Source organism: Suricata suricatta, chromosome 9, assembly GCF_006229205.1.
Source record: "Suricata suricatta isolate VVHF042 chromosome 9, meerkat_22Aug2017_6uvM2_HiC, whole genome shotgun sequence".
Classification (NCBI taxonomy): domain Eukaryota; kingdom Metazoa; phylum Chordata; class Mammalia; order Carnivora; family Herpestidae; genus Suricata; species Suricata suricatta.
The window spans coordinates 67,610,175-67,679,029 of NC_043708.1; the positions used below are offsets into that span (position 1 = coordinate 67,610,175).

At 37.2% G+C, this 68,855-nt stretch overlaps 1 non-coding gene across 1 annotated transcript; it reads left to right on the forward strand.

Moving 5' to 3' along the window:
• Positions 1-18,637: 18,637 nt before the first annotated feature.
• Positions 18,638-18,741, forward strand: LOC115303121. The gene has a single exon (XR_003913835.1). It is a non-coding gene; the product is annotated as a U6 spliceosomal RNA (small nuclear RNA).
• The last annotated feature ends 50,114 nt before the right edge of the window (positions 18,742-68,855 follow it).

The window sequence follows — 68,855 nt, forward strand, 5'->3', positions numbered from 1 at the left end:
AGATACATAATTTTATAGTACCTTTTAAAAAAGACTTTTTCAAACAAAAACAGGAAGAAATGAAATAATAGTGTTGGAAAGAATGTGACTCTTGGAAATAAAAAGCACGGTATTTGAAACTTTAAAAATCAATACAAAGGATAAATTCTAAATACAGTTGAAGACTAACTGATCGTTTCAGCTTATTTAAGCACAGACTAAACAAGAGGGGGGAAAAAGCCACCAAACAAGACGTGTAGATTGAGAAGCTCACTCCGCTGTACACGCACTACAATAGACTGTTTCAAAAGAGAATGGAGAAATGTTTTTTATATGCATTATGGAAAAAACTTTTAGAATTTTTAAAATTTAAAGATCCTCAAAAAGTTTTTATGATAACCCAGGATAAATAAAAATAAATCCATACCAGACACGTTATAGTGAAATTAAAGAGTATCAGAAGTAAAGGGGAAATTTTGAATTGTGTGGAGAGTGGCACTAATAGAACTTTCTGCCATGATAGAAATATTAGATCTTTCCTATCTAGTATGACAGCCAGTAGCACATGTGGTTTTTAAGTATTTAACATGTGACTAGTCTAACTACTGAGGAACTAAGTTTTTATTTAAAAGAGTGTTAATTATAATTTAACTGGCCACATATGACCAGTGATTACCGTGTTGGGCTACACAGTTCTACAGAGAAAAAATAGAGAAGTCAATTAGGCCAATAACAGACTTCTTATTAACTTCAACAGACGAAAGAAGGCAATAAAAACCAGTCTTTAATGTGCTGGGAGGAAATTACTTTCAACATATTTTTTATACCCAGTTAAACAATGATTCTCTTTGGAAGTGAAACAAGAAACTTACCTTTTGGTAATGAAGTCAATGAAGAAAACATATTGTATTCAGATTCGTATATATACCCTTTAGATTTCTTTAAAGTGCCCAGGGAATCCTCTTGTGGTGAGTGGATACCAAAAAAACTGCTACAGGTATGCATTTTAATGACATTTGGCAAGCCAGAGTTCAGGTCAGAAGAGTCATGAGTCAGAAGTAGGACATCCTTAGGTAAAAAAAATTTCTATGGCCATTTCCAGATTTCCATGCCATATACTATACTTTTGACATTTAAGCAGAGTCAGACTACCTTTTAGCACAATTTAGATCATTCCCAGTCAATTCAACTTTGAAAATGTGCACATTTTATTCCAGGACTTGGGCATATGTAAATATAATATAAAGTGGTTGGAAAAAGATCCATAACCTATATAAAGCAGATTTTATCAACTGTGGGCAATAAAATAGCTATTAAATGCAAGAATTTATAAGGAAAATAGAAAACCAAGATATCTGATAAAAAACAGTAAAGTTAATTAACCATATTTTATAAAATAAGAATGCTAATCAAAACATTCCTCAGATTTGTAAATAGAATTCTAATATCTAGAAACAAGAAGAAGAAGAGGAATGAGTTTGTTCAGTGAATGGTTAGACTGCTGGGATTTCTTACTGCATTCAGAAGGAAGATAGATACATGCTAGATTAATTTATGGTTTTAAATGCATGTGCTTTTTTTTTTTAAATCACGTAAAAGAATATAATTAGATTATATAATTTCCAAAACAGGAAGAAAATAGTTTACTAAAAATTCATATACTCAAAGGATCAAGAGTTTAAAGCAAATGAAATGGAAAACAAATTATTAAAAAAGGCTAAAATAAAATAGGAAAGGAATTATCATTCATATGTAAACGAAAAAGGTACAGCAATATTTTTATTTTAATAACATAGAGTTTAAATGAAAACCAGCATAAGAATGAAGTGGTATTGCATGTAATAGTTAAAGGAACAACCTGACAAAATACAGCTACCATTGACTTGTATTTACCTATCAACATAATATCAAAATATGTAGGGGCACCTGGGTGGCTCAGTCAGTTAAGCATTCGACTTTGGCTCAGGTCATGATCTCATGGTTGATGGGTTCGAGCCCTGGGTCAGGCTCTGTGCTGACATTGCTGAGTCCAGAGCCTGCTTTGGATTCTGTCTCCCCCTTTCTCTCTGCCTCTCCCCTGCTCACGCTCTATTTCTCTCTCTCTCCCTCAAAAATAAACATTAAAAAAATAAAAAATCATAATATGTAATAAAACATGGACATAACTGGAGACTGACTTCCAGGATCATGGTATGACGTACCTAGGTAAAGCTCTCTCCAGGCAAGTATTCTTTCAGCTGGTCAAAATCAGGAACAGCAATCATTTGAAGTCTCTTGGAGGTTGGTTAAAGGGCTCACAGCAAATTTGGAAGCATTTATTCAACAAAATGTACAGAAACTCAATAAGAACAATGAGGAGCCATGGCATTCAAGGTACACTTGCACCCCTCTCCATCAGCTCTGCCTTTCCTGAACGCTTCGGCTGGCTCAGTGGTTAAGTAGAAGCTCCCATCTCGGATAGTCTCTTGGGTGCACGAGCTATTCTGAGTGGTTTGGGCAGCTAGTGACCTTTGGCAGATCACATTTTCCATGCCTATGTCCTGTGATAGGCCTACACTGAGAGATTAAAGGCAGCCCGGCCATGCCTGATCCTCTTCCAGCAGAAATCTAGTCAGGATCATATGGGGGGAAGAGAAGTTGATGGAAAAAGCACACCACTCTCCCGTTGCTCTATGTCAATAGAAGCTGTTCTGGTATGCTCAGCAGGTTGGTGGTAGCTCCCATTTTGTCCAGCTTTGTAGGGCAAAAGACCTATTCTGGGTAATTTTGGCAACTGTGAACACCAGCCAACCCTATACTGGCCTTGTGCTGCAGAAGATCCATGTTTCATGGTAGCATCAGCCAGTGGTGACAGCAGGTTCCCCTAGCGACACATGCACATAGCTCTTATTCCTTAGGGAGAATCTAGGTGGGACAGCCAATGAGGAGAGAGTTTCTCATCTAACACAGCCTCTATTTCTTAGCTCAGGGGTTCTTTCCAGGGAATAGTCAAAGTAAGACTGGCAATACTATGTTCTTTCAAAGTGGCCAAAATTCACCTAGAGCACACTGTGGAATGATTTATGCCCCGGCACTTTGTCAAAAACAAGCAGTCAGCTAGCAATAGTGGAGGCTAATAGTTGTATGTAATATCAATAAAGGCAGACCATTCGGGGTCTTAATAAAGAGATCATGGGGAAAGACAGTGAAAGAAAGCCTGGCTAAAGCCATCAACATCTGTGGTGTTGAGGAGAACTGTGTGCTGAAGTCTGTGTCCTGTGAGGAGTGATTTTGTGGGGAAATAGACTTCACTGATGTAGTCTAGGCATGGCGCTATAAAACAAACCAGCAGACCAGCAAACAACAAAAAAACCTCAGAAGAAGGGCATTCATAAGTGCTATAATATAATATCTGAAATGTCCAATTTTAGAAAAATAAAAAGTTAAATAGAAATGTGTGACCTATATAGAGGAAAAAAAGGCAGACAACAGAACAATAAAAAGTACCTCAGAGGCCAAGATGTTGGGTTTGGTCGACAAATACATTAAATAAACATGATCACAGATCTAAAGGAAACCATGTTTCAGAAAATTAGAGGAAGTATAATGACAACATCTCATCAAATAAGGTATAAAAATAACCAAGTAGAATTTAGGAAACAAAAGAGATGAACATAGGGGAAGGGAAGAAAAATAAGATAAAATAAATATGATAAAATAAGATAAAAATAGAGAGGGAGGCAAACCATAAGACACTCTTAAATACAGAGAACAAACTGAGGGTTGCTGGTGGATGGAGAGGTGGGTAAAGTGGGTGATGGGCATGAAGGAGGGCACTTGAGATGGGCACTGGATGTTATATGTAGGTGATATATATATATACACACACATATATATAGTTACACTGTATGTTAACTAAGTTGAATTTAAATGAAAAAAAGATGCTTTCTTCACAAAAAAACTAAATGAAAATTCAAAAATTGAAAAATACAATAATAAAAATTAAAAATTCACTGAAGAGACTTGAGAGTAGATTTGAGTTGACAAAAAAAAACAATCAGCAAACTTGAAGACAGATGAATAGATATAATGCAATCTGGAGAACAGAGAAAAAAGAATGCGGAAAAGTGAACAGAGCATAGAAAACTGGGGCATACTATTAAGTATACCAACATATCATAATGGGAGCAGCAGAAGGAAAACTAGGGAGAGAGGGGCAGAAAAAATATTTTAAAAATAATGGCTGCAAACAAGCAGAATTAGTGACCCAGGACTCCCATTACATTTATGTTAGTTAGCCAGTTGGTGTCCCACATTTCTCTGAGGCTCTGTTCAATACTTTCCTACATTGTGGGAAGTTTTAAAATCCTTATGTTGAGGGCACCTGGGTGGCTCATTCACTTAAGCTTCTGACTCTTGATTTCGTCTCTGGTCATGATCTGGTGGCCTATGAATTTGAGCCCTGAGTCCGGCTCTGATAACACAGAGATTGCTTGGGATCGATCGATCTCTCTCTCTCTCTCTCTCTCTCTCTCTCTCTCTCTCTCTCTCTCTCTCTCTCTCTCTCTCTCTCTCTTTCTCTCCCCCCTCCTTCTGCCTCTCTCAAAAATAAATATATAAATGTTTAAAAAATTTCTACGTTATATGTTCTAATCTCCTAAGTTAAAATGTCATTTGCCTTAACTAAGAAGATAGAGATCAGTTTTCTGCCATTGAAAACAGTTTATTTTATCCAGACAGTTTGCTATTTTGTAGTTGTTTACTTTTATGTTTGAAACGAACTCATATATTAAGATTCCACATCATTCATCATACACTACTAGTTTTATTGTTTTTGCTAGTCTAATTTCATTCTAACTTTGGTATTTTCAACTCTACGATTTTTAAGTATATGACCATAATTTTGTATCCATATTTAGTTATATCCTAGTAAATGGAATTTTGGCACACTAAAAAAATAAAATCCTACGAGACTCTTCTGTTTTTGTCATAGTTTCTTTAGCTGTTATGACTTTTTTTTTTTTAACAACTTGGGAATGGTTTTATCTTTTTTATGCTTTAAATTTTATTCCTTTAGTCATGATCATGGGACCATATCTACTTTTGCTCCAAGTACTTTTTGAAATGTGTTTCTAATCTCTAGGGCACATTTATGACTATACTTGGTATTGTCTTTCTTGAGTATAATTCTATTATACTATCCTTTATTGAACATCTACTAAGTGCTAGACACTTTATAAGAACTTATATTTACTGTATTGATTATCTCATTTAATCTGGGTATAAAAACACAAGATGTAATTATCTTTCACATCTTCCTGGTGAGAAAATAGGTTTCACTAATATTTCAAGGCCGCATATCTGGAGATGAAATTGAGATTTAAAACTCAAACTGTATGAATCTAAAGTTGTGCTCTTTTTACTTTATTGTCTCTTAGATGCAAACTCTAAGATATGTTAATGCTTTTCCCCAAAGTTAAGAGTTTCTAGTTTTTATTGTCTTTTATATTGTTGGAAATTTCACAGTGGCTTCCTGTGTTTCCAGCAGCATGTGTTAGAGGAAGAGAAAGCCTCTGTCAGAGCTGCCTTATAAACTCAAGAGCTTATTAATATGAGGATTGTCAAAAGTATCTGTCCTAGGGTATATTAGAAGTTTTCTGTTTTTATTATAAATATATATGTTATTAGTAAGCTAAACAAACAGGAGAGGAAAGGAGCAAATAAATAATAAGATTATATAATATTTATGAGCTCTCACCATATAGAAAATATTCAGCTGAGGAGATTACAGAAATAATCTAACCTAACATTTACAAAATTAAGTAATGCTATATCGTATAATTATTATCAGTATACATCTAAACAGAAAGGGCCTGGAGAATTCAAGAAATTATTGAACACACTTAATGGTGAGTAACTAGTAGTAGGGCTGTTTTCACACCAGGCTATGTCTGACCTTATTTGTATTCTTAATCACTGTGCAACTCTAGAAAGAACCCATTATAAAAATTGACAAGCCATAATTGTGACCAAGATATTAAATTAGTTCTTGTATATTTTATAGTTATTTGTATCAATTATTAAATATGTGCATTTAAAAAATTCTTCTAATCTTGTTTTTGGAAGTGAGCACAATATCATACAGTAATAAGTGGCATTTATTGAAAATTTATTGCATTCCCGGTAAGGCACAGTGTAGGTGAATAGTAGCAACCCAGGATTATTCTCCCTCTGCTGTCACATTCAGTATACACATGCTGTTTGTAGAATTACCAGTCAATCTGGGAATGCTTGAAATTATGTATTTTCAGTTAAAAAAATTTAACTTTTCAGCATTTTAAGATTAGATATTTATGAGTACCCTGAACATTTAACAATTAGATCATCTGAGGATATCTTGAAATGAACAAGATTAGAGTTATCTTTTTTATCTCTAGAAGAATTTGACTATGGTAGATGTGTTATACTATTCCTAAATTACATCTTAATTTCTCCAACAAGTTATTTTCTTTCTCAGATTTGCCTTAATTCTACAAATAGTATACTAAATATGACTGCAGGAAAAGTAGAGACCTCCCAAGAAATTTTATAGCTTGCTATGTGTGTAACATTGTTGCCATCATCATCTTTGCCACAAGTATTTTTGCCACAAACATTTTTTCACGGTGAGAAATTGGTCATAAGGCAATTTTGCCACCAAACACACACACACACACACACACACACACACACACACACACACACACTGCTTGACAGTGGTTTCATCAACTGGTTCACAGTTTTGTTTTGTCAATTGACTGACAATTTGGTTTTATTTCTCCATGACACAGTACTTCCATTTTCGATAAATCTTAGCCCTAATTATGGTCCTCATAGTGGCAGAGAGCTTTGAACCCACATATCCCATGGAACTTTGAATTGTCTCTCATTGACATGGGACAGCATGCCAAGAACAGCATAGAAAGTCTTCTCAGTGCAACACAAAACTCAGTTAAAATATACATCCTAAGAGGGTTGAGTCCTTGAAGTTTGGCGTACGTGGATCTACTCACATGTGAGTTTTTTTTATTAATACAATATAGTATTGTAAGTGTATTTTGTCTCCCTTAGGATTTTCTTAAAATCACTTTATTTTCTTCCAAGGATATAGATAATACATACCAACCTACAAAATACATGTTAATTTTCAACCTAGCTTCTGGTCAACAATGGCTATTAGCAATTAAGTTTTAGGAGAGTCAAAAGTTATATGCAGATTTTTGACTATGGAGAGGGAGGTCAGCACCCCATCTTGCATTGTTCAAAATAAAACCAGTTACTTGCTCAGCATTGCCATAAATCTATATACATTTTAAATTTATTCAAGTATTTTATATTTCACCATAAAGTCATTTTAAGTTTAGTTTTCATGTTTTATCTTACCACTTTTTATTTTATGGAAAAATTGCTTTAGAGCTGATTGACTGTACATGCAGTAAAATGCTTATGGCAATGATGTCTATGGTAAAGATGCTTATGATGAAAGTACCTAGTACCAAAATTCTAAAGAAGTCCTACATAGTAACTTTTTAGCTTTGATGACCTTTTTATGTGATTGAAGCTGTTGGTTTCATGGACCAGAAAGCATCAGTGTGAAATTTAATATAAAGACCATGTCAAGTGAAGGGAGAAAAGGAGAGAATGCACTATAAAGGCTAACAAGAAGGACGATTTGGAGCTACTAATTAAGATTGCTTGTTTCCTGTTCAAACGTGTCTTTTTCTTGTGTAGATTTCCATATCTGTTGTGAGAAAGTGGAGAGGAAAAGAAAAAAACAAAAACAAATATCCCAGCTGACCCTGTTGGCCTCTTGTAAGTGGTTACCTTCCAGCTGACTAATGTGATGGCATGATTGTTAGGGAGTGGAACAGTGAGCAAAGACAGCCTCGTTTAGAGAAGTGGAAAGCAGCTGGTGAGCCACTGTAGGAAAACAATGATCATCTGACACCACAAGCTCTACAATTGTGAGACCAGGAAGCCTCAGGTATTCCTTCTGAGGTAGTAACAAAAGCTTAGCAACAAACCTAGGACTGGGAATAGTCCAGGTTGAAGGGTGAGGGTAATGAGAGAAGTAATGAGCGAGACAGAAAATGACGGAGAGACAAATAGACATAGGCCAGCAACTCAAGTAAGGAATTCCTATCGCCCCCCATGCAGTATTAAGGCTGTACTTCTACTTAGAGGCATGAAAGCACCAAGTGTCAGAGAGTAGAAACTTGGGAGAGGATAGTTACCATCGGTACTTTTATTGCAGAGCTATAGTAAGAAGTGGAATAGAGTAGGGAAAACTCACAATAAACAGGACTAATGTTTGCAGTGACATTTAGAGAGTAAAGGGGAATATTCATCTACTCTCTGACAGGTGCTTATATGCAGTAATGACATTTTTTTCCCATCCAAATGCTACTTAGATTGGTAGTTTTTTTTTAATATACAAGGTAATTTGGGACCAAAAGCTTAAGATGGGTGCCTACACTTTTATACAATGCTAGTTACTTTTGAGGCATGTAATATCTCCTATGGAACCTTTTTTCTTGTTTTTGTGTATGTGTACACCTATCTTTGAACCTCTGCCTCAGTAGAGACCCTGTGATGATGTCATAGGAGTGTGACCTATTTCAGTTGGTCTTTTTTTTCTCTTTTACTCCTTTTAATGTCAGCCAGAGAAGTGCAGGAGGTGACAGGGGAAATATATACCTTTTTTCTCTTGCTTCTCTGATACTCATAATGATTCTAGATGAAATTTAGAAACAAGAGACTAGCCTGCCTCTTCTTCCTTCTGGGTCCTATATTCTGGCTTCCATATCTAATGCCTTTTCTCCTCTTGTGACTTCAAGGGCAGGAGAATGTATCAACATCCTACATGCCACTCATAGAGGAGATGAGTCTGGATGAAGAGAGGGCTCCTTTTGCATCGGAGCCCTGGGTATCAATAGCACGACACAGCAAAGTGGCAGGAGAATGCCCTTCCCGAGACCTCTGTCTTCTCCTTAGCAAGCTGTCGTCCTTTGTGTTCATGTGTGTTCATGGACTTTTACCAAATGAAATAACCAAGGTACCCACAAGTCCACAAGTGCAGAAGGGATACCTTCCCCCTCAGTTAAGGAAGTTGACATTGATTGAATTTAGGGCAAATACCTTTTCCAAGTTGTAGAGACCCCCCTCTTATCTTCTTCCACCAAGCATATTCACAGCATTACAATAAGTTTGTGAAAGTTTGGGCCTTTGAACCTTAGAGGTCAGCTTGTTTGGCTCCTTTCCACACATTTCATATGAGGAAATTAAAGCACAAAAATGTTGATGGATGTTGCCAAAATGACAGCGAGTTTCATAAGGACAGAATCTGAACTCAAGTCCAGGTCTTCCACTTTGTAGCCTACCTCTTAATCCAGTGTGCCACCATTTCACTTCCTATGCTGAAAACAGGAGAGGGTTTTTTTGTTTTTTTGTGTGTTTTTCTAAACCATTTTTTCTCCAGCTTTTAGGTCATTTCAGGCTCTTAACTATTTTTAAAGATTTTTAAAATGAAAGTTGTAGTTCTAAAAAACTTAGAAGTCCACATATTTCTTTTAGTGTGGTGAGTTCTCTTTTTGTTCTTGTTTGTTTCTGATCCCTGTTTTCCCTCATAATGAAGGTGTGTTGTTTTTTTTTAAAATAAAATAAGCACTTGATAGATTCAGATAAAGGAAAGTGCTCTATAATATAAAACAATGATTCAGGGCCTGGTGTTGGAATCTTTTAGCTCTGGTTTGATTTGAGTTTTACCTATTTGCTAATCATGTGACCTTGGGCACAGTCCTTAATCTCTTAAGACCTCAGTTTCCTCATCCTCAAAATCCTGGGAATAAAAATGCTTTATCATAAGACTGCTGTGATGATGACTAATTGAAGTAAGGTATATGTAACGCATTATTTGCATAGTGTTAGGCTCATAGTAAGTACTCAATTAAATGTGGCTGTGTGTGTGTGCGTGCGTGCGCACTCTTTTATGTGTGTTTACACTCATGTGTTTATGATCCAGGAACAACCTTTTGTTCTACTTCTGTGATGCTGGATTAGTCCTGATCATGACAGATAGCAGTTGGTTCTCAAGGCATAGTTATCAATATGTGTAAAAAAAATGAGACACTTTGTAAGCAAACATAATAGCTTAACATATCAGATTGATGATGGTATTTCAGCATTTTGAAAAAAATATTATAGAAAAAATAGGCATTTTGGAGAGTAATAGGTATTACATGAAAAAAAACCCTCATTAGCTAAATGATTAAGAAAGGCTGGTTTACACAAATTAAAAGGTTTTTTTTCTTTCTCTACAAGATTTCTCGGACTTTTTAACTGCTAAAGGACATTGTGATTTCCAAAAATGGGATATTTGGCCAGGAAGCACTTTTTTCTTCAGACATCTAATGGACCTAGACAGTCATTTTAGGTAAAGCTGTTCTATTCTTATTCCAATTATGTGGACACAGTTCCAAACTCTTTTGGAAGGCTCTTGAGGGAATCACCTTGCTGTTCTGTGCAACCTCGAGGCCTAGTTTTTGTAATATTTTTCTTTCTTTCTTTTCTTATTAAAAAAACATATTTTCCACCCTTAAACTTTGTTTCCTTCTTTAGTTTTTATTTTTAATTATGATAAAATATACATAACATAAAATTCACCATCTTAACCATTTTTTTAAGTGTTTCTTTATTTTTGACAGTGAGAGAGAGAGACAGACAGAGTGTGAGCAGGGGAGAGACAGAGAGAGAGGGAGACACAGAATCTGAAGCAGGCTCCAGGCTCTGAGCTGTCAGCACAGAGCCCTATATGGGGCTTGAACTCACGAGCCATGAGATCCTGACCTGAGCCACCCAAACGCCCCACTCTCTTAACCGTTGTTAAGTGCACAGCCCAGTAGTAGTAGTAGTAGCAGCAGCAGGAGGAGGAGGAGGAGGAGGAGGAGGAGGAGGAGGAACATTTACAGTGCTGTGCTACCAATCTCTAGAACTCTTTTTATCTTGCAAACATGAAACTCTCTACCCATTAAACAATTCTTCCCCATTTCCTCCTGCCTCTAGCACCAACCAATCACCATTTCCCTTTCTGTCTCTATAAATTTGGTCACTCAAGCTACCTCACATAAGTGGAGTAATATGATATTTTTACTTTTGTGACTGGCTTATTTCAGTGAGGATTAGTCAGCCTCATTAATACTAGCTCTTATAGCAGACCAACCTGAAACCTTCCCTTCCTGACATAAGACTCATATAGAGACTAGGATGGGTCAGGTGATCCTCCTACATCTTTTGGCCATGTCCTTTAGAGGATATGGACTCTACAATGATTGTGGGAAGAGAAATGAGGAATGGGGCAGGCCAGCATGCTTTGGCTGGCTCTGAAGTGACCTCTGTCACGCCTTCTTATAGTCCATTGGCTTGATTTAGTTCCATATCCATCTGGAGTGGAGGCTGGGGAACATAAGGGGACCCATGGAATTTCCGAGGCACTGACTTTGTGAGACATGCTTAATGAACTTGTGTTTCATTAAACACACTAGTAACTCTTAGGACTTGGTTAAATTAACGTTTACTAAGTGGAGCCCAGAATGCTGGCCAGTAAGCTATAGTTCAGTAACAGACAAGAGAAATTGAAGTAAAAATGTTTATTACTTGCAGGTCCTGGAGGAAGGACAACTCAAGGGACTACATGGGGACATCAAGGCAGAATGCAGAGAAAAGTCAGGTCCTAGAGTCTATGCCTTTATTAGTGTGAGTGGGTAGAGTACGTTGGGGTTTCCCAGCAGTGCTAACCAAAGAATTGTGTTTTGGTAAGATCCCAGGGGGCATTTTCTGAGGGGTGCATAAGGCATAGGGGCACTGGGAAGTAGGAGAGACAGTTCCAGTCATGTTAGGAGCTTACATTTACTTGTGACTCTAAAGCTGCCATCCAGAGCATGAGCTAGCAGGAGAGGCTGTCAGTTTAAAGTCCCTGTAGACTTTTTGGCCAAACAAAATGAATGTCAAGGCAGCAATACCATGGATTAGTATAGCTCAACTCTCAACACTAACTGTATTTGAAAAAAATAATAATAGATATATGTATGTGATTTATGTATCCCACAGAACCGGTGGACACAGGAATTCAGAAACCTTTTGCAATAACTCTGTGGTGTGCCACAGGAGTTTGTGGACAAGATGGGTTTCTAGGGCCCATCATTAATCAAAAGAGCACTGTACTTTCAACTAGCAGAGAATTAGAAGCATGGAATTTAGGACAATTTAATTTCCAGATAAGACCAGCACAAAATTCAATGGATAAGTCTGTTTGTTGTTTTTAAAAGTTCTCCAGGAGGACATTACTAGAGACATTTTCTCCCATAGCCACTCCTGTGATGAACTTAATTTCAGTTATTTTGATGTGGGATTTTGGAATTATTCCTTACTGTGCATTCTTCTGTGCCTCTGTTGTGCAATAAATTAAGCTTGCCACTTTGATTTGAAACTTCTGTGTTGATATAGTTGTTTTGACTAATTGATCATGCCTTAAAGTTATTCTTAATTAAAGGGATATTCATTAATTCTTATATATAAAACTGACTTAAATTCAGTGGAAAAGCCCATGGCATATTAATTATATAATAATATAGGCTTTATACCTTATGTTTGACTGTCCATAATAATTATATGAACACTATACCTGTTCTATACCAAAACACTCCATTAGAAAATGCTAAGATTGGGACTCCTGGGTGGCTCAGTTGGGTAGTGCCAGACTTCAGCTCAGGTCATGATCTCGCAGTTCATGGGTTCGAGTCCCACATTGGGGTCTAAATTGACAACTCAGAGCCTAGAGCTGGCACAGATTCTGTGTCTCCTCTCTCTGCCCTTACCCTATTTGTGCTGTCTCTGTCTCTCTCTCTCAAAAATGAATAAATGTTAAAAAATGTTTTTTGAATGCTAAAGCTACGAAACTGGTTGTTCAGCATTACATATATGGACAAAGAAAAAAAGAAGTTGAGTGACTCCAACTTACAAAACTACTGAGTTCCCTCAAAACATAGTATATATTGAAACACAGTGACAGTGCATAACAGTATTGCTTTATGCTTTATTACAATGGCAAATTTTAGCCCCTAACAGTTTCTGGTGGCTTTGTCTAACACATTTGAGAAAAATAGATATTACTTTCCACCTTGCTGTGAACTCATCTGGGAGGCCTCAACTTCTTTCTCAAAAATAGAGCCAATATCCACTTATTTCAAAAATATATTTTTGGCAATGACCGGAATTTATTTGAAGTTATATTTCTACAATAAGCATGAGGATCATCTTGCATTATCAGGTGTTCTTATGCATCTTGAATATACTTAAGATGATATATAATCTTTAATTAACACTAGATCAGGTCTTTATAACGTTATAATCCAGAGTTATGATTTACAAATTACTTGATTTTTTTGAATTAAATTTGGAGAATGAATATCCATAATGGATGAGGTGTCTGTAGGGCTAGTCACAGAAGATTTGCAGAGAGGTAACGATGTCTAGAAGATTCTCCAACATAAAGAGATATGGGGAATCCAGATTTCCTAGGAGAAATGGGAATAATAAAATAATAAAATCAGAGTTTTGACCAAATATATACGGATGAGTGAAAGATCTGGGTTCTACTGCATAATCTTTGGGGGTTCTAATTACAATATGGAAGCTCTGTAGCTCTCATAGGTTATTTTCAGAGTGCATTTCTCAGCTAAAATGAAGCATTTTATTTCTGGTAGATTCGTTTTTGTCATTCTTTGAGCTAGGCTCGCTCATGTTCATCTATTCAGCTTTATCATTAAAAAAAAAAAAAAAAGCAAAATGACATCTCCCAGTTCATACAAGAGTCAGTGGTAGAAAAAACTATTAAGGTTCTTAGTCCACTGGCTGTCACTCTGGGTCATAGCCTGCAGAAACACCCTGTGATGTAAAGGATATCAAGTTATTTAAAAGTCTTCCTTGGTGTTGCTCCTTTGGAATATGTTGTTTCCCATTGCACTTTTTTTTTTTTTGGCTAGAGAGAAATGTGAATTAATTTCTTGCCAGTTCTGTGCATGATTCCACTCTCATTTATATTAAAAGCATTCTACAAATCCTACAGGTTTGTGTTGGATTGTTTATAGAAATATACTGGGAAGGAAAGGAATGATTGCTAAGCTGGATTTCAGTAATGGCATAATCAGAGACTTTCATAGAGTTCATTTTATTCTTTATGATTTATAGTTGTTTTTTTAACTTCTTGCAAGGTACACGAAGAAGCATAAGCCAGAAAACTATGAACACATACATAAATATTTATTCAAATGTGTTATTTTTTGCCTGATAACAATGGGTTTTTTTTTTCTTAAGTTTGCTCTATTGGAGCATATTTGTCAGAGCAGCTTGCTCAAGTTTCTTTTCTGTTTTGCTTTGCTTTTATTTGTTTTTGCACATTACTAGGGAAGAGGCAAAAGTTTTATTCTCCCAGAAGAAATTGCACTCACTGCAACTTTATCACACCCTAAGTTGAAAAGCGTGGGGATGTGATAATGATGCTGTTACTATTGCTTCCCAAGGAGCACAGGTGAGAGGCAAAGCAAGCAAACCGACAGGTCACACTCCCAGTCTCACCTTCTACATAATCTGATGCATGAAAAGAGCTTTGCACAGATCTAGAATTTCTAATACCATTCTCAAAAGTTTGCGTGTGTAGGGATGTGTTTGTGTACATGCGTGCCCACCTTTTATTCCTTAACAACGTCTCTAGGGATATTAACATTATGCCTAAACAATGGATTGAAAAGTAAAAAAAATTCTAATAGCTGCAAGCACTAAAGAACTGTTTTGACTCCAGTGCACCAATTTTACCAGATTAATCATTGTTTTAATGTTGCCAGTATGAGCCAGAATAAGGAAATCTGTGGGCCTAATGATAAGCCCAAACATAGTGCAGACACTATGCAAGGTATATTAATAACACTTAGCCCAGATATCAGCTGGGTGTTTGTGTGAACAATAGGGGTAAAGTGCTAGGTTCTAGAACCAGAACGCTCTGCTTCACTTATAGCTCTGCCCCTCTCTGGCTGTGAGCCTACACAAGTTACCTAACCTTTCTGGGACTCAATTTCCTCCTCTGTAAAATGTGAGTATCCTACCCTAGTTTGGCTATTGGGATTGTATGTATTAAATGATTCAACTATAAAATGTGTTAAAGAGCTTAGTACAACGTCAGACGCTTAGTACTCAGTAAAATTAGCTAACACCAGTATGCAAAGTCTCACTGAAGATTTTACAATCGACTGACATCTCATCAGAGAATATTAGTTAGGTATCCAATAATTGTGTCTAGAACAGTGAGTCCATTCACATGGAATGTGTTTTAAACAGGATGGAGTACAAAACAACCGCCTTAGTGACTGAAGAAAAGAACTCTATTGGCTCATTAAAACAAAGTAACACAGCATATGACTTAGTGAAGGAAATAAAATTGGTAGATGTTAGAAATGTTTAGCAATCTCTGATTTTTAGTGAAAGGAAAATGTTACCTTATGTAAGAAAGAAGGATAATTTGGCTCAGGCCAGACTCATTGCACGGTACAAGTGGCTTATGAAATCTTTGTGACAGGAATCCCAAATTCTACATCAATCCCTTTAATAGCCAGAATTTTGGGGAATGGAATTTTGTTTCTGTTTTTAAAAATGTTAAATGAGTATCCGTTGCTTAATACTTGCTCTTTGGCTTTAAATGACCTATTTAATGTATGCCGTTTTCATGTAGGCATGATATAAGAGGAGATATTTCAAAACCAAAAGCAGCAGAAACAACAACAGTTCCACAGTTTGTATTCCCAAACATGTGAATATCAGTAGTTAGCTTGCTTTCTTTCTTCCTTTCTTCCTTCCTTCCTTCCTTCCTTCCTTCCTTCCTTCCTTCCTTCCTTCCTTTTCTTTCTTTCTTTCTTTCTTTCTTTCTTTCTTCTTTCTTTCTTTCTTTCTTTCTTTCTTTCTTTCTTTCTTTCTTTCTTTCTTTCCCTTCCTTCACTTATTCGTTCATGAATTTATTCATTTGTTTATTTATAGAATCAAGCAAATAATCCGGTTTAAATCATTCTATATTTTATGATGGTTGAGATTATAATAGGACCTTTCCATGGCCATAGTCAACACCAGAAATGAGCAGAGCAATGTCTATTTTCTAGAATAAAGGCAATAAACATGTTTGAACATGCATGAGCTCAGACCATATAATTACCATGAGGCCTTCTTGAAGATACTATTGAGTGTAGGACTGAGATGCTAGAACTGTGAAGCTCTGATAGCAGGGTTTGCCATTGGAAGACTCAGTATACAGATTTCAGGACAAATATGCAAACCATTGTGTAAATTATGTTTATAGAACATAACACAACTTTCATAAATCTTGACAACGAATAAATTATGTAACTAAAAAATGTTGGGAAGAAAAGGGGAGTGTGTATTAGAAATAAAGAATAAGTTTGGCTGTTTCTTTGTCTTTTATAACAGTAGATCAAAATATACACTTAGAACTGATAAATCTAGTAACAGGAGTATAAAGTCATTTAATAATTAAAAGCTTAATGCTAAGAAAGATTTTTTTAATTTGCTAAAATTGATGGTTAAGGAGAGAGCAATGGGATAGCAGAAAATCATTCTATATACTAAGTCACTATTCATACAGTATTTTGAAAGGAGCTCTATAGGTAAACAATTAAGTGTATAATTGTAATAAACCACTGCATTGATAACTATGTTGGGAAACTATAAATTATGATTTATATAAAGGGCAATTTAGTATAGCAAAGATTTAAAAATACACATATTCTTTGACTTAAAAATCCCATTCAAAAATTTATCCTATAGGGTGCTTCATGGTTTAGTTGGTTAAGCGTTCAACTCTTGCTCTCCCCTTAGGTCTTGATCTCAGGGTTGTGAGTTCAAGCCCCATATTGGGCTTTATACTGGGCATAGCACCTACTTAAAAATAATTATCTTGTAAACTCCAACATGGGTGAGATGAGATATGTACAGTTATTTATTGTAACATCATTTGTAAGTGAAAGATTAATAAAACCAAAATGTTCATCAGTAAGGGAAAAATTAAATCATGTAAAAGCACACAATGAGAGGGAAAAGATAGGAATTTTTATGTGCCAATATGGGATAATATCCAAGATATAGTAAGTCAAAAAAGAAATGAGCAGAAGAGTACATGCTACCATTTGAAAAAAAATGTAAACAGAAATGCTTAAATGTGTATTAAAGATCTCTAGATGCAAACCTAAAAACTAGCAACTTACTTTAGGGGGAGAACTGGGTGCTAGTGTTGGAGGGAGGGAAGTTCAGTTTAGATCCCTTGCTCATTTTTAAATGTTATAGCAGTAGTATTTATTACATTTGATACAAATTAAGTATAAGTTAAGGAAAACCAAGGAGCATTCATCTGTGTCATTTGCAACCTCAGTGAAAATGGCTCATCAGAATGGTTTGAATGGAGTAGGTTGAGGGGAAAGTGTGGGTTAAGAAATAGGAGAAAGGACAATAGACACATGGACATACTTTTAATAAGTTTACTGGTGTTTGAATTTATAGATCAGGGCAATAGAGTTAGGAGATTTTTTAAAAATAGGTAATAAAGATAGACTCTAACAGAACTATAGATAATGGGAAAGACTGGTAGTGCTCCGATACATTTTCATGTTAGTGGGGGATGATCCAGTATCTAGGATACAAATTTCACCCAAAATAATGACTTTGGTTTTAAAACATTAGTTTTGTATTTTTTTTTTCTTTTTGATCGGAATTATACATAAGGACTTGCTCTCTATTAAGGCCACTCCTCCTTGGTGGCAATAAGAACATTTTATCTCTATCTATTTCTGTAATGAAAGGGTGCAAGAATGATCATTGAATAGATGGAACAAAGCCATATGATCATGGGAAAAGGCAATCTTGATGGGGCCAGAAGGCATGTGGTGTATTATCTCCACCCTGTTGGTCCTGCTTCTTTGAGACGCCACCAATATCCATAGTATGTGCTGCTCAGGTGAGATGAAGGGAGGAGCAAGTGACAGGGCATTCTTCAGGTCTAGCCCTAAGAACAAATGGAATATGGTTATTGTATGCAAAAGAGAGGTAGAGAAAAGTTATTAAATGTTTCTATTTCAACATCTACAACTAAGTTGAGATTTATTTTTTTCCATTCCAACATATATTCTACTTTTGTAGTTTATCTGAAACTTTTGAGAAAATTTATTTTGTTTATTGCACCTGCCTGTTACCTCCACCCCGCCCCGCCCCCCATACTGTGGTTCACATGCAACCCAAGCCATGGCCACCTACACTCAAATGTCGTCTCTCTTCCTATCCCTTTTTATTGTATTATCCTATGGCTTTCTGTCTCCATCCTCTGAAAATTATTCCACTTTCTCACTGATGGGCTCTTTGCCTTCTTCTGCTTCAACTTCATTTTTTGGATGTCTCAATGGACAATATAGACAAGTAGGTGGAGTTATTGTATATTGTTTTGGTAGATGAATGAATAGAAGAAATTCTAGCACCTACAATAGAGTCTGTGAATTGAACACAGAGTCAGGAAATATTATTTAAGGTAATGAAGAGAGCTCCCTTTGGCAGCACATGTACTAAATTGGAGCAATACAGAGAAGATGAGCATGGTTCTTGTGCAAGGAAGACACATAAAATAATGAATAATGGTTTAATTCAAGGCAGCTCTATCAACATCGCTGTCTAACACAGAACAGAACCAGGCTTTTCTTTTATAATATGCAAGGTTTTCATGCTGGTCACCTAACGCCCAGTTTGTTATAGTGGGATTTCTTAATTAGATAGGTAGTTTGTCTAAAGAGATCTAAAATTCTTTCCAAATCTTAATAGGTTGTGATATTGGGTTCATTATCTACTTCTCATTGAAGTTCATACTTAAATCTGCATTGCTTGTGAAGAAGTCGACTTGCTTATAGAAAAGCGATCCACTTTTTAGTAAGATATGAGTTCTAAATCAAAATTATTTTATCCTTAAAAAAGTCAGTCTGCCTAGGTATTCAACCAGCTTTTGCTATTGAGGGGGTTTATTGAAATGAGCCGTGGCAGACTGTACAGCCTCCGAACATAACAAAGGCAATCAAGAATAGAGACAGCTTGCTCAGCTGTTCAAAAGAAGGGAGAGATACTGGTTCCAGACCTGCTCCAGAGAGAAGCTCAAAGGTACTGAGCACTGGCAGAACAAAGAACCCCAGGAAGGAGGCTTTGCTCCAAAAGAGAGTTTTTTCCTTCAGGAGAAGACTGTTCCAGGAAAAGAAGACTGGTTGTTTCAAACTAAAAAAAAAAAAAAAAAAAAAAAAGGCCGATCTCATAGCTCTTAGCAAAATAGTGAGTAGAAAAGAAATATTAGCTTGAATCCAGCTGAGAGAAGTGGATCAAAGTAAACGTATTGCACATCTAGGAAAAGAACTGACTGTTTCTTATACTTAGCTTTGGCCTGCTTTTCCTTTGTTTTATATTTTGTATTTTTCTATTATTTATGGTTGATAAATGTGCTTTGAAACTATAAACCTTTTGCGTTTGTTTTCTCTGTATCATTCATATTTAATTCTAGGAACACTTATGGAATGTTTCTTATAGAGCAGACACTATGTAAGTGCTGCAGTTGAAAACTAAGTAGGACATGGCCTCTTTCCGTTCAGGAGCCTCAGGAGATAGCCACACAGCTCGTGGTAGTTAGAGGAGTGGTTAAAAAGTAGAGGTTTTGGAATAAGATGGATTGAAACTTAAATTCTGATTCTATTATTTCTTATGTATAAGGACAAAGAAAAATAAAGTAAATTCTAATCTTCCGTAAAATGTAGATATGTCTCATGGATTATGAAAATTAAATGAGATTGTGTATGTTATTGACTGAATTGGACACCTCCCTCCAAATTTATATGTGGAAGCTCTAATTCACAATGTGACTGCATTTGAAGGTAAGGTCTTTAAGGATTAATCCATTTATTTGCGGGGAGAAAGGTAGAGGTATTTCTAAAATATACATGAGGAAACATATTTGGGTGATTTCATTCAATGAACTGAATATTAGAAGACATGGCTGGAAGGATCCAGGTCTCAGTTGTAAATGTGAGGCTGCACGGATATCTCATTTTCCTCTAGCTCCATTTTTGACTTTTTTCTGTCTCGCTCACTGCTCATGAGTTGACCTATAAGGCTTATGCCTTAGGAGCCTTAGGAGGTTCTTATGCCTTCTGGCTTCTCTAGGCAATGGAGAACCTAAGAAAATACCAGAAAGAGGTAGAGAAAAAGATGAGGATATTTATTCCTCTGGCTCCTTCTCTGGGAGTTAGTCTCCGACTGGCTGTGTCCATTGACTGGACTTCTACACTACATATATCACTACTATGTATAGGTTGACCTGTTCCGTCTCTAAGTCTCTTTCTTTGCAGGTTCTGTAACCTCTTGGTTACTTTGTTGTTTTGAGCCTAACTGTGGCAACAAATCTTCCCTTGAGACTCTCAGGTTCTTACATTGTCCCTTTGTAATTTTCCATGTCCTGTCTATAATATTGTGATTTTTTTTTTTTGTAAAAACAGATGAAAGTTGTCTTAGAGTTGTCCTGATGAGTGTAATCTTTTTCCTGTTAGAACTTTACTGATGAGAGGCCGCCAGGAAGCTGAACGCGCAGTGACGCGCCGGCCTCCGACCGCGGTCTCCAAATAAACCTTTTCCAAGCCTGCGTGGGGCTGCATTGTTTTGTTGGTTTCGTTTTGTTGTTCTAAAGCCTGAGTTGTGATTTTTAAACAATAAAGTGTGCTCCGAAAAAAAAAAAAAGACCTTTACTGATGAGTATTGATTTCTATACTAAGACTTTACTCATTCATTCATTCATTCATTCATTTATTCTGCCATAAACATCTGTTGAGTGCTTATTAGGGTGCTGCTAAATGCTTTGTCTGGTCTAATGGAGTTTAAAATCTGGCAATATATGCAAATAGCAATAACAACATAGCATAATAGCTGTTAAAATGCAGAAAGTATAAAGTACTCAGGACTACATAGCAATGAAGCCTAATCTCAATACAATTTAAATAATAGTATGCAATGTGAGATGGCAGAGTGGAAGGTAAGAATGCAGAAATTTAGTATGTAACAAGATGGCACTATACTCCAGGAAAGACAGTAGATGACAGGGAGTGAAACATGGTAGGTTTAGCTGTATACATTTTGTCTATGGAAGTAGTCACAGAAGCACTAAGGTGAGAGTTATGCATAGCCTTGGCTTAGACTGATCTGGATGTGGCTCTGTTTTAAGTAGATTTAGGAATAATCTACCTCATTAGATGAATCAATTTTGGTACTTTAAAAAAAAATTGAGGTAAGGGGCACTTGCATGGCTCAGTTGGTTAAGTGTCTGACTTCAGCTCAAGTCATGATCTCATGGTTCGTAAGTTTGAGCCCTGTGTTGGGCTCTGCACTGACAGCTCAGAGCCTGGATCCTGCTTCGGATTCTGTGTCTCCCTCTTCCCTCTTCCTCTGCCCCTCCCCCACTTGTGTTTTCTCTCTCTCTCTCTCTCTCTCTCTCTCTCTCAAAAAGAAATACATAAACATTAAAAAAATTGAAGTAAAATTGACATACAACATTGTTTTAGCTTCAGGTTTACAACAGAAGGATTTGAAATTTGTATATATTGTGAAATGGTCACAATAACTCTAGTTAACTTCCATGACCATACACAGTAAAGAATTTTTTTCTTACTAACTTTTAAGATTTATTCTCTTAGCAACTTTCAAATATGCAATACAGTGTTATTAACTACAGTTGCCATGCTGCACATTACATCCCCATGACTTATTTATTTTATAAGGGGAAGTTTTTACCTTTTGACTTCCTTTACCCATTTTGCCCACCCCTCACCACTCCCCTCTGGCAATTTTTAATCCTATGAGCTTTTTTTTTTTTTTAGGTTGCACCTATAAGTGAAATCAAATATTATTTTTTTTTGTCTGACTGTTTTCACTTAGCACAATGCCCTAAGGTCCAACTATGTTGTTGCAAGTGACAAGGGTTTGTTCTTTTTTTATGGCTGAATAATATTTCTGTGTGTGTGAGGGTGGGTAGGTGTGTGTGACCTCTTCTTTATCCATTCATTCACAGATAGGCACTTAGGATGTTCCAGTGTTTGGCTATTGTAAATAATGAAGCAGTGAACATGGAGATGCCTGTATCTTTCCAAGTTAGAGTTTCCATTTTCTCCAGATAACTCAAATGTAGAATCGCTGGATCATATGAGAATTTTATTTTTTATTTTTAGTTTTAGTTTTTGAGGAGCCTCCACACTGTTTTCTATCCTGGCTGTATCAATATACATTTCTACCAAGAGTGCACAAGGATTTTTTTCCCACATCTTTGCCAACAATTATTTCTTAGCTTTTCAATAATAGCCGTTCTAACAGGTATGATGTGATAATTCGTTGTGGTTTTGATTTGCATTTACCTGATGATCAGTGATGTTGAATGTCTTCTCAGGTACCTATTGGCTGTGTGTATGTCTTCTTTGAAAAAATGTCTGTTGAGGTCCTCTGACCATTTTTTAATCGGGTGGTTTTATATTATTGAGTTGTGTGAGTTCTTTATATATTTTGGATATTTACTCCTTATCATATACATGATTTGCAAATATTTTTTCCCATTGATCAGGTTGCCCTTTCATTTTGCTGATAGTTTCCTTTGCTGTGCAGAAACTTTTTAGTTTGATGTTATTTTTGCTTTTGATGCCTTTGCCTTTTCCTGTGTGTTTTAAAATTTCAAAAATGATCACTGGAACCAATGTCAAGGAGCTTACTGCCTATGTTTTCTTTCAAGAGTTTTATAGTTTCAGGTCTTATATTCAAGTCTTTAATCTATTTAGAGTAAATTTTGAGTGAATTTTTATATATTTAGTGTAAGATAGTAGTCGTTTTATTTTTTGCACGTGGCTATCCAGTTTGCCCAAAACCATTATTAAAAAGACTGTCTTTTTCCCATTGTATATTTTTGTCTCCTTTGTTGTAGATTAATTGACCATATAAGTGTGGGGTTATTTCTGGGCTCTCTATTCTGTTCTATTGATCTATGTGTCTGTTTTTGTGCCAGTAGCATGCTGCTTTGATTGCTATAGATTCGTAGTTCATCTTGAAAGCTTGGATCGTGATACCTATAGTTTTGGTCTTTCTCAAGATTGCTTTGATTATTTAGGAGATTTTTTGGTTCCATATAAATTTTAAGGTTGTTTTATTTCTGTAACAAATGGCATTGGATTTTTGATAGAGATTACATAGAATCTGCTGATAGCTTTGGGCGGTACGGGCATTTTAACTATGACTTCTTCTAATATATGAGCACAGAATATCATCCCATTTTTTGGTGTCATCTTCAAAGTCTTTCATTGTTTTATAGTTTTAAGTATACAGACCTTTCACCTCTTTGGTTAAATTTATTTCTAGGTATTTTTTATTTTTTGATGCAACTGTAAATGGGATTGTTTTCTTAATTTCCCCTTCTGATAGTTCATTACTAGTGTATAGATATGCAACAGGTTTCTATGTATTGATTTTGTATCCTAAAACTTTACCGAATTCACTTATTAGATTTAACAGTCTTGGTGGCGTCTTTAGAGTTTTCTACATATAACATCTTGTTACGTGCAAATAGTTAAAATTTTACTTCTTCCTTCTTTTTTTCTTCCTTCTGATTTGAGTGCTTTTTATTTCTTTTTCTTACCTAATTGTTCTGGGCTTGGGCTTCCGATACCACATTGAATATAAGGGGCAAGAGTGGGCATTTTTGCCTTGTTCCTGATCTTAGAATTATGATGGATGACAGAGAATGAAAGAGTGAAACATGACACTAGGTGTACACGTTTTGTTTAAAGAATTAGTCACAAAAGCCCTGTGGTGAGAGCGGTCCACAACCTTGGCCTGATCTGGATATGGTCCTTGTCTTGGATGGATTTGTGAACAATCTCGTCTTATTGGATAAAGCCATTTTTGGTTCTTAATTGTTGAAGGGGCATAGGCAACAATGTATAGTTGCAATGTGCAATTGGAAGTCATCTTGCTTTCAAATTTGTTTTCTATACAATATTTTGATTTCCTACTTGTTTTTCTCTTTCCTCTTTTTCATTTAAAAATATCTCAAATGGTTAATGCCTATAATGTTTCAGTCTAGAGTCTAAAGGCAGGCCAGAGATGGAATTCTTCTTCCTTACAGGAGTTCTGTCTTGTCTTTTAGGGCTTTTGATTGATTAGATGAGGCTCTTTTACATTAAAGAAGATAATCTGTTTTATTCAAAGTCTACTGATTTAAACATTCATAACATCGAAAACATCCACAGTAGCAGGTAGACAAGTGTCTGACCAAACAACTGGGTACTATAGCCAAGTTGACACATAAACTTAATCATCATAATAAATGTACATGACCTCCATATCTTTTCCCCCTGCTCCTTCACTCAGCCTTTAGCAACCCACATTCGAATCCGTTGCTAATCTGAGACACAGTTTTCTTAAAGGGCATATACAATGTCTTTATTAGTAAGTCCACTGGCTTTTGGCCTACCTTCGATCTTTTGGTAATACTTGGTGTGCACGGTCACCTCTGGCCTCAAGAAACCAGTCATGTCATTTTTGTTTCTACACAGGTCAGATCTTTCTTCCTGCCTGTTTGACCACCTGTGTGCATTCCCCAAGGCTTAGTTCTTAGTTTTGGGTTTTCCTCTTCTAATTCTCATCCTTGGAGAGCACATTTATTCTGCTGATTTCAATGCACAGGTTTGTGTCTATGACTTCTGAATTTCCTTATGTTGTGATTGCTCAGCTAGGATGTGTCTTTGCTTTATTACACTTCTTCATCCAATTAGTAATGAAATTATCTCAGTTTTCTCCTATTGCTTCTGGCTGTCTCCTCTATCTCATAACATGCTATTAGACTATTCTATATTTAAAAATTTGATTATATAGCTCTTCTGATCCAAAATCACAATCACTATTGCTTTGAATATAAGCTACTCTACCTAGTTCCCAAGGCCTTTCATAATTTTGTTGCCTGTCCGATCTTTTATCCTTTAGTTTCCAACATGTTCTGATTAGGCAGATCTATTCACAGTCATCAAATTCATTTTATCCCCTCCCAATTAGCCAATCATTTTGTGCTAGATGCTTGGAATACAAAAATAAAAAATACAAACCTGTCCCTGCCCTTCATGTTTGGACAGTAGCAGATCAGTACAAGACATACAGAAGGTAGGTTGAGCACTTACCTGCAAAAAACTCATGTTAATGCACTTCAGCCTATGGCTAAATATTTTAGTAGTTGCAATAGCCAGTTTTAGTGGACAAGTGACGTATTATTTGATGAGGATATATTATGAAAGTCAATAGAGGCCAAGGATCAATGTGTGGCCATAAAAAATAAACATTGGCTTCTCTCTTTCTCACACAAAGTCTCAGTTTTCACTAGCCCAATGTTGTTTTAATAGGCTAAAGAGAGACAGCTTTGCAGTATCACTAAAGAGATTAAGCTGAACTTCAGAGTTGACAGTTTATGGATGGCAATTCAAAATTACGTAGCTCCATATATGCAATGATACCCAAGTCCGAGAAAGCTCTGCTCCTTCTCATCTGTTTTCAGGAAGGCTCCTCTCATTTAGAATCCTTTGCTTCTGCCAAGCATGTAAATGTAACCTATCCTTTAAAGTTCAGCTCAAGAATGATTTCTTTAGTGAAGCCTTTTCATTTGTTATTTATTTCTGGATTAGTCTAGCTGTCATTGATCTTCTCCCATAACCATACATTGAATAAGTTATTCAATAACTTTGTTACTATTTGCAACTGTTTTATGTGTGTTAGTCTTATTTGTTCTAACTAGGTGGTAAGTAGTCTTTAGGGCAGGGACCATGTCTGGTATTTATTTTTATCCTCCGACATTGCTAGCCTAATGGTGAGAGGGTAGTAGATGTTCAGGAAATAGTTAGCCAACTAATTTTTCTTCTGTTTGGAAGAAGTGGGGAGAAGCATAGAGCAAACACTATGTATCTAATGTTGGACTCACAGTGCATATACAGACATACATATACACACATACACACACATACACACGTAACTTTTATATATTATATGTAAAATTTAATTGTCGTGAAAGCAGAGTAAGGAAGATATTCTTATTTTCCAGTTTTCACTTAAGAAGCAGAAACTTCTAGAGGTTAAATAATTTGGCCAAGATTATAATAATTCGTCCCCATCTAATACAGCCTTTGAATTTAGACCTGTCTGAATTTGAAGCCCATGTGATCCCCAATCCACTATCCTACCTTCTGATCCTATACACAGTTCCTGTAGTGCATGCTGTGAAACACTGTCCAGATTCCTCTTCCAGAGCGAAGGCACTCATTCTCCCAGGAGCCGGGAGTGTTGATGGTTGGAGCATTAGCTGTGTTCTTCTGCAGGACTTGTCCCCAGCTGAAGACAGCAGGCTAACCTAAAAAGATGCCTTCTTCCCAGGAGCAGTCCACATCCATTGACTGGTCCCTGTTGGGACTACGATGAGTGGCATTCCAACTCAGGAGCCCTCAACAGGAACAGCTGAGGAAGGACTATATTACAGTTCAGCTTTTTCTTCTACCTTATCCTACTTTCTTTATTATGCCATCCCCCATGTTTATCTCAGGAGCTCTCCTCAGTAAACTTCATCCATGCAGCTCTTTGCTCCCCAGATAAGTGACCTGGCAATCTGTGTCGTATCATAAGCTAGATGGCTATCAGAAGTATGTGACATGTTCTTGTCTGTTACTCATAAAGCAAACTAGAAATTCTTTCAGCAAGACTTCCAATATATACTATAAGCGATAGTTCGCTGTGAGGTGTTATTACTACTGTATTTTCCTCCTTCCTTGCTTCTAATTCTGAGCAAAGAAGTTTTCACCATGAACAGGGCAGCATAGATTTTGTTGTCCTCCTGTAAAGGAATTCTCTTAAACTCATGCAAATTGTACAACTATTATGGTTGACAATAATATCTGTGAGTAATCATTTTCTCCAGAAAAGGGAAGTATGATTCTAGTTCAAACCATGTGAAACTTCCCAGGACACCTGAGAGGAATTATTTTGACTCATTGCAGTTATAAAGTGTACTTACACAGGTCCTAAATGTACCTTTCACATGGCAACTTGTAAAGCAAACTCTAAGTCATTGCTTGTGAGTCTAACAACGATTTGATTTCAGCTCTTTCAGGCTTTTTGTTAAATCGGAGTAATAAAATACTCTCATTGTACCTGAATACTGCCGTGCGTATGTGGCCACTGTTTGTGGACTATGACTGGAATATTACTAAAAGCAAAAAAATCATTTTTGGGTTTTAGTCACTATATAGAGCACAGCTTGTGAAGAGAAGTTAGCTGATGACTGTTAAGGCACCAAAATTTAAACACAAGGGAAAAGCAGAAATGTTACTGAGATATCCCTTTCTGAATCCTTAGGGAGCAATGTACTCTGCCCAGCACAGCCTCTGTCTTGGAAAAATGTGAAACAAGAAAAAAGGCTAGTGTAATTGGGGAATAAAAAACACTCTTCCACCTGTAGGAACTCAACTCCTGGACAAATGACTAGAATACAGTGAACATGGATAGAGAAGAAGGCCAGAGAGTTAATATAAGTATATGTGTTTCTATAGTGACTGATTCTGTTTACTGTATTCTCCATGTAGTTAAATGGAGCTGAAGAAGCCAATGAAATGTTTACCTCCCATTGCCCATTTCTGTTTAATCTGGGAGCTTCTGATTTTCTTGGCTGGTAACTTGATGATCCCAGGACTTTAGATTTCATTTTGCTGAATTGGGGTCTATGGCTTTTGCCTTTTCCTCTCATTATTTCCCTTCTTCCAGCCAGCCTATAGGAGCTCACAGCTATGCTGTATCCCTTGACACTGTATCACCAGCCATCACAGTCAAACTGTAATATGTAGCAATCCCTTCCCATGTAGCATAATTGGTAATCAGATTCAGTATCAGTGAGGGGAACCTAAGAGAGGGGCTCAATGTGCCTGATTATATGCCAGACCACACAGAACAAAGAATACCTATCTGTGTTGGTTATGTAGAGCTCATAGCTCTAAAACTTTCGGCACCTTGTTCAGACTCAAGAAAAGAGTCAATAGAAACCCTGGGAAGCAGACCGGGGTGACAAGCATAAATAGTGCCATTATCTCAAGATAATGCTAAGCTGATAAAATATTTGGCCATGGCCTAGGCTTTTATTTCCCATGGAAATATGGGTTCCGAATACCACAATCTATCACAGAAGCTCAAGGGGACTGCGCATTTTGTAATGTATTAAATTCATGTAAACTGCCACTATGTAGACAGGAAATCTAATTTAGAGGAAAATATTCCAGCATAATAAGGAGGCTAAACCGAGGTGGGCACATTAGGGACACACTGGCTTTCTGGCTGACTATTTTCTTAATCAAAGAACATGTCAGTGGGAAGGCCACCAAAAATGATATGAGATTCAGAGCTGTCAGTTATTAGATGCATACAACAGGTAAATTCATATTTGGTGATAGGCTTCTGGTGCTTGGGGTTTGACAGCTTATGCAGTGCCACTTCGGTACTACAGATAAGGGGAGGTCAGATTCTTTGTCATAGTCAACCAAATATCACTATTTTTGGGCTGTCACTAGGCTTTTAAAAATTTACATTAACTCTTTGAGGCCACCAACAGCCTCTTTAGACACTTATCTTTGGAGAAATGTATCATTTACTCTAATAATTAGTTGAAATAGCTTCTAGTCTGTAGTCTCTGTATTATATAATCAGGGCTCTGAGCTGGAAAAAAACCACATGGACTGTTTTGTCTGACTCTCCCCGTCCTCTCTACCTGCCTGGGGAGGTAAGAAATTGCCTGTGATCAGACTTCTCGCCAGTGGCAGAGTAGGAAGTTGAATTCATTTCTATTCCATCAAATGTGGTTTACTAAAAAAAAAAATAACGATTTGTAAAACACTTTGCTATACACACTCTCTACTTTGGGCATAATCAAACTATGAGAAAAAGAAAGGTGTGTATCGTTAAGTGAGGAAACGAAGACCTAGCAGCAAAGTGACTGGCTCGCCTGACACCAGGACAAGTTGGAACTGTGGTCTCGTTCCAGTGACACCAGGCTGCATGCTCTCTCAGCATATCGTACCCTGCTTGTATGAAAACTAAGATGGGGGCACCTGGGTGGCTCAGTCAGGTAAGCGACCGACTTCAGCTCAGGTCATGGTCTCATGGTTCATGAGTTCAAGCCCCACCTCGGGCTCTGTGCTGACAGCTCAGAGCCTGGAGCCTGCTTCAGATTCTGTGTCTCCCTCTCTCTCTGTCCCTTCCCTGCTCGTGCTTTATCTGTCTCTCACAAAAATAAATAAAAGATTAAAAAAATTTAAACCAAGATGGCTTGCTAATAAAAGTTGCCTTCAGATTAATACAGTTCCCTTATTCATCTCTTTTTTCCAAATTTAAAAATATTAAAATGTCTACATTTTTTCCCATGAAAATCTCAGTGTGATGTGACTCAAGCTTAAACACAAGCTTAATCAAGGGCTTCTCCTCCTCCTCTCTCCACTCCTCCACTTCCTCATCCTTCTCTTTATACAAGGGAAACAACACTTCCAAAAGATTAACATGTCCGTTTTGTGCTTGCTTCCTGCATTACTCCTTCTGAAATGTATCTATAGTCTTCATTCTTTGTTTGCACATCATTTAATGTCTATTAACTTTTAAAGGTTATTGAGTCTTACAAACTGTTCTTTATATAATCATCGTTCAGGTCAAATGCAAATGTGGTGGTTAGTTTTGCAGCCATCCAGAAAAAGTAAAAATGAAAAATTACCATTTTTATTTTTTAATATAAATGAGTGACATCGCTTACCATAACTGTCAGCAGCGCCGTAGTACATACGCACTATCAGATTATACCACAAAGAGGCCAGCACACTCATATTAAGCTCTAGTTCACTGAATTCTATCAGTCATCAGTTATGAAGGGACAATTTCCCCACAAGGGCCTGTTTAGAAAATGAACCCTTTCCTATTTACAAGCTCTAGCTTAGACTACATTACCATCAAGGCCACTAATGATAAGATTTAATGGACACTTAAAAAATTTGCTTAGATAAAAGCTCCTGTAATTGTTTTTAGACAATTCAAGTGGATTCAAGCCTGGCGGCATCTTTTTTTAAAGAGAGAACCTCTGAAACAGTGAGAAAGTGTTTTAGGAACATAGCCCTATGTCAGATCTTATTTTGAATAGGATTGGGCATGTTTAAAAGAGAGTGGCAAGCCAGGAGCTTTACTGGTAAGACTGAGAAAGAGTGTTCTGATCTCTTCCAAATTAAACTTCCAGGTGTGTTACCACCCACTTCCTGTACCTCAGCTCCAAGTTCTAGAAGATTAACCAAAGCTCAGGCAGGTAGCTATAACATTGATGGAGTTTCCTAGGTTGTTGCTATTCCTAGGGTCCCTGAGGAAACATCTAACCGCAGTAGCGACAAAAAAATTCCCAAGACACACTGGTGTTTGTTTGAGTCTCAGCAGGTGGAACAGTGGGGGCTACCCTAAGAAGAAGTTTAAAGAATATTCTTAGGCTTGATAACATTAGGCAATGTCTGTGTGGTTCAGAAACAAATACTCAATTGAAGAACAGTCTATACAAAAGTCTGACCATCTATGTGACCAAACCAAATCCACTTTGGCGAGGTTGCGTTCACACAGCCTACTTACTCTATGGGCTCAATTAAAGGCAATGGACACATGTGTGAGTATGCATATGCACACAATAATCAATTTCATACTTGATGTGGAAATGCCCCCACGGGAGTGTGTCAGGAGAACATAGTCCCCTTAGCCCTTTCCTGACGCCAGCATCTCATGTTATGCGTATGCTTCTCTCTTGTGATTAAAAAGCACACTCCTATCTGATGGGGCCCCTAAAAGTGAATGTAATTATTTCATCTGATGCCCAGACAAGGAAATAGTGGTTTACTATTCTAGTGGAAGAAAATTCGTTGTGCTGGACTTACTGAGAGAAAGGGTATACTAGGTGAGCGAAGAGATTCTCAAAGGTAAATTTCACTTTGGAATCCAAATTCCATCTAAGTAACTACCCTGATGATGCTCCACTCCATCTTCTTAACTATGAGTCCTAGAAGGACTTGTGAAAGCAAATATAAGAATGCTATTGAAGAATACTTAATCCAGAGGTCACATTAGATATAGTCCCTCTTTCTCTTACCTACTACCAAGGCAAAATAGTAAAAAAAAAAAAAAAAAAAAAAGTCCAAATCCAAAATGCAAGTACTGTTTACTTACTTGAGCTTCTCCTGGAATGATATCTACAGAGCTCCTTTGCCTGATATTAACTGTATATTTCTGTCTCTCAAATCCATATACAATGACACATATAAACATATCCACCATATCTTCACTAAATAGTTCCATCTCAAATGTTAAAAATAAGTAATTCCAAAGGCAAGCACATGGTCCAAAGAATTACTGCTGAAATTCTTTTCTATAGAATTACTCTGTAAGGAGAGAGTTATCAACTAAATCTCAACCACATATGGGAGACATGAGTATCCCTGGCTGGTATCATGAAATAAGTACAAACATGTAATACAGGACCCTCTGGAAGGCGAACTTTCCTTGTTTGCATCACTGCGACACCAGAACCTTCACTGCAATCATCCTGCCAATCCAGATAGCAGTAGGATTTCATGCAAACAGAGAAAGATCCATTGGCAGGTCTTAATTCACACCGTAGAATAAATACTATAACTGTTTCATTGTTAACTCAAACATAGTCATATGCAGCAGATTAGAAAATATTTTATATATACATACATACATACATATACATATATATATATATATATATATATATATCTCATTACTCATTAAAGAATTTGGAGATACCATTAGGCAGTTCTGTTCAAGTGAGTGAGCTCCGTGTGACTTCAGTCCGATGTCGCCTGTTGTTGCAATGTCTAAGTTCTGTTCCTTTTCCTTTGTCCATCTCCATACTGTGTCTTGCATCAAACAAGTCTGCGCTCAGGCACTTTTGTCTCCTAGGACCATGATCACTATTTTTAAACATCCATTTGCAGTCACTGAAAGTTTCACTTTATATATCAAGTATTTATTGATTATTTTGCGAAAAGCAAGTTTTATTTCTCCTAAGTTTTAAAATCTAGTCAATCCCTCCTATCCCAGGAATGATGTGCCTACTTGCTTTGCCCTGTGCCATTCTCTATTCCTGGTTTATATGCTTTCATTTTCCAGCACTATGTTTTTGGCCCCACAGCAGTATTGGGATGAGATTATGCTTCCAGAAGAGAGACTTCTGTATAACCACATAAATATCCTCCTGTCTTCAGCAGCTTGAGAGAATATAGCTTACTCATCTCATAGTCAGTGTTGTGTGAGTTGTTATATTTACAGCGGAGGAATGCACTAAAGGGAGCCAGAAAAGAAAACCATTATAAAAGTTAGGAATATTTATAAGGAGAAGTTGACTGTATTTTTGCCCAAGCCAAATTATCTTTGGCTTTTTTGCTTCTAATAAGAAGGCTGAAATTTTGACCCCAGAATCACTATTAAAGAAAATAATCATTAAGGAGCTCATAAAATGGAGTAAAAAACCTTTCCATTGTCATTTGCTGCTACCAAGAAATCTTTGGCATTCCAGAATCTTTATTAAGAATCTTAAATCGCTATAGAATAGGCTCGTAATGTTACAATTTTCTGTAGCACTTAGGTTTTAGAAATATTTCCCTGGGGGTTAGTTCTGCCTACCCATTTTTATCTTCTATTTCAAGGGAAAGTGACATTAAAGATGGAAAAAAAGGGGGGTTTCTAACTGGGCTTCCAGTTGGTTTTTGACATTGAATGGGCAGCAATGCCATGAAAATGAAACTCCTCTCCTTTATCTCAATTTCCTTTAGGCCCTGTGGCAGCGACTGAAGACAGATTCTTCTATAATAAAGGGAAGGGGTGCTCAGACACAGGATGGGATGCGATCTTGCCCAGATGCTGCATCTAGTCCGAAATCATTCACAGAATCCCTTGAGACTAAAACATAGAAAATCCAAACCTTATCCAAAAGCAACCTCCCATCATCCCACCAGGAATTTGTTTTGTGGTCTGTGAGATCCTTTTTCTTCACCTTGTGAGTGAGATGGACCAGTAGGCAGTTTTCACTCCTGCAGAACTGGCATGAGATAGCAAAGCTACCATTAGTCTGGGGGATTGAATTGGGACAGTTCGGGGGATCGTGTTGTTTGCATGTTATAGAGCTAATATTCTTCCAAGGTCTAGTCTTTGGGTCAGGTACTCTTTTTCTCCACAGCTTTGAGTTAATGTTCCCAGAAAAAATCTCACACCTGTAATGAAATATACACATTTACATTCCTCCAGCGCCTTCAACATCTCCATGAAGCAAGATTCCTAAAACATGATGTGCAGTACAAATCATTGTTAAGTTCGGATTATGAAAGCTTTCCAAGCATGTGGTGCTAAACAGCAAATATTCACTTTCAAAGTCATGTGAGGAGCAAAATTATTCCACGCAGAAATTCTGAATATTTTTACCATATTGAGAACAATCTTCTCAGAATACCATTCACCCTGACTTCAGTATTAATTGTCAGCAATTTCACTTGCTATTCTAAGAGCTAAAATCCAACGTCAATTAAGAAACCAGAACCTGTGGAGATGAGCGAGTTGGGTGATACATGTTTCTTCATTTCTAGCCACTATTGGATTTGCTGTTTCACTCAAAGACTGAGGAAGTAGGTAGATCTCCCAGTCTGAGCTTTTTGGGGTGAGATTTTTCTCACACCTCTACACCTAATTATCTGTGAGCCCATCAGCAGAGAATCTGAAGGTACTGCTATTGAAACTGACCTGGTATGCATCCCGGGTCTTAAGGATGAACGAATAAATAACTTTGTTGAGTGCTGCTGAATATGTGATAATGTAATTAGTATTCCTGCCAACAGAATTGAAAATGAGAAGTCGCATCTCTAGGGACTTTTGTACTTCTCTGTAAATAGTTTCTCTTAAAATGCACAAGATACATATGAGCTAAGCAAAAAGGTTCACTCTAAATTAAAATGCTATTATGCTACAGATGATGTGGATGAAGGGCTTACTGAATTGTCACTCTCAGATTGACAGGGAAAAGCCATCATTTACATATTTTCTAAGCACATTGAGCCCCAAAGGCATTTGGTGTCTTCAAATGATGAAAAACGCCCTTTGGGTTAGAAATAATCCACTAGAGGAACACAGTGATGACCCATTGCTAGTATCTCTGTGACTATAAAAATAAGCCTGAACATTTATTTGACACTAAGGAGAAGGAATACACACTGTTTGTAATTGGTTACTTTCTTCTAGATTTCAAAATGGGGACCTTAAAAATGTAACATTTCAAAATCATCACAGATTGGTGCCTCCATTTGTTTAAAACATTAAGGCATTTACCATATTGGCACCAAATCAAGTTAATCTAATCAATTTTTCCCTGGATACTTCAGTAACTTAGCATTTAAATGTTAATCAGTTCCATTCGAATTATTTACATACAGGTGCATAGGAAATAATCCAATGGATTGTAGCCCAATATTTGCTAGCTAAAACTGCAAAGAAGAGAATTATTTTTTCTTCCTTCCAGAGCATTTGCAAAGGATGAGTGAACTTCCTTCAGACTCAGCAGGACTTCCTCAGTCTGGCTGTGTTTCAACTCAAAATGATTTCCTCCTCAGAAACAAGCACAGGAATGCCAGTTCAATCTCTCGCTAGAAACAAGAATAGAGATGTATGTCTTGTGGCTAAAGACTCAAATCAGAAAATATCTAGAGAGCAGCTGCTAGTAGGTACAGTCCCTTTAATGGAATCACTATAAACTAAAATAAACAGAGGAAAGTAGATCAAATACTGGGCCAAGAATCCAAAGAGTTGGCCTAACGTTGCCTCAAATAGACTCTGTGACTCTGAGCAAGTCATGTGAGTTCTCTGGGCTTCCGTTTCTGCCTGTGTAAAGGAAAACAATTTGAACTGGTTGCTCTACTTATTCAAATACTGAGTTCTTGCGATTTCCCAGTTCCCACTGGCGCGCTGCTCACAGAATCTACATCCCGGAACACTGAAGTAGGTTTCCTGGGTCTTCTTTGTTTAAAATGACGCCATCTTGGTTTGTTATCTTCAAACCTGACTGTGAGGAAAAGATTACCACAAGTCGGCATGAACTACTCTTACTAACGCTACAAAGCTGGGGTCATTCTTGCTTAATTAGGACCTAGAGGCACTTGTGAATATTTAAGAAATTCATAAGGATTGGCCTATTTTCAGTATCTGTGGCTTTTATTAATGGAGGATTTTCTATCATCTTAAAAGTGTCATTTTATAAAAACTTTTGGTATTGGAGATGGCTGATCAGTGATCCTTTTATAGGTATTAACAAAACTTACCCACAAAGAGTACTATGCATTTTTGACCTCTTGATTCCCCAGATAATGTGATTTTTCTCTACTTGGATTGCTTTCCCTTGCTAATCTTTATATATCCTAAACCAACCTTCTTTTGTTAAACCAGAAAGTTTGCTACATCCTAACAAATATTTAGTAACATTAGCTTCCACTTATTGAGCCATCATATGTGACACTTACCCAGACTCTTTATGTGCATACATTCTCTTTCTCTTTACATTTCTGTAGCCCTCATGTCATTTCAAATCTCTATTTCCTCCCTTCCTTCCTCCCATGCATATTTTTTGGCCATTTACCATGTGTCTGGCCTTATTCCAAGTTCGGAAGATATAGTCTCTGCCTTCATGGAGTTTAGCTTCTAAATAGACGACAAGTTCTCAGAAACCAGGGCCCCTTTTACTCCTTCTATTTGTTTTTGTTTTGCAAACAGTAGAAAATAAGCATTTGTTTAGAAACTAGGTGCTTGTATTGAAGATGCAAAAATATAGAAACCTGGAAGCAATAAGACTAACTTCAGGTGTGTTATCAAGGTGATTAAGAATTGTCATGCAGCAGCTCTAGATAATTTGATTAAACTAATGTGCTGTTTGCATCGCTGCAGCTCTAACTGCGTTGCAAGGGCTGTGGCTAAGCCAGTGAGGAATAACTGAGAAGTAAAACCGGTGCTTTTTAGAGTCCAACTCGCCTCTCTTCTCCCCTCCCTTCCTTCCTCCCCTTATTTTCTGCTTTTCTTCCAGAACCATCTAAATGCTTATTGCAGGAACATTTGTTGTGAACTTTCACCTTAAAAATATTATCATTTAAGAGATGAGCGGTAGAGAGAGGTGGCATTATTTAGAAAATGATAGAATTTTAAATACTATGACTCAGGAGTAGGGAAGCTTTATTGAGGTAAATGGCCTCGGTAACACTCAAATTATACTACCTATAAGTGATCAATTGCTTGGAAAGAAAGACTCCACTGTTAACAAGATCAAGGTAGAGAAGTTATATAATAGTGATAATGTCAAAATTGTACTTTTTAGCATAAGAATTTCTTAGCAAGCGTTTTCTAAACTCATCATGTATTCACTTTTTGGAAGGTTAATTCCAGAGCCTAATAATTAAAATATCTGAAGGCTTATTGGTTGGAAAGTTTGCTAAGGACAATCAAAAAAAAAAAGGTGAAACAAATCTGTTTTTCTAAGGATATATCCAACTGATCAAGCTTTCACTCCCAACTGCACACGGATTTCCTGACTTTCAATCTGACACCCATAAATATTCCAGCTCAGTGGGTCTTTGGGTTCCCCTGTCTCTATAAATATACTGTAGCTTTTGATTGTTTTATGATGGAAGTTTATTTTATTTTATTTTTGCCTGCACAGTTGGCTTTGTTTTTTTCTATGCTTTATAGACCCTTGTCTTTTTATTAGTTCAGTGTTCCCTGTTGATTTTGTGTTTTATATTCCTGCTGTCACCACCAGAACCTCACTGTAAACAAGAATGTTGTATCTCAGTGGGTTATTTTCTGTTAATGACCTGTGATACAGTATATAAATAAACCAGAAAGTCATCCACAGGTGCAGTTTATTAGAGTTATTGCACTGTGGCTTGGGTAATGTTCCTCCGTTCTTTAAAACTTTGCTGCTTTGAGAAGCAAAGGGGCCAGCTAGCTGGCAGTTTTGAAGAGAGAAAAATGAGCCCTTCACTTGCGATGGATGGGAACCCAGCCTAATAATCATCATTTTAATTTCTCAGTGTCAACATCTAGGTTGCGGTATGACTTAAAAAAAGTCCACTAAGCCAAATTACCCAGATAAAGCAGTCTGGTCCTAAGAGCTGTCTTGAGCAGGAATGGAGAGAACACACGGTGCTCCCTCCCCACACGTAAAAAATAAAACCACAGGAAAAAACACACACTGTACTGCTCAATTAGAACAAGAGGGATTGTTTCTGGGTTACACGCAGGTGCATAATGAAGACCGATAATGATAGTTTATTAATGAATTCTCATAACCCCTGGTGAGGTAGGTATTATTAAGATTCAGGTTCACGTGGGGCAATGGAGGCTAAGTAACTCACCTGGGGCCATGCGGTAAATCTGTCCCCTATGCGGGAAACTGAGACACCAAGCCAGCCCCTGCCACACCTCCTGCTCTAACCACTAGATTGTGGTCTGTCTTTGTCTTGGGATGAAATTAGCAAAGCAAATTGGAGCTGAAGAGTCAACAAATAGAAGGAATATTTGGTGACAGTTTCAGAAGGGAACAGAGAGGCAGTGCAGGGCTCTAAGGACATTGTAATGTGCTTCACTAAACAGATAGGTGCTTCTGGCTTTGAAATACATTAGGAACTGATTCTGCCACACATCAGGCGTATTTAGGATTTCAAGCAGACAAGAGAAGCGGCAGAAGTGAAGTGACAAGTAGAGCAGAGGAGACTAATGTTCAGGACAGTCTATACTTTTATACAGTGTATGTACAACAGAAGGTTCTGGGCAGTCTATACTCTGAAGCAGTCTACTTATAATTAAGCTCCAGAAAAATATCTTGTTGGTCATGTTGTATAGAGAATGAAACTGCAGGCTTCTACCTTACTGTGAGCAGAATATTAGTAGATACTCCTTTCTTTCCCCCGTTTTCTTATTATTCATAATAATATAAATATTTATGATTATCACTCATACTGAAAAGAAAATCTAAATTTTTGCCACAGGTGTCTAGGATGACTCTGTTCTGAACTAACAAAAGCAGCCCATGCATAACAAATCCCCAGTAATTTCAGATGGTTAATTAGTGCCTGCACGGCCATACCTGTCACCAATATGATGAGTTTCATTTTGATGCATCTCATCCTTCAAGTCTGTTACAGGTCCCTTATCAGGCAGACATACTTATTTCTCTTGGTTGTGTTTGTTCTGGAAATATTTCTGCTCAGTGGAACCTCACGATCAGTTAGCTCCACTGTTTTATCAAACATATCAAAAGTATGCAATCTATTGCCATTGCACAAAATTAGTTTGGTGGGGTAGCATTCCAGTACAATTCATTCAAATGGACTCATTCAACTGAGTGAACTATATTGATGCATAATCTTGGCAATAAAATACTAGCTCATAGACTGCACAACAGCCAAGTCATAGCTATCTCCAGTTACACGTCTGATTGTCTTATTTGTCATCCCCTGGTGTTGCCATTATTTAAGTCTAGGGGCATGATTATTGTTCATCTGGAACATACCTATTACTTGAGATGCTTATGCTTTTCCTTTGTTGTTGGTTTAAATAAGAGAAGCATGTCTGTCAGTGTGAAAATCATACCTGAGTTCTCATCTTCCCTTCTTCACCTCATCATTCCAGGATTTCTCACCAATACATACTTTCGGGAGATTGATGGTCAAGAAACCAAAACCTGCATCCATAAGTGCTTCTTTCTATATGGGTTGTTTATGGGGTTTATTATATCTGTATAGTCTCCTTACTAATTATATACCAAGGTGTGGTTAAGAGAAAGAACATTTGTGATAATGACTCTAGGCTTTTTCACTTTATGAAAACTCTTAAATCATTATCTAATGACAAATCTAATCAACATTTTGCATTATAGCTTTTTAGTTTTTTCTTTTTCTGGCAAGAATTCTTACAATACTTGTCTTAACCACTGGACAATCCATAATTTAAAAAGAAAAAGAAAAGGGGGACAGGTATATCAAATGCTAACTGTGATACTTCTTTAGCAAATAATGTTTTAAAACCATTATAAATCACAGTCTGTCAGACGCATGCGTGTGTCTCAGAATTTTAGTCTTCATTGACTGACTCAACTTGTCATGCTAGAATTTTACACTTTTATTATTTCATACCTAACTTTCATTTTTACTAATTTAATTTTTAATTTATTAAATAAGAACAGAGAAGGGGCATCTGGGTGGCTCAGTCGGTTGGGCATCTGACTTCCGCTCAGGTTATGATCTCAGTTTGTGTTCAAGCCCTGCATCCAGCTCTGTGCTGACAGCTCAGAGCCTGGAGCCTGCTTCAGATTCTGTGTCTCCCTCTCTCTCTGCCCCTCCCCTGCTCACACTTTGTCTCTCTCTCTCTGCATCAAAAATAAATAAACTTAAAAAAAACCCAGGGAAATGAAAAATCTCACTTTTTGTGTGCTCTGAGAAATGACTTTATGGTGACATGTGACACAAATGTTTGTAAATGCATGATTAAATGCATGTATGGATGTATATTAACACACATAATTTTTCTTAGTGATTTATATGCTATATACTATTTCATCAAAAAATTAAAACTTAATGTAAAAAAAACAGTCTTGGAAGGGCCTCCAGAGGCTAAAATGATGAGATAATTCATTGAGGGAATTAAACAGCTCCTCCTCATTGCTTCATTTGAAGTTTCTGGGAGCATCAGACACCAGGGGGGATGGGGCAGAGTGACTGAAAGTCTCGGGAGAGATTGGTAGGCAATGACTTTCCAGAGGGACCAGGAGAGAAGATGGACTAGTAGTACAGACAAGCCCAGGACACCTTGTTCTGTGATTCAGGGGTGTTGCATCGGTGTATACAGCTTTCTTTGTCTGTCTCCCTGTTATTACCAATATACCTGGGTTTCTTTTGAACTAATGGGGAATTTTGGTCCTAGTATTCATAGCAGCTTAGCTGTTGAAGGGAAATTAGAGATTTACTCAAACTGGAATCTAATAGCTGAATCCTTAACACACCATTTCTTGCAAAATAAAAAACCACCTCTACCCAAATACTTCAAGTGACAGCAAAAGTAGCACATTTCAGCGTAGCTGTTCCAAGTTGCCTCCGCATAGCTTTCATTCGTCTCATTCCACCTTATGCAAGGACCACAATAAAGTACTCTCTTTCAGGTGTCATCCTTCAGACTTTCAAGGGAGCCATCCCTGATGAGTTCCTCTTTTCCTGACCTGAGATGTCATGTAATATCAGCCGTTCCACAGGTCACATGGTTCTAAGACCATCCTTATCTTCCTGGGTACCATTTTCTGAATGCACGCTGGTTCAACAAGATCAAAACAATTATTTCTGAAGAATGAAAATAATATTCCAAATATGGTGTAACCCATGTAGTGTGTAAGAGGGATATTAATTGCTAAGGTCTAGATATCATACCTCTACCATTGCCATTTGAATTTGCTTAAATGGTAATCCGCTATATCACAGAGTTGGCTAAAGGAAATGCAGTGGAGGAAGAATTTGTTTTCTCCCAACCCACCATAATAAAAGATTAATAGGACAAAAACAAACAGAAGTTTGATGACATGTATATCTCCTACATACATGAGAGACCCAGGAAAATTGAGTAACTCCCTAAAATGGGCCAAGCTTAGAATACTATAAGCTCATGAAGGAGAACAAAATATACTACCCCCAAATTTTTAAGTAATAGCAGAAAGGAACAACTCTAAAATGGAGTGTGTATGGCATATTTACGTTACAAGGGAAATATGCTCTCACGTGAATATGTGTTTATTTCTGCATCCTACACTTGGAGCCATGTATAGCTATGCTATAGTGTTTCTGGGGTGAAAAACAAAAATAGTGAGGGGATTTAAGGAAATGTCCTGATAAGAACTGTCAAAGGAGTTGGGGAGGGCAGCATGAGGAAGAAGTGATGTCACAGCTATTTCTTTTGAGTGCTCTCTTCAAATGTGTGAACAACTGCTATCCAAAGACAGAAGTTAAACTAATTGATATATCTTAAAATAAGGCAAAACCAAGACCAATATTAGGGAGAATTGTGTTACTATATTTTTGCCAAAAGTGGTTTAGGCTGTTGGGAGCATTAGTGAGCTACCTGTCCCAGATAACTTCAAAAATGGAAAACTGCTGACTGAAGATTTGTTAACGGTATTAACTTGTCTGATAGGGCCCTGGGCTAAGTTAGTTTTTCGTATTAATGAATCTATAAACATTTTTTTGGAACCAAATAACATTAGCCTTTATCCTCACTAAATGTTTTATGACTTTGGCCCCATTGTTATTTTATCATATTTTGTAATTTTGTGTTACTTACGTATTTTGTCAATGTTGTTTTTATGTCTCTATTTAAGTCATTGATATGAAAATGGGCAGCAATATATTTAGGGATTCAGTTATTACTCAATGCTGCATAGCATGTGAAAGCCCATAAAGGAAACAGTTGTTACTGGTCGTTATTGGAGTTATTTTATTCTCCAAGATACCATGGAAGACTTTTCTCATTGCTTTGCAATTACAATGCTTTGATCTACTACCTTATAATGCTATAGACGTCCAAAAGAAAGAAGCAGGAAGGCTAAAGGAAGGTAGTTTGGTATGCCCCTAGGAGCACACTTATGCTGACTGTAGGCAACCCGACAAGGGGCTATTGCCCGATGTGCGTAAGAACACCGGTTTTACTGCAGCGTGTCAAGCAAGGAGATAGTAGAAGATTTCTCAAGTCCACCTCCTCTAAGAGTTCCAGTTGGGTGTAGTTTAAGGATAAAGGGGTCAGGATATCCTGAGTATGTAGGCTGAATGGAATGTGCTGATTGAATATAGGGACATAGGGAGGTGTCCTCCTTTCTGGACATGCGCAGTCAGAAATCGCCTCTTCATAGGACACATGTTCAGACAATGGCAGCATAAGCCTGATGAACGGGGAGATCTTGGGGTGGGGGAGATCTTGGGATGTGTTATCACAAAAGTTACTTTGGTTCACTCGTGGTCCCTTCTACTCAGTTGCAAGAAAGCTTCCCAGTTTGTAACTAGTGTTATCGGTGGGTAGTCTATTTCTGAAAAAATAGGCTTGTAAATCAGAATAGCCTAGTTCTCTTAGGGTATAATGGTCGAGCATTTGTTAACGTAACATGTCATTTTCATATATGTGTTTATCTCTGACATAGGACCCACTGGAAACTGCAACCCAGGTTAAGGAGTGGGATCAGAACACAGAGGACTTCAAGTCTTGGGTTGACAAATCTTTTAGGAAGCACCCTGGGGTTAAGCTGCAACCATGCGGTCTGAGATGTGCAAATAATGAAGAGAGGGAGAGCTAGGATTGCAAGATGAAGCAGTGGCTTGGGGGAGGTTGGAGGTATAGGAGAACAGAACTTCCACATCCAGAAAACGGCAGAGGCAATAGTGGGCCTAAGGTGGTGGAAGTGGTTGATCTGCTGCAGAGTAGAGGGTGGGAAGAGAGAGCTCAGTTTGGGAGATTTGAAATGTATGTTCCTAACATGAAGGGAAAATAGAGAGAATTGAGTGGTTGGTATTCACTAGATATTACCTAGCTTTTTACCACTAGTATCTCACTTAGTCCATATAGTGACCTTAAAAGTTGGCATCCTTATTTTCCTGATGAAGAAATTAAAACTCAAAGAGATTAAGTAAATTTTCCAGATCTTTCTAATTCCAAAGTCACATACTATCACTCTGTTACACTATATGTCCAGCCACATCTGGTGTTATCTTTGTTCATTATCATGAATCGCTACTCAAGTTCCTGTACCTTTGAATTAAGCCTGTTTTGTTTTGCTTATTAAAATAATATCTCATATTGTAAAGATGCAGGTCTGATTCAAGTTTCCCCTCTGACCTTGAAGGCCAGCTAACACCATTAACATTTCTGGGGGCGGGCCTAAAGATGGAGGTTAAGACTAGTCACACCTTTATGAGGGTCCTAGTCATGCCCTGCATGAGGGTTCTGGGTCCACTCTGTAATTGGTTAAAGTTACTGTCAATGATGTGATGCTATAATGATTGGACCCCTGTACCTGTGGCACAATTTCCTGTAACTCCCCTTCCCAAACTCATAAAAGGCCCTGCCCTCCATGCTCGGGGCTCGCTCCACGTGGATCCAGGGTGTGAGCCCTAGTTTAGGCTGGCCGGGCCTAAATTCATAATAAAGCCCTTTGCTTTTGCAGGCATGATTCGGCCTCCCTGGTGGTCTCTGGTTTTTGGGGCAATATTAAAATCTGGGTACAATAGTATAAGGTTGTGGTGTGGGGTTTTTATGGGCATTATTTTTTTGTCTTCTATGAGATCATAACCAGCAAAAAGTTATGAATTTCACTTTTTTGTGGGGTTTACTTCTCTAGGAGAATTAAAATATCTTGTCTCTGTTGACAACTGTATTTGGAAAGGAAAAGTGTGAGTTGTAAGCTATCATTTGTTGAGGGTCATCTGTGGGAAATTCTATGCTAAGTACTAATTTTCTTTAGCTTTTTCATTGTTTTAGAAAACATGATATTATTTTCTACTGGCTGTTCTTTTTTATTCTCGTTTAACTGAATTAGAGTGTTTCTTTCAAAGAAACGTGATTAGATAAATGTTCTCCCAACCTTGTCCCCACTTCCTTCTCCTAAAGGCTTTCAATAAACAAGACTACTGGAGAAAAAGAAAGAGGTATCTTTTGCCCAAGGTACTAACTGTACTTATAATCTTTAAGTGCTGGCGTGAAGAATCAAGGACTCTTGTCATGGGCGATTAAGAATATTAGAGGTGGTTCTTTAGGAAAAGCATGAGGTTTTCCCTTGACTCCTAATGGAAATTCATAATGAAAAGGTATTTGGTAGGAGGTTACATTGAGAGAAGACTCAGAAAACTTATTGTTATTTAGATAGTAATAAATGTTTTGTGTGTGTGATATCCTCTCTGTCAGCTTTGGCACAGGACATCACCTAATCTAAAGGCATGGAAAATATCAGTAAGCCAAAAACATCTCCTTAGGTTCTATTCATCATATGAGCCATTTCTCATGTGGCCGTGTCTGCAGAGGTATTAAATTCTGCTAACTAATATTCCTGTACCAAAGCAGTATCTGTAAGAGAGGTGATATATTTTCTTTGTTCCATTATAAACATAGACTTCATGTCACCAAGTTTCAGAGGATATAAAATAAAATACATTTCCTTGTTCAAGATTTCAAGTCAACTTTGCTACCTTGTCTATAGATTGGTATGTATTCAAAGACGATCAGAAATGGTTTTTTCTATTATTATTTCCTGGTATTATTACCTGAGAATACATGGAAAGAACCTCTACTTTGCTAGTATAATCTGTCTGGGTTGCCCATTGTAGCTAATGGTTCAGATGTATTTATGAATGTAATGCATTTTTTTGTATACCAGTCAACTCCACTTAAAATCTGATCAATTGGGCAACTTACTTGCCAATCATATATTCCCTAGTGCTCCTTCTGTGCCTTCTCTCATACCTGGGAAATGATTTTACTTTCAGGAAGATAAAGCTCTAATGAAGCCTTAGGACTCTTTATTCAAAGATGTCCAGTCCACCAGGGATGAACTAAGAAGGCATTGGAAAGTGTGAATTACTTACTGATTAGAAGCCAACACTAGATTTTTTTTTTTCTATCTCTTAAGGTCACCAGTCAAATTCAAACCCAACACCATGTTTTAAATTCCACCAACACCAAAGCCCCCTTTTTAAACAAAGCCTTTTGTTTTTTCATTTTTTTTCTTGCTGTGAAGACTATTTCAAATTCACAGCTTTCAAACTTTGTGCTAAATGAAAAATAATGCTTTAATAAACCTTGACCCTTTTGCAAATAGTATACCATTAGGTGGTTTAAATAATGCACTTGCTGACTCCTCAAATCTAAAATGTATTTTGTAGACAAACTGATCATTCCTAAATGGTAGTTGAATTATTAGAAATGAGAAGGATTTAAGTACTTTGCAAAAACAAAGTTTATTTTATAAATATAAATAAAGCTGCATTTTCAGCAGTTTTAAAACATTTCAAATACACAATACAAAAGAGTGGTGAGTTAACCTCTTTAGTGCTTCCTTTCCTTGAATTGAAGAAAAATTTCAGGATTCAATTAGCTGGCAAAAATATAGGAAAATCCATAACCATATATACCTTAAGGTTCTTTCTCATTAGAAAAAGAAAGCAACACCAGCTGAGACCAGATGGAGCTTAGTCTGAATGAGGAGTCAGTTTTCTCAGGTGGCATGATGAACAGAGTAGTTATTTTGTATGTGTGTGAGGATTCATTTCCAAATCTGTATGACTTATTTCTCCAGTCCTGGGAGGAGAGTCTTTCTTAGGAAATCTTCAATGCTTCATGTTAAGAAAGAAATTCTTAATATTAAGAGAGAGAGGAGAAGGAGGGGAAGAGAAGAAGGGAGAGCAGGAGAGGGAGAGCTGCTTTAATTAAACAAGGAGGCTGTTAGGTGTGGTTCTAAGGCTCTGGCCGCCTACTTAAGTAAGCAAACCACAATCTAAGACCGGAAATGCCTCAGGGCTATAAAATTAAAACAATAAGCACAACCAATCACAATAGGCAACTAGGCTATAGCCAATCAATAATTTCCTTACTTTGCTTCTTCTGCCTTTTCACTGTGAAAGCTACTCCTAGAGCTCTTGTAGGTGGAAAATTCACCACTTCTGGTTTGGCACTGTCCAATTCAAATTGATTTTTGCTGAAAAAAAAAACTCTTAAAAATTTTAACACACTAGTTTTTTTGAACTGAAAGAAGGGGGGGAAAGTGTAGATAGAGGAAGAGAGGGGACAGGAAGGGCAGGAGGAGATCTTGAAAAGGTAACAAAAACACTAAGAGTAGTTTGCTCCTCTGCCTCTCCTAGGTAGAAAAAGGATTGTTACCTTGTATCATTAACATATGGAGGTCTCCATTATTTAGTGAGTTTCATTTTCATGTTAATGACTGTTATTTAAAAGTTTCTGGGAACTCAGAGAGTTTGGTGTCATCTGAGGTTAGGTTGAAATGTCTTAAATCCACTAGTTTGTAAAACTGCTACCATTTAAACTAACACCACTGGCTGGTTCGTCTTATGCAAAAGAGATACAGATCTCCCTGAAAGCTTCTATTTTTCTTTCCTGCCTACCTTCTGCTTAGGGAACTGAATAGAAACTTTAAAGCTTAAATTAAAAGAATCTTCTCTCATTCAATTTGGAGGTGGGAAATTGGAGATTGCTTCAACTGTAGAATTTTCAAAGGCTTGATACCTAAATGTATTCTTTGGGTGGATTTTTCCCGATGATGTGACATCATTTGAATACACTGAAGCCTCATCATTTACCAGGTTGGTAATAATTTTGATACAAAAATAGGTCTCTATAGGAATGCAGCTTGAACCAATAACAAGCAACAGTGCTTTCTTTGTGATAAATTGACACTAAAGCCCAATCCTGAAAATCTCTTATATTATTTAGAGGAGCAGTGATCAAAGACAGAAGAGAAGAAAGAGCTGGCAGCTCGTATATTCTCCACTGATGCTGAGATAGTGTCAGTAATAGGTAATGCAGTTACTACCGGCGAGAGCTGGAGAGCAGCTTTAAACTTCACGTTCATATATCTTCTGGAAAAGTCAGGGCAGGAGTGAAAAAAAAAATCAGCACAGTACTTTCCTGAAGTTCTTTAAAACTAGCTATACAAATTGCTGCTCCCTAGTAGGATGAGGGCAAATATAAATTTAGGTAGAACAAAACAAAATAATTGGAATGTCGCTGGAATACTGATGGGAGTAAGAAAATTCTAAGGGTTGCCTAATGAGGATGGCTTCAATCCAGAGAGAATCCAGGCACTCCCTTTTCCAATTTATACAACACTCTGTTTCAGGCTATTCTTCCTAAAGTCCTATTTTCTCTACCTCACTTAAAAATTGTTTTAATGTTTTTATTTGTTTTTGAGAGAGAGTGAGACAGAGCACGAGCAGGGGAAGGGCAGAGAGAAAGGGAGACAGAATCTGAAGCAGGCTCCAGGCTCTGAGCTGTCAGCACAGAGACCGACCCAGAGCTCGAACTCCTGAACTGCAAGGTCATGACCTGAGCTGAAGTCCAAAGCTTAATCCATTGAGCCACCCAGATGCCCCTCCCCACATCACTTTTTGCCTAAAATTCCCTGTGCTTTCCCATGTCTTAGAGACTCTAGTGTTGCAGGATAGCTCCACTGAATTATTGCACACATTAAAAATTTAATGACCATATTTAAATCTCATAATATAAAAAGTTTATTGACAACAGTCTATGCTATAGCTTCCTAAAAATTTAAAATATTATACCTGGTATAACATATACCATTCTAGCAGGTCTTAATCACTATCAATAAAATATTCATTCATTCATGCATTTGCATTTTCATCATGAAAACATTTTCTTTTCAGATAGGACAGATAATTCAATGATCCAACCCTCCATAACATGTGTATGGTAGTGCCTATGTGTAAAATGGATTTTCAGTTTATTCTTTTTATATTGCAGCGTAGTGATCATTTGCATTGACTAGATCCATTCAATTACTTTTGCAGTGCTGTTTCACTTTTGCTCTTTTTGCCCATTTTTTTCTTTTTTCAATATTCTCTATGGACTTTACAACAAAGTTTCCATTCACTTTTGTAATCCATATGATCATATTCCAATATTGTGCTCCATATCCTTTCTCAGCAGTCTTACAAAGGTTCCATCCATGTTTATGCTTCTTAAACTTAAAAATATTTAAGTAAATAAAAGTTCAGAAATACATGCAACTCTTATATGTAATATTAGGTTAAATTTAAATGAAATTTTCTAGGGGTGCCTGGGTGGCTCAGTCAGTTGAGGATCCTAGTTCAGCTCAGGTCGTTACCTCCTAGTTTGCGAGTTCGGTCCCCACGTTGGGCTTGCTGCTGTCAGCCTGTCAGTGCAGAGCCTGCTTTAGATCCTCTGTCTCCTTCTCTCGGCCCCTCCCATGCTCATGCTCCCCCTAAAAAAATATTTAAAAAATTAAGAAATAATTAATTAACTCTTATAAATAGCATAAGGTCAGACGAAGCATGTTACAAATTGGAGAGTAGATAATTTCGTCTAGACTCTATGATACCATTTTTGTGCTTTTAACATAATAATCTTTTAGTAAAATAAAGGGCAGATGCACATGCATATGTAAGTGCATGTGTATATATTTGTATATCAATTGATATATGTTTTATTTTTTCTTTCTTTTTTTGGGATATATGTTTTTCTTTTCCTCCTTCCTTCTTTCCTTCCTTTTTTCCTTCTTGCTATTTGCATTAGAAGTAGAAATTTTGGATGACTCATGACTTTTAAGTCCTTAAGCCATCTAGTCCAAATACAGCTTTCCAACTTAATGCTAGTTGCTTTTCTCTATACACCATTCACTTTAGCTTGGGCGCACTATCTCAGCACAACAGTCTTCCTGTCTCTCCACCTTGCTTGTATTGTTTCTCCCACAACAGTGTCGAACCCTCCGTTCTCTCTTTCCAGATCTACTGCTCTACTTTGATCACGTCTGTCATGCTGCAGTCTTACAGATGCCTTCTTTGATCCTCCGGAACCATGTCATTCATTACACTGTACACTCGTTCAGTCATGTGCGTGTGCTTTGCTGCTGGCTTACCTTGTCCTGCAACCATCCATCTCTCTGCCTCTTGCCTCCCCAGCTATACTCTAAATCCCAAGAGGACAAATGTGGGCATTCCTCTTTCAAAGCGCCTGGTGATAATATGAGAACTCACGGGGAGTGGCTGTTGTAATAGTAAATGACTGAGGGAGTGGCAATACATTTTCCAGGTTGTCTGGGGGATAATCAGTGTTTTAAGATTATTTGTTTTTGATGTTGGAGTTCTTTTTTTTTTTTTTTAATGGAACAAATAAAAAAGGAAGAACAAGCAGAGGACTGTAGCCTCTGACATCAGGGGAATGTTCCTTTGTTGAAGATACTTTCCAGCCTTGAAGCTTGAATCCTTGTCACCATGGCTACATACCACCATTCTGGATTTTAGTTTCTTATACTGAAAGATGAATGAGAACACACCCCTCCCAAAACAGTAATAGGAAAGGCCAGGTAAAGAGCATAATTTTTTCTTATTTTTTTCCACTTTTAAAAAACAAATGTTTTATTTTATAACAGGAGATCTAGATTTACAAAAAGATTGCAAAGTTAGTGTAGGGAGTTCCTATAATCTACCAACCCAAGTTTTGCTTCGTATTGACCTCTTCTATTAGTATGGTACATTTGTTACAATTAATGAACTAGTATTGATACGTTTCTGGTAATGAACATCTTTTTCTCTGTTCTGGGAAACCATATTACATTTAGTAGTCATGCTTTGTTAGGCCCTTATTGGCTATGACGCTTTCACAAACTTTCCTTATTTTTTCGTGTTTGATTCTTGACCGTTTTAAGGAACTGGTCATGGATTTTGTAGACAGTTCCTTAAGTGGGACTTTTCTGTTGTTCTTCTTGTGATTAGGTTGGTGTTCTGTGTTTTTGGAGAAAGACCACAGAGATACAGTGCAATTTTTATCATGTCATATCAACAGTGCATGCTCTTGATGTAACTTATCACTGCTGATGATGACCTTGATTACCTGACTGAGGTAGTATGTGTGACATTTCTTCACTGCAAAGTTAGAGGGTGTGACTTTCCAAAGGGGAAGGGGAATGGAAGAATGGAAAAGGCCAAAAGGATTAACTTGACAATTTGTTTGGGGTTCTTTGGTTAAGGCGTGACTTTCCTACCTAAATTTGAGAATGTACAAATTATTTCCTACTTCTCTAGTTTGATGTTCATTGGCGATATGAACCCCCTTATTGTTCTTGAACACCTCCTGTTACCTGCGGTGAATAGAGAATTGCCTCCTCAGCGATAAGTAGGCCCCTCAGCGTCACAGTCCTGAGCATATAGGAGAGCTCATAGCACCTTTGGGAAGCAGGAAACAACCTTATGAAGCTTCTGCCCTCCTGGTGGAGCAACTTAGAAGATGACTGGGTGTGAACAGCCTTGAAAACAGATTTTTTTCTTCAGCCAAGATGGTGCTAATAGCAGGACAGTCCTGCTTGCTTTGTTTGGTTTTTGATAAATATTTTGGGCACCACAGATAGTAGAAAGGTGTTTGAGGGAGCTCAGTCACAGTCCTTGGGTCATCTGAAAAGGGCAGTGGAAACTGCAACTCTTTGTAGACAGTTTCTATGCCCCGCAGGCTCCCTTGGTGTGTCTCTTTGTTGGCTATGAATGAAGCAGAATATTGTTTTCCAAAAATACTCCCCTTTCCATTATGATCATCATTGTCATTATCATCATTATTGCTATTCTCTGAATCACCCATCAGAGCAAACTTTCACATATTGACAGTGCCTGAATGTAAGCACTTTAGTTACTTTTTCAAAACAAGTGTCTGCAGGGTCACCCAGTCTTTGTGTAGCTTCATAGGCAGGGACCCTTCAATTATAGACAAATGTTCTAAAATTACCTTTGTGTTCCATTCACACGCCACCCAGATGCATTTTTCTCATTAAATGCGATTCCATGATGAGAGCAAAACAAGGAGAACTTCTCTTATCCCATAGAAGGTAAAGCCACACTCAGGATGTCCTAATTCAGCTGATGAGAAATAAGACAAAGGTCAAAAGTCAGGGTATTCTGGGAGCAGATATGTTCCACTGAAGGCCAAGGTATTTCCGTACACCCAAAAATTTCACATAGGGTGTTCTTGCCTAAAACGTGTCTGAGAAAATTAATGAGGTAAGTTATTACCTACCATGTCTGCAGTTTTTCCATTACCGGCTATAAAAGCAGGTAGCAATCTCACTCTTCCTTGAAGGCATCATTCATTATGAATTACTTGCTTTCAATCATGAGAGGAATACAATGAAAAGGAAAGTACCAAAGAAGGTCTTCACTGGGCTTTGTTAGGAGACAAAATAGTTGCATTGAGCATTCATATTATTGTCAAACTTCCCTGAACGAGAGACTTTGAATTCAAATGATTAGTTGGTAACTGGATCCTTGCTTTGGTATTATCCGAAACCAGGCTGGTTTCTTTCTTTTCTTGTATTTTAAAAACTAATAAGAGCCAGAGGTATACTCTCCTATCTAAAACAGTAACTCCTGTCACTATATGCCTGGAGAAGTATTTTCATTTGTATTTTGGCTCAGTCCTACTTTTGTTCCAACCAAGTGTTATTGAAGATGAAAAGTAGGAGTGGGGAGAAAGCATTCCTTGTGGTCAGCTCTGCTCCTGACTTGTGAGAGAGAGTCAAAAGATAGATTTATGTTCCCTAGTACCAGGCATCATTGTAATTTCTTTCCAATTGCGCTTCCAGGAGGGCAAAACTCACTGTCTATTCACAGCTGTCTGTGATCACTAGACAATCTTAAAGACATCCAGTCTAGGAGCATGGTTCCAGTGACCAACTGTGTAGACACCCCAACTTAGACCCAAATATATTTGTACATACAGATGAACTTCACTACATGATTGTCCTATTTCTTCCTGGTTTTGTGCTATTTACATCCAGACTTAAACTTCTACATTGCATTTGATTGAAATACATAACTGCTTCACCCAGGTCTCCTAGGTAATAAGCAGGACTTAGAGATCAATATTCAGACCTATGGAGATAACAAAGAAAGTTGCAAAGATCATGGAGCACTGAAGTTCCTCAGGATATTGCTGGTGATGGGTTGTGAAATACTAATAGTTTAATATATTTAAATTGGGGGGAAGAAATAAATATACTCAAAGAGCTTATCAAAATTAAGTGCAGGACTAATTAAGGCCAACTCAACTGTTATTATTTCCTCTTACACTGAATATAACCTCCCACAGGCAATAGGGGTGGCTGATAGATGTTCTCCTTAGGAAATGTGTGGTCATGTCTGATAAGCATAGGCAGCGCAACATCATTTATTTTTATCAAAGCTCCCCAGGCAGGAGAAATTGATAGAGATTACCATTTAATCTGCAAGAACTGGGATCTTTATTCAGCAGTACTTATAATTTATGTACTTGAATAATTTGCTATACTAAAAACCTTAAAATCTCCAAGTATAAAAATTGCTGCTAGTTTTCCTAGAATACCAATGGTAGTTACAATTTACTCTTAAATAGATCGCCACTTTGGAACTGAATTCTTTATCTTAACTGGCTAGAATACATTATATCTCCAAACCAGTGATGCTTTGTGAAGAAATAAAACATTGTAATGAGCACTGTCTCTTTTTTTCTGGTTCCATTTCTCATTGAACAAATTATTATCTTATTTATCCATTCTGCCAGAATTTGAGGTTATGTAGCTTCTCTTAGGCAGTGTAAGGTAGGCTTTACTCCCATACCAAAGCACCATCAAGAATCTTTTATGCCTTTAATAACAAAGCCTTATTTCGTTGGCTTTGACTCTGCTCTATGTCAATCTACATTTTGCAGTTTAGGCTGAAGGAGCAGCCCCTGTCCACTCACACCAGACTCACTGTAGTCAGAAAAATAGCATTGGCAGATCAGGGACCAGCTTTTAAAATTTATGCTTGGAAGTGGCATATGTTACATCGACTCACATTTCATTGGCCAAATTAAGTCACATCTACGGGCCGATTGTCAATGAGGTGGAAAGAATAATCCTTCTGTCAAAAGGTCCTAGAAGTGAGGGCCAGTGACTATTTTTGACAATAATACAATTTACAACACCGTGTTGGGGAACTTACGGTCTAGACGGAAAGCTGAAGCTGCTGCAGAAGTGCTGTAGGAAATGCAATAAGCAGACTTCCATATTAGGATCTAGTAAGGTTCTTTGTCTTGCTCCCTATTAAACATTGCCAATATGTGCTCTTTTGGTAAATGTTTCTGTCTTTGTCATCCTGAGTTAAGGCAGATGTCTACCAAAATAAAACCAGTGGAAGCCAGGTTTTATGGTAAAACTACAGCACCTGGAAATGTGGAACCGATGAATAGTGACTTCTCCACTTCCCAGCCCTATTGACGGAGTGTCCAATCCAACTGATTGTGCAGATATTGACCATCAGGATCACAGGATAAAAAAGCTCTGATCTAATGGAAAGATGACTAGTTCAATAGTCACATATCAATAAGCCTCTTGGTTATCCAATAATGATATACGTCCTTATAAACCACATGAAAAGGGCAAAGAAGTAGAAGCATGTTAAAATCCTCATGAGGTCTCTCCCAGATCCTCATTAGACCAGCACTGGTTTGCTTTTGGCTCAGGCCTTTGTGGCAGTTCCTCCGATTCCAGACGGATGTAGATCACACACTCAAGCCTAAACCTCATTTGAGAAATCTCATGTAATTTCATTTAATATGAAATGCCTCTAACGTCTAATAATATTTGATAATATTCAGTTGCCCAAAGGGGCTGATTGTGAACTTGTCTGAAAACTTTTGATTCAGTTTAGTCATCCTTAGAATTTATGTCAGTAAGTGTATCATATAAATAATTCAGCTGCTAACGAAAAATAGAATCTGTGAAAATGGTGGAATTTGCAAAACTTTCGTTATCATGTTTAACATTTGATGAGCTCTTAAAAATGAATACAAAGTATGAAGATTCATTGCTTAATGAAAGCTATTTTTAAAAATAAGCATAATATAGTGCTTTGCTTAAAACTAAAATTGCAAGTGAAATTCACATTTGTTCTAGGAGAGAAAATCAAATGACTATTTTGATAAATTAAACAGATTTAATAGATTTAGGAAGTAATAGTATATAGGGTGACCCTGCATCATTGTAAATGAAGGAACTGTGAACTGAAAGACATGAGCATTGACTAAACCAGCTCTTCCTTCAGTGAAATGTACCATCAGAGCAAATAACTTGCTGAGCCCAGGTAATCCTAATTTTTGAAATTGAGTGATTTGGATAAAGTGCTGGTAAATTTTCCAGAAATCATATTCCCTTTTTTCTTCCTTCCTTCACTGTTTTAAATATAATTATTGAGCTGTTAAATGTTTCGGGCACAAAAGTGGTTACCGGATATTGTGCTAATAAATAAAACAATCATGGTCCTTGTCCTCAGGAGTGTGGAATCACCTGATGGGGACAATATAAACAAATTTTTGCAGTGGGTACCAGTGAGAGAAATAAAGCCCTGATACCAAGAAGTCTGCATAGGTAGTGAGGAATGTCTTCTTTGGGGAACTGTCTATTTTCTAGGTCTAAAGAATGAGAATTGGGAACACAGATGTAGGTAGAGAAAATGACTCCGGTCATGTACAGGGTTTAGATTTAGATTTTATTCACGTGCAATGGAAAGTCATTGATGAGTTATTTATAGGCACAGGTGAGAGGAAGTGATTTATGTTTAAAACAATCAGCCCAGATGTTGTGGGGCAGGGAGGTAAAGTGGGGGAAATTGCAGTGGTCCAGAAAAGACATGATGGGAAATTGGACTAGGAGTAATAAGAGTAGAGATCAAGGCAGGCAAACGGATTTTAAATAAATTTTGGAGGAAGAAGTGTCGGTATTTAATGTTAGTAGGATATACAGAATGATGCCGAGGGAGGCATCAGGAGTGGTTCTCAGCCTTTTGACTTGAACAACCGGATAGTGGTACCATGTAGTGAAAATATAAGGCTGAGAAGAGGAAGAGTTTGATGATGCAGGTAAGAAAGGACACAAAACCCGTGGGAAGGCTGGATTAGAGTAGGTGGGGAGTGTGATTCTCACTAGATGGAGGACCTTTCTTCAATAACGAGGAATGAGGTAAAGACAGATGTAGATGCAGAGAAATGAAAAATGAGGACATTTAGATTCTATCATTGAAATAACGTGCATAATCATGACAGGTGGGGCAGGAAATCTGAGAGAAGGAGGAACGTCTACCAACTGTAGGAACCTTTAGGAAGCATTATTCATAGAAGTATGCCTAACATTGGGTAGAGGCTCGATATACATTGTTGAACAAATAGATGAAAGCATGATGTTTTAGTATATAAAAACAGGTTCTCAAATTTCAGACAGAAAACATAGACAAAATTTTACGTAGAGCAGACTTTGTTCAAAACCGCTTTTTGCAAAAATCTCTTAAAGGCTCAACTAGAAGAACCATACTTCTTGCCCTTTGGCTCCAGGCATGGCCTGGAGAAATGTATCATCAAGACCCTAGGGCGAGGAGAAAACGGTTGGCATTACATATCTTTTCACCACGCAAATCTTCTAATTTGTGTGGAAAAAACCTGAGGAAGTATAAAATAGGAGCTTACGCACTAAAAGTTTTGGATATTATCACTTCAGAAATGTCACAATTATATGCAGACAACCATTTCTGACCTTGTTATACATGGACAAATGAGATGCTTATAACACTTAGCGTTTTGTAGTTTTTAAATATATTTTTCTGTTATCACCTGTTATCACCTTTAAAGAGCCCCTTTGGCTGGTTCTACTTGAGACTGTTTTCCAAAACCGTTTCCTAAGATAGGTACTCTGAGCAAAAATGTTCTAAACCTCCTGGTAAGCCTCCGAGTATTGATTATCTTCTAATCTAGTTTTGACTTTGCCTTGAAACTTCAGCCATAAAAGATTTAAAAGATTTGCCCTTCACTAAAAGCTATCATCTGTAATCCTTGCCCTCACCCATTTCAGAATCCCGATGACTGAATGTCACATTCGGTTACCTTTATAAACCCCCAAATCAAAGCTTCTAATATCAACACTTGCCTCCCTCATCACTCTGGCTGCTCAGCTCCCAATTTATTGGTAATTCTTTACCACCCCTTGCCACTTACTGTCAGCAGGGCTTGAATGCTCAGAGCAGCCAAGCAGGCTGCTGGACTCAAACAGGTTTAAAAGTTCCAGAAACCTCCTACAGAAAATGGGAAAACATAAAAATCGTGCATGTCAAAATGTCATCCCATGTTGACAGTAAATCACTTTGCTAACATTTAGTTTGTCTTTGGTGTACGATCAGAAACCACTAGCAGCTGCTGTGTGCGTGCCTGGGGGGCCGGGCGGGGGGTGGAGAGGGGGGCTTGTGTGTTCCCAAGTAATTTCTTAAGCCCTTCGAAAATGCCGCAGTTTTTTGCCTCCATCTTTCTTTTTTAACCTTTTACAAATAGCCAAAATAATGTATGGATGTGCGATTTTACTGTCCTTTTCTCTCAAATGCAGGCAATAAAAGTTGATTTGCACTAACAAGCTAAAAGCTCTGAGTGCTACCAGACCATGATGCATTCAGAAAGGGGGATAGCTTTCAGATCCTCTGATGGTAGAAAGCATTTTCACAGTAGACATGGCAAAGATTTAGAATCCAAGGCTGGGATCCAACCTATTGTTCAGAAGTCAGCCAGTGTGGAAGAAAAGATTCAGCTGAAAATTGGTCAGAGTGGAGGCATTCTCCTTCTTTGGTTGCTTTTGATTTCGGTGTAGTCCAGACGTAGTAAAACTGATGCCGTTTAACCCCTCTCTCCTGTCTTCAGCGTGCTCTGCAAGGAATCTGGTTATAGTGGGTTCATAGCGTTAACAATAAGACACAAAAATGTTTGTGAGAAAACACATGCTAGAAATATACAGTGCTAGAAATATCCTATGCTTATGCCACTGGCTGGCAGTTGAAATTTCCATTAGTTACAAAGTAGAAAATATAGTAAAAACATAAGTTAAAAATGCAAGTATTCCTCTGATAATATGCATCCCCTTTTCCATTTTACATTTCATTGGCAAATATACTAAATTTGAAAAGATATTAATGTGAAAGGATACTACTGTGGTCCTGCACAGAATTATGGGTAGAAACAGTAAAAACCTACACAATTTTGGGAAGGCAGATTTAGCCTCCAATAAGTATTTATAGTGTTTATTAAAAGGTGAAAGTATCACTAGATAGTTTCAAATCTCAAGCAGTATACAGAACAGATAGACAGACAACCACTATGTAACTCTCATTGATTGTGCTGTTCAGGCAAACAAAAAGTGTCCGAAGAAAGGATGGAGCTCCCACAAAAAAAGGAACATGTCTAGAAAAAATGAACATAGTCCATACTGGCAATGAGGCTGCTCCATTTTTGCATCTTGGCTTTTTTCCCAACAAACAAAACCAGCGAGAAACAAATGGAATATCACAATGAGTTTAGAAAAAAAATATATGTTGAATCATGAAGTTCATACATTTATAGACCTGAAGTAGAGTGGGTGATGGTCTGAGAGGTTGGGCTTTGGAACCAAATAGTCCCCATATTTTCATACCTGCTATCATTTACAACTTGTGCAATTTGAGGTAATATATTTAATCTCATGGTATCTCACCCTCCTTTTCTGTATAAAGGGACTGTTAATACAGCCCTTTCATGGAACTGTGAAGATTATATGATTTAATGTTGCAAAGTTCTGGCTGGCATATCTTTAACATTCAACATGTGTTAGATATTACTAAGTAATTGCAAGCATATAGTAGAGAAGGATAGCAAATAGGACTTTGAGGATTTTTAACTCTACAAACATCAGGTTTTTCTGATTGGTAAGTATTTAGTAATTGTAGCAGGAACAGTAGGGGAGGGGTGGGAGTTCTGAGTAGAGTAGCAGGATTAGCAATGCCTTAATGTTGAGGTAGACATTTGTATGCAGGGATTTATTGGACACCACTTCCTGAAACAACACCTGTAATGAGTTAAGAACCAAAATTTGGCAGAGGGAAATGTTGAACTGTGATGTAGTTGCAGCAAAACACTCAGCCATCTCAGATTGCACTCTGAAATTGAAAAAGCTCTTCAAAAAGATACCTCAAACTATTGTTTTGAGTCAAGGGTTTGTGGCCTTTTTTAGTTTTCTGTCAGTGGATGCTCCTGGACACACTGAATCACGGACAAAGCAGCTCTCCTTGTCCTCAGCAATTGTGGGTACGTGGAAGTTTCTGGGGGGGGGGGTACACCACAGCTTTGACTGTAGTTCGCTGCTTGTGTTGCTTAGATCCTGTTGCTTCAGTTTTTTACTTTCTTAAGTGTTTTTTTTATTTTTCAGAGAGAGACAGAGACAGAGACAGACTGTGAGAAGGGGAGGGGGAGAGAGAGAGAGAGGGAGACACAGAATCTGAAACCGTCTCCAGGCTCTGAGCTGTCAGCACAGAGCTCAGTGTGGGGCTTGAACCCATAAACATTGAGATCATGACCTGAGCTAAAGTTGGCTGCTTAACCAACTGAGCCACCCAGGTGTCCCTAGATCCTGTTGCTTTATATTAATTCAACAAATCTAGGAACAACTCTTCTAGGATTCTGGTTGGGGAAAAATTAAAAATTTAGTATAATCTGTATCACAACAGTTGGTCTTGGGGCTATAAGAGATATTCTTCATCCCTCCTCTTTTAGATTCCCTATGCCTATGGCTAGCAACTCTTATGATCTGACGTACTAGAGCGGTGATATAACCCTAGCCCTCAACTCTCAGGTTTTGACAATTGGAAACCATGCCCTTTTCAGGCTATGGTGACTGTCTTTGTTCTTTTAAAATTACAATTGTGCAGAAGAGTATCAATCAGCTTGGTATGATCTGCCTTTCTCTTCTAGGAGCATGGTTTCTTTCCTGCCCACTGGCCTCTTGATACAATGAATCTAAAGGAACTGGTGGCAGAATATCTTCAAGCTTAATGGGACTTTGGCAATGTTTGCTGGTATGAGTGTCCTCTACCCCAGAAACAAGGATCTCTGGTCTCTCTCAGCATAGAAATGCTAGGATGTCCCCAGAAATAATGATCAGGAAGTCTTTATTTCTTTGTATCTAATATTCCAATTTCTCTCTCTTCAGACCCGTGACCAACCAACCAATCTCATGGGGAAAGTTAAAGTTTGAATTGGCTCTTCAGGATTGTTCAAAATTGAAGTAAGTTTCCTGAGTTTTTGTCCTTCAACATTAGATAACGTAAGATAACCAGTCATCTTATCACTTATACAACCCTCCCTACCTACCAAGTTCTATTTATCAATCTTCGAATGAGTGTCAGAGAATTCAGTGAAATGAGTTATACAAATGAGTGAAAAACTACTTTGATCATCAAAGAATTTATAAAGATTTGGAGAAAACTGATGTTATCTTGGAATCTTTTCTCAAAAATATTTTCTTGGGGGCGCCTGGGTGGCTCAGTCGGTTGGGCCTCTGACTTCGGCTCAGGTCAGATCTCACACTCGTGGGTTCGAGCCCCGCGTCAGGCTCTGTGCTGACAGCTAGCTCAGAGCCTGGAGCCTGCTTCCAGTTCTGTGCCTCCTTCTCTCTCTGCCCCTCCCCCTCTCATGCTCTGTCTCTCTCTGTATCAAAAATAAATAAAACATTAAAAAAAATTAAAAAAATATTTTCTTGTGATCCCCTTGCATTTAATTCATTCTTTGCTCAAAATATTAGGGTTTAGTTACAATTTAAATTCGATGTTGTAAAACCAAATAATTTTATTTAAGAATTTCTAACTCAAAATTAAAGTTCCCAAGCTTTGTTTAAGACAATTTATTAAATTTTTAAAATAAATTTTGCTCAAATAACAATGCCTTCCCATTATGATTTTATATGTAGAAATGGACACAGATGCCACATGTGTGAAATGTATTTTTATATAGCTTTAGTCATTCTCTAGTGTTCCTTTATTATAGACTGGATAAAAAGTTTATTTGGATTTTATTCTTAGAAAAAAAAGTTTAAGCAAGTCTAAGGTACAAGTCCATTAAAAGTAATAGAAGGAAATAGAGATCAGCTCTAAGCAAAGCCTGTTCAAAGGACTTTATCTTTCAAGTATTCACCTCTTCTGGAAGATAAGAAAGGTTTTCTTAACCAATTAATTGAGATTGTTAACTAAATGTCATGGCAAACAAATTCAAATTTTATATCACAAAATTGTTTCTTATTGCAAATTTGTCAAGAACACAGTCAACTTCTCTAAAGTGATAATATAGCACCTCCAGGATCCCTGTTGTACTTCTTGATTAATGGATTTAAATACATGGCTTATTGGAAGAAACAATGACTGGGAATCAAAACAGCTACTGATTCAGATTTCAGAATAGCTATTCCCCAGCCTTCTAATGAAAGATGAGTCTGGTATTTGACTTTATGACATCATTATTACACATTAGATTTGTAGAGTTGACATTAAAGAGTCAAGAATTTGTCATTAGGTTTTCCTGGAAATGATAGGGCCAACCTGAGATTAGGATAGCAACATCTTGGAAGGAGTCCAGAATTTACTTCATTTGTTATTGAAACTACACTCAGTTATTAACTGGCTTCACTTCAGTTATCAGCTGCATATCTGTTTGGATCTCTGGATATTTAACTCATAGAAGGAGTCATTTTGTCTCTTTCCACACAGAGACTAGTAACATGCTTCACACACAGCCACCATTATTTGTTTGATGAAAATAGCATTTTGATTTTATATAGTAAATTTTGGCCAAGACATTTTTAATTCACTAAAAACCAGTATATTTCAGTCAGTCAAAATGATATTTATTGAACATTGACCATGTATTCACTGTGCTTACTGTGTATTATGTGCTTGTGTTTGTAATGTGTGTGTGTGTGTGTGTGTGTGTGTGTGTGAATTCTCAATGCTTTTTAAATGAATAAATATGCAAAAAACTTCAAGGAGAGTTCATTATAGGCTAAATTTGTCAATGGATGCTCAGTGGAATAGGCAGAACTTGAGCTCCCCTTTGAGGGTAGAGAAATAGACAGCAACATCTTCAATATTTGGATAGGGACAGTCATACAGTAAAAGAACTTTGCCTTGACAAAGAGCTAATGGACAAAGTGTTCCCACTGTCATCTTAGTAAACAGCTTAGTCCCCAAGGCCCTGAAGGAGAGATTTGACTAATTGTGGCTCCCAGGAAAATTGGGAAATTAGGTTCAGACTGATATTTGCTTATACCTGGAATCGTTCCCAGGATTTTAAACATTACAAGATGTGTGTGCAACCAAGGGAATCTGGGTAGTTGAATGGGGAACTCAGCTCTCTCTAAGAGAAGTTCATGCCAATATCAGAGTGCAAAAACAATGATCATGTGGCTGCTATCACTACTGTTACTACTAAACTTGATGAGTTTATATTTTGTTTTAGTAGACACAGATTTTTATTGCTCAACATACAACTCAATAACTCCTTTTTCTGAGTGGACATTACATGTGTTGCTGCTGGCTGTTGTGGTCCACATAAAAAATAAACATGGTTGAGTTTCAGTTCTAATACTTTGGACAAAAAGCTATCATGGAAATTTTACAACATATTCTAGGTCCTGAAGTCTGATTTACCTCTGATTAGTTAAATCTGTCAACAAGTATAATGGGTAGAAAAGACAGGAAGGGATATAGAGCTATATCTATATAATAAACTTCATCCTATGTTTCTGTCATATTATTATAAGGGACAATTTTGGAAATTTTTTTATAATGGATATTTATAAAAATATGTAAACCTAGGTAGAATAGTAAGATGTGTCCTCATGTACCCTTCAAACACTTCAATAATTATCAATACTTGGCAAATGCCATTTCTTCTGTGTGCCCACCCACCCCTTTTCTTTGCCTCAAAAATTATTTTAAAGCAGAATGCAGATATCATCTCATTTCATCTGTAACACTTTAGTATTTATCTCTAAACCAGTAAGATTCTTGTATATATAACAATACTATGATGTGACTTTAAAGATCACAGGCAGACCTCCTCTTACCCTTAATCAGTGTCTGAAATTCCACCAACTTTAAAAGTTCTTTGTTGGAAGATGAAAAACCAGCACCTCTTTAGAATTGTCACAACTAAAACTTTCCAGTGATGATTTATTAAAGACAGGGTACTTGAATTTGTGAGACAACAATTGGCCATTTTTATAATTACATCTAGGTTAGGCACAGTCATCCAAGAAAGTTTAGAAACTGTGACAAATACCCCAAGATCCTAAGGTTATTGATTACCTGAGTGTACAATAATAGTCGCCAATGTGTCAAGTCACACAATAATGGATGGTAGAAGTAGGATTCCAAGCCTGGTCTCCAAAGGCTACCATCTTCTGGCTCTATCCCACCCCTTATCCCTTTCTTGGATAACTTCCCTAGAGCCTGGTAAGTGTATTACTAAAGCATGCATGGGTCTCCTTTCTAGTCATGCCTGCTCACCCACCCCCGCGCCTCTCCCTATTCTGTGTCAAATTTGTTGGATTATCTAACACAGCAAAATAGAGAAAGCAAAATATATCTATATATACATATATATGTTATGTTGTATGTGAAAACAGACTGAAGTTTCAATTCTTGCTTCAAGTGCAACAAGTTGTAGGGTATTAGAATTCTGAAAATTCCTCCCAAACTCAACAGCTTCCTCAAGATTTCTTGAGTTCATTTCCAGTGTGTACTGTTCACTGACCTTGAAGGAAATAACCCAAAAGACATGCAAATTATTATAGTCTGTGGCAGCCTGAAGAGTATATAGAAGATGAAATTTGAAGTTCCTATGCCAAGCTGAGCACCCCATCCATCCTGATGAGCTAAGACAAAAGTAACTTTTAATTTTTTATAAGGAGGACTTTTTCTGCACTGCATGCAAAAACTTTTCATCCGCTGCAGGAGAACAAGACTGTGTCAGTGAAGCTTGTGAGCTGTTGGTGTGTGAAAGACGGAGAATTTTGCCAAAAACGCCAGCCACTGCAGTTCACCCATTCCCCCCTTACCACAATCAGGACTCAGCAGCGGGCAAGGGAGGGCATGCAAATTATGACCTATGATGGCTTGGTGAAAGTAGAGCCTGAGATAAACTAGGTGATTCTAAATAAAGAGTTCTCTGCTTTTTTCTTCCAAGGTTAGCTAAAGTCTCTCTTCCCTCACAAGTTTTGCTCAACTGCCATGGCCCTCAGGGATTGTTCCCATCTCTTCATTCTTATATAATTGATTGTCTTTTTCACTCTACTGGGAAATTAGAAGATGCCTTATAATAATTAATTTCTAAACATCTTCTAAGAAGGTACCAAGTCTGAGAGCTGATGGCACATAAATCTCTGCTTACAGCTATTCCTTGTTACAGATGATGTAAGAGTTACTGATACTAGTTTATAAAGTGTTGGGTATAATATGAAGTCCTAAAAAGAATGAGCAAAATTAGGCGGCATACTAGATGGATAGAGCACTCATACTCAGAGGGACCATCTCCAGTAAACTATTTACTACCTGGTGCCCCAAGGTAAATGAATATGGGGGGCAAAGAGACCACGGTGAGCTGCCCCAGGCACCAACGAGAAGAACCCACTTGCTAACCCCTGTGTTTTGCACCTTTATGCAATGAGTAAAAGCTGTATATTTTGTTGCATTGAAGACAAATGTTAGTCCCAGACTAGTAGTCTGATCATTTTCAAGTAATGTAAAATCAAAGTAGACATTCATTTGACATTTAACTTACAAGTTTAACTTATATTTTTCCATTAGCTTTTTATCTAATGAGTGTATATTCTTTTTCCTTAACTAGACTGTAAACCCACTGAAAAAACAGACTCCCCATTTTCCTCTTCTCCATGCACAACTCACTGCTCCAAGGCAAACCAGACAGTCAATACAGTATTCAGTTGCCATTGCAGATAATAGTCTAAGTAAACACTAACTCTGAGTGCTAAAATATTTGCAAAGCCTCTTCCTAAGGAAAAAGGTGGTTCTGCCAGATAATTCCCTTTTGGACCATAATCATAAGTAGAAGTAAAATAGATTTCCAGAGGAACAAGAAAACTAACTTACTATACCTAATGTGAATTATAGAATATCAAGTCTTTCACTTTTTCAACTGTATTCAAAATATTTTGGATCTATTCTAAGTTACCACGAGTTAGCACTACCCCAGACTTTTTCTGGGGGTTGTAATCTTAGATTATCTAGCAGCTATTAATAGTCAGAAGCCCAAATGTCTGGAAGATAATTCAAGTCTTCTATCATCTTTTACTACTTTAGTTTTTCTACAACTTGAGCTAATTGAGAAAATATGAAAGCTAAGCCGTTGAGCCTCCATCCGCTTGCAAAATGACATAGAATGAGTTGTTATGTGTCTAATTTTTGGAAGGAAGATATAGACAAATGGTTGCATAACTTTTGCATTTATTATGAAACCTCTATGGAGGAGGTTGTATATCATGCCATTCGGTGTCTGCTGTACAGTACTCTTAAATCAGAGATTTCATTAAAAGCTGGGGCTTAAAAGAACTTTTCCCCTAGAAAATTATAAAAAGTAGAAATTATTTGCCTTCTACTCTTGTGCACAATTCTTCCCTTGCCTGGGATACTGGGAAGCTTACGTGGTTTTTACATTCAATCCCAAAAGACATGTTCAGTTTTCTTATTGCTGCATTTGTCTGCTCTTTTTAGTGATGTTTCTTTATTACTACTATTTTTATATTTTTCTTTTTTTGATGTTTATTTATTATTGAGACAGAAACAGAGCATGAATGGGGGAAGGCCAGAGAGAGAGGGCGACACAGAATCAGAAGCAGGCTCCAGGGTCTGAGCTGTCAGCACAGAGCCCAGTGTGGGGCCCGAACTCACAGACTGTGAGATCATGACCTGAGCCAAAGTTGGATGCTTAGCTGACTGAGCCACCCAGGTGGCTTAGGTTCTTTCCATGTCTTGGCTACTGTGAATAATGCTGTAATAAAAGTGGAAGTGCAGTTTGAGATAATGATTATAGCTTCTTAGGATATGTACCCAAAATGGGATTGCTAGATTATATTATAGTTCTATTTTTAACTTTTTGAGGAACCTCCATACTGTTTTCCATAATAGCTGCACCAATTTACATTCCTACCATATGCCAGGGTTTCCTTGTATCCACATTCTCACCTGTGTTATCTCTTCCTTTCTTGATACTAGCCATTCTAACAGATGTAGGATGACATCTCATTGTGGCTTTGATTTGCATTCCTCTGATGATTAGTGATATTGAACACCTTTTCATGTACTTATTGGGTATACATATCAAATCATCACATTGTACCCCTTAAACTTATACACAGGTATATGTCAATTTTATCTCAGTAAAGCTGGGTGGGGGGAAGAAAATGCTGAACCACTTAGAGCTCTTCTGGATGAAGGAAAATAGCTGAAAGAGGCCATGAAGATTAAAATTTGAACAAGAAGATATGGCTTGCTCACTAGAGCTCAGGCAATTAGTGTAGCACTGAAAGAGATTTTGACAGATGTATAGCAGTATCTTATTTTAATTTTCAATTCCCTGATAATATATGATATCAAAGATCTTTTCACATGCTTATTTGTCATCTGTATATTTTTTGGCAAAGAATTTGTTCAGATCTTTGGCCCATTTTCTGCTTGGGTCTTTTGTTTCCTTATTTTTGAAATTTTAAGAGTTCTTTGTATATTTTAAACACAAGTTCTTTATCAGTTATGAGTCTGGCAAATATTTTGTCTCAGACGGTGGGTTCTTTTCATTCTCTCAATACTGTCTTTCACAGAGCAGAATTTTTAATTTTAATGAAGTCTAGTTTATCAATCTTATTTTCCATAAGTTATCATTTTTGGATTAAACATAAAAAGCCGGGGTGCCTGGGTGGCTCAGTCCGTTAAGCCTCCGGCTTCGGCTCAGGTCAGATCTCACGTTCGTGGGTTCGAGTCCCGCGTCGGGCTCTGTGCAGACGGCTAGCTCAGAGCCTGGAGTCTGCTTCGGATTCTGTGTCTCCCTCTCTCTCTGACCCTCCCCTGCTCGCACTGTCTCTCTCTGTCTCAAAAATAAATAAGAAACATGAAAAGAAAATAAACGTAAAAAGCCATCACGAACTCCAAATCATCTAGATTTCTATCTTTACCTTCTAGAAATTGTGTATTTTACATTTAAGTTTTTGATCCATTTTGAGCTCGTTTTGGGAAAGGGCTGTCTGTAGACCCTTTGTGTTTGTCTTTCTGGGGTTTGTTTTGTCTTGTTTCTTGCTTTTTGCACGTAGTCCAGTTCTAGCTCCATTTGCTGAAGAGACTCTCCTTTCTTTATTGAATTGCCTTTGCTCTTGTCAAATATCAGTCAAACCCTATATTTATGTGGGTCTATTTCTGGACTTTCTGTTCTCTTCCTTTGATGTATTTGTCAATTCTTTTTCTTTTCTTTTTTGGTCCTTGACGGAATATATTAAATAATCAAACACCACCAACAAGCAAAGCAAGTACTACAATGTAAAAATATTTTAAAAAAAGAAAACCCTCTCACATGCATAAATGAGAGATTGCACACAAAGAACTCCCATCTTTTCAAGCTTCACTAGTAAATATTCTGCTACTATGTATTAAACACTGCATGGTTTGCCCAAGCTGAGATGAAACCACATCATAAATCAATAAGCATTTTGCATTTTCTTTCATTATCTACTCAAAGTCATGCCTACTGCACCTCTAAACATTTCATTAAATCCAATGATACAGCAAACACTCCCAAAATAAACTTAGATTGTATTGCAGTTTCACTTAACATTCAATTCTTTTTCTAAGGACACACTATCTTGATCATTATATCTTTCTAGTAAGCCTTGAAGTCAGGTATTGTCAATCTCCTGAATTTTCTCTTCTTCAGTATTGTTTTGGCCATTCTGGGCTTTTGTCATTCATATAAACTTTTGAATCACTATGGTGCTATCCATAAAATAACCTGTTGGGATTTTGATGGGGAGTGCATTGAATCTATAGGTCAATTTGAAAAATTTTTAACTTAATAATGTCAGCCTATTAATGAACATGAAAAATCTGTTTAGGTCTTTGATTTCTTTCATCAAGGTTTTACAGTTTTCCTTTACATATGTTATATGTAAAAACCTTACACGTATTTTATTAGATTTATACCTAAGTATTTCTCTTTTGTGTGTTTGGTACTAATTAAATAGCATTATGTTTTAAACTTCAAGTTATATTTTTTTCATTGTTAGTATTGTAGGAAGGAGACTGACTTTTCTATCCTGTAACCTTGCTACACTTGCCTATTAATTACTGTTTCTTTCTTTTTATGTTTTCTACAAAGACCATCATATCTCCAAATAATATGGTTTTGTTTCTTCCTTCCTTCCTTTTTTTAAAAATTTACATCCAAATTAGTTAGCATATAGTGCAACAATGATTTCAGGAGTAGATTCCTTAACACCCCTTACCCATTTAGCCCATCTCCCCTCCCACAATCTCTCCAGCAACCCTCTGTTCTCTATATTTGTCTCTTATGTTTTGTCTTTTCCCTGTTTTTATATTATTTTTCCTTTCCTTCCCTTATGTTCATCTGTTTTGTATCTTAAAGTCCTAATATGGATGAGGTCATATGACATTTGTCTTGCTCTGACTAATTTTGCTTACCATGATACCCTTTAGTTTTATCCATGAGGTTGCAAACAGCAAGATTTCATTCTTTATGGTTGCTGAATAATACTTCATTGTGTGTACATATATATGTATGTGTGTGTGTGTGTGTGTGTGTGTGTGTGTGTATTCTTTATCCATTCATCCATCAGTGGGCATTAGGGCTCTTTCCATACTTTGGCTATTGTCAATACTGCTGCTCTAAACATTGGGGTGCATGTTCCCCTTTGATACCGCACACCTATATCTCTTGGATAAATACCTAGTAGTGTAATTGCTGGGTTGTAGGAAGTTCTATTTTTTTTTTTTAAGGAAATTCCATACATTTTCCAGAGTGGCTGCACCAGTTTGCATTTCCACCAGCAGTGCAAAAGAGATCTCTTTCTCTGCATCCTTGCCAACATTTGTTGCCTGAACTTAGCCCATCCCCCCTCCCACAATCTCCCTGATTATAAGTGATGTTGAGCATTTTTGCATGTGTTCCTTGGCCATCAGGATGTCATTTTTGGAGAGGTGTCTATTCATGTTTTTTGCCCACTTCTTCACTGGATTATTTGTTATTTGGGTGTTGATAAGTTCTTTATAGATCTTGAATACTAACCCTTTATCTGATATGTCATTTGCAAATATACTCTCCCATTCTGTCAGCTGCCTTTTAGCTTTGCTGATTCTTCTTTCCTAATCTGTATATCTTTTATGTCATTTTCTTGTCTTAGTATATTAGCTACACTTCCAGTATGATGCTAAACAACCATGGTCAGAGAGGACTTCTTTATCTTGCTCGTCATCTTAGGGGGGCATTTCTTTTCTTAACATTAAGTAAAGGTTAGTTTTAGATTTTCTATAGATGACACTTATCAAGTTCAGAAAATTCCCCTCTATTGCTTATGATCCTAAATATCTGAGAATTTTTGCCATGAATGGGTGTTAAATTTTGTCAAATCCTTTTTCTGCATCTATTGATATGGTTATATGATTTTGTGCTTTAACCTGTTGATGTGGTAAATTATACTAGTAGATGTTCCAATGTTGAACCATCTTTGCATCCTTCAAATAAACCTCAATTGGTATAATTCTTTTTATACATTGCTAGGTTCGATGTGTTAATGTTTTGCTGAGGATTTTTTCATCTATGGTCATGAGAGGCATTAGTCGGTAATTTTCCTTCTTAGTATTGTCTTTTCTGATATATATATATATATATATATATATATATATATATATATATAT